This window comes from Amblyomma mixtum, chromosome 2 (assembly GCF_055824585.1).
Source record: "Amblyomma mixtum isolate Tamu chromosome 2, ASM5582458v1, whole genome shotgun sequence".
Lineage (NCBI taxonomy): Eukaryota > Metazoa > Arthropoda > Arachnida > Ixodida > Ixodidae > Amblyomma > Amblyomma mixtum.
Window position 1 is genome coordinate 127,882,560 of NC_143013.1, and position 72,089 is coordinate 127,954,648.

Genomic DNA, 72,089 nt, shown 5'->3' on the forward strand with positions numbered 1-72,089 from the left:
CACGATCGAACCCGCGTCTTTCGGGACAGCAGCTGAGCACCATAACCACTGAGCAACCGCGGTGGCCTGAAGCTTTCAGATCACCCTGGAAAAGCCATTGTGAAATTGTGATTGCATGCATGCTTCTCCTGGAACAGTAGATTTTTTTTTAGGCAAGTTAGAATATTCCAAAATGAGAGGAGGTGCTCTGCAAGCTACAGGGCGGTTGCCATTTTAAGAGTCTAACCCCCATTCTAGAGCCACCTTACGCACTCGAATGTGCTAGAAGCATAACGCGAACAAAAAGGGCTAATTTTATTTCTAACGCATCTGCGGTTGCCGTTGATTCCACTATGGTATTCTCAGAATTGCAATTATTGTCCGTGCTCTATATCCAATCGCTTTTCAGTGTTTGTAAGCTTCGGTTGGAAGGGGACATTTCATTAAGCCCCAAAGGTGGATGCGCCATTATGAAAGTATGAGAGGCGCAATGTTCATGAGAGGCGCATTATGAAAGTATGAGAGGCATTATGAAAGTATGAGAGGCGCAATGTGCAACCTACGGAGGTAGGTTGCTGCCCAGTGCAGAGCAAAATGTGCCGACCGCCAAAGCAGGCAGAAATATAATGTCTGTGCGACATATGTCACTCAAGAGGATAAAACTCATTACATGCAGTAATCCCTTTTTGTCTCGCAGGGAATGATGAGGACAAATTGAATTCTGGGTCAAAGTGAGAGCGAATACATGCGCACTTCTTTGCGGAAAGCAGCAGCAGACATCGCGCCCCAGGATAATTGTTTTCTGCAGGCGCCTTTCAGAGAAGGCACTTGGACACTGCACAATGAAATCCTTCTTTGTATACGCGATCTTTATCAGTTTTAGAGCCACTTTGATCCAAGGAAAGCTGGAAAGCCCTGGAGGACCCCAGAGACTTCATTATGATGCCACCGACGTTTTAAAGGTGGGAAAAACGTAAAATTTACATATAAAAATTGCTTTGCAGGTTTTGAGGCGCGTTCTTCTAGATCCCAAAAGGCTTTGAAGTAGCACCCGCGTCATAGGTCTCTCTTAAATATTACATCTGCAAGCTTCTTTTAATATACATAACTATCCTGCCTTTTACTGTCATACAATCATAAGAATTTTACATCATGAGGCAATACATTAAGCTGAAATGTTTTCAGCGGTACCAGTACTTTATATCTAAACTGCGCACCTACTCAGAGTTTGTATTGGGCTGCAGACATCACTGTTTCTTTAGATGTGGATATGTTTTTGCCCTCACGCATAAAATGCCCCCATACTTGTTGCAAGCATGATCTGCTCAAGTTGGAGCACGTTAGCAGCATTCTGACACTTGTTGGATCATTATCAAGTAGCCTACCCTGCCAGTGTCTCACAAAACATCTGCCCCAGGGATACCCGTATAAGGTGCTGGGCAGCACCCGCGGCAGAATAAGCAGAACGCTTCACAATGTTTCAGATTCTCGTTATGAAAATTGTCAATAGAGCAGAGAAAAAAGGGGAATAGTTTGAAGCATTGCAATGAGATGCAGGCTTCATGCAATAGCCTAAAAGAGGACAAGTTTTCATGGCAATGAATCTGTGTAGTACAGAAGCGTTGTGCATGCAGTCAAGATTAAAAGTAAAGCCGACTGAAGCGCGGCCCTTCAAATGGCAGTAATAGTGAGGTTTTTCGTTGTTCCTGCCAGCAAGTGGCGTTTAAGTTCAGTCAGTTTCACGGAATAAGCTGTACATGCTTTTCTTAATTTCTCTCTAAGAAAAACTATTCGTCGGAGTAGCCATACCTAAAAATCAAGCTGCGTCAGCACAATTCTGGCTCAAACGTGCCGCGACAGCGGTTTATGCAGTAGCTCAGATAAGGAAGTTGCCTCTATTTCTGGAGCGACATGATCTGGCGTCACAAGATCATGGCTTCCGTGGTGAGGTCAGTCTGAAACAAGGCTTGTGAGTGTGTCGTCAGATTCTTGCTACCCTAGCAGTTCAAGCTTTCAGTTCAAGACACAGAATATTTACGAAGTGTAGATGTTGAATGTCCTGAGAGTGATGAGGTAAAGCTATTACAATGATTGTACCAGGCCTGCGATACGCTGATTGTGTAGGTGTAGATCTCAGTTTCGCCGCTTTCATTCAGTTGTCTTAGTAAAGGCGGCGGTTAATGGCTGATTGGAAGGTTCCTGAGTGCTCCAGTTTGCACTGTTTTGCACTGAAGTGCCATATATGTCTTGGCCAGCTCCATCAGTGGCTCGGTACTGCACAATATTTCTATGTGCGCTTTTTCGATAACCATGGTAGGATTTCGTCTCGACGGCTTTAGACATCCGGCAAAAGCGGCTGCGTTCTACGGCTCAGTGCGTGCTCTATCTCTACTGAAGAAGTAGCTAGGAAACAGTTGATTCTCGTAAGCAAACCTGGCCTTTTCTCTCTTCGTGACGAGTCTAGAAGGTATTGTGGCGTTAAATTATCCTCGCAACCTCGTAGGGTGCACGTTGAAGTTTAAGAAGACAGCGAAGTCGTTTTAATATTGTGCCACTCCATGCCTGCGAATATGGCGCGCATATTTGCTGCCACGTAGCTGATCTAACGCAAAGTAGCTCCCTAACGCAGGCTTGTATAAGCCGAACGACCCGATCAACAGACCCTTCTCTCAGTCCATCTCCATAGGCTATGTTTTTAATAGATAAATCTGCAATCAAACACCTTTGAACCAATCTGTAAGGTGGACTGTATATTCTTCAAGACTTGAAAGTGTGGCGCCGCAGTTTGATTGTGCGATACATATAGGATGTCATCAACATACTGATAAGTCTATGAAATAACAGATTCAGAAAGCAATCAAAACACAATCAAACTTCACAGCTTAATATTTTTAAGCCTACAAGCCACACCCACGCAAGAAAACGTCCTCTCCAGTTTTAATTCACAGGCTAGCTGGGAGAGGTGTGTTGTTTAATTTGCATACAGACCTTGTGTTTACGAACTTCAGGTCGAGATTACTGGAAGGAAGCTGGGTTGTTTCTTAACTGTAATAATCACGGAAATTTAGATACCATGCCTGCATTGTAATCTTGTGACAGCTAATCGAGCTTCAACCTCAGGTATTCTCGACGTTTGAGAACATCGTGGCCATCTCAGATTCTGACAACGACGCAACTCTTGAGTGCCTCTTCTCAAGAAGATTGGACTTTAACCCCTCAGAGCATACAGTCACCTATGTCTGGATCTTTCCATCAACTGGGTAAGCTCTCCTGGCGTTGTAAATATAACGCGCAAGGCATGTAGTTTAGTCATTGCTGCTGTGGTCAGTATCATTATCATGGACGAAACCTGCATTGCACAAGGTCCGGCAGAGGCAGTTCAACAAACTCTTTGCGGCATACAATTCGTCTCCTCCATCAGTTACTCTCTTTAGAGTCACTTAGCCACTCCGAACATCGGTTATAAATTCCTGCCGGTGGAAGTCCAACGTATATTATTTTCAACTTACTTTTCAGTTATAATTCAGCCCCCTAACGGTAGTTGTATCTCACTCTGCTCTGATTTTTTTTCTGATGAAGACTCGTCACTTTTATCTTTACCGCGTTTAAGGCCCAGTTGCACAGAAAATCTTGCCTAGCGTTGTCGGTTTCGGCGCTGTGAGCGAAAGATAAGGCGTTCCAGGAGGCCACCCGCCGGAGAAGGAACCTAGGCGAGCCACCTACACCACGTGACCGTGTGACGTCATCCCAACCTGCCCACCGCATGCTAAGAAAACTGACTGCCGTGGCAGCTTGCTCTTAAATTTATTATTGATCGCGAAAGGTTGCGCTGGAAGGGCAACTTCGGTCACACACGCCCCGCCGGTGACACCGCCTGCCATCTTAGGGCAGTAGCACATCCCTTAACCGCTGCACCACTGCGGGAGCAGTTGTATGGGGATTACCAGGAACATATGAATCTAAAACTGAGGACGACCAATTTCCCCCATTTCCCCACAAATGGGCATTAACTCATTAAAGCTATCGCGTCTTATCCTTAAAGTGGACCTTAAGTGTCTCCTCTAATTTTTATTTTAAGAACTCACTGCGCGCACGTTTTTTCTTCAATCTGAGCTTAATGTCTGCACAAATAATTTGACCGACTTTGTCATTGTCCTAAGGATTTTCGAGCGGAACACGTATGCTCAAGGGCGCACCGCAAACCTCCTTTTCTAAGGGTATAATTCTTCCGGCATGTCTGTATACTACATAATTGGCAGGTATGCTGCAATACCTTGTGTCGTCCTCTTCAGCATGCATTTCCCACTGAGCACTAGTGTTTTTGCTAATTAATAAAATTTCGAGGTGTTAAGTGTTGCTGTAGCATAAGCGCTTTGGACTCGTGATTTCGCAGGTTTTGGTGGGTTGCCACTGGAACTAGTCTTCTCCTTCCGGAAAACATCTTGTTTGGTAATATGCCACGAACTTTTTCGAGAAAACGCAACCTCAATTTCCAATAATGTAGCAGGCAAGGAAATCAATGCGTTCCGGCCATAATGGCGACTATACATGCAGAAAATACCTACAATTACAGCAGTTTAACACTGCGCCAAGCTAGTAGGGGCGGTAACCCTACGGCAGCAATGCAACTTCACCATTGAGCAATTTCGGACGCTTTGAGTGGGACATGCTGAAAATGTTACTCTATAGTCCCTGCCATGCGCGCCTTTTGCCCTTCGAATTTCGTTCATCAACCACTTCCGCTTCCTGCATATGATCCTTTTCTTAGTGCACTACTACCGGAAGAAGTCGTAATCAATACTGCCTTATTTCAAATGTACTATATGAAAGAACAGTTTGAGCGCTAAGTGCACGATGTTTTTGAAGCAAGAAAATGCACCGTGTATGGTCATATTTCATGGCTGGGCGTGAAAAAATCACACTTTTAAATAATATTTGCACGTGTGCGTCCGCCATAAGCTTATATCGACGGAAGTTCTTATTTTATGTTCGTTTTATGGAGGCAAGAAAAGCAGTGAATAGGAACAGCTGCACGCCCTCAATACTGCATCCACTAGACGATTGGTCTTCCGCAGATCGAGTACTTGTTTGATCTCTGCGAAGACTTGAGAATTTAGAAAGACTAATGCACTTCATTTGGAATGTTTTCGTGTTCCAGCTAAAGAACATTCTTTAGAGAGTAAATCTGTATTTTATATCGCAACAGTTCACAGTATGCAATAATGGTTCCTATTGTATAGGAAGTGTGCTGCGATAACGAACTGGTGGTTTTCTTCCTCTCTTCGAAGTTCGCGATGAGATAATGCTGCACCTATGTCCATGTTAAATTTATTGATTCCAAATGTGGTTTCAGAACTTCGTCTTTGCTTCAAGAACATTTTTCTAACTGGAGTGCGTACTTTAGTGTGGTGATTATAAGTCTCTCAAGGTACTCTTTTGCCGTCGAATAAAAACACTGGCCTCCTGGGTACACTTTGCTATAGCTCAAAACTAAATCAGCATAAGTATTCATTTGTCTTGTGCAATTTGTCTTGCGCAAAACTTTATTGTTGAAAAATGACAGATAAAATTTACTAAGTTCGAATTGGTGCTGAAGCAAGTATTTCTGTTACGTAGAAGGCGACGATGAGCGAGCAGTGGGCTCACAGGTGGGAGTTGATGAAGACGACCCTCTAAAATGCACAGCGAAAGAGTGTGCTGCCGTTAAACACGAGCCGTGTTCGACGTGCCGGTATTTGAAGCTTATATGTTTCCGCCACCGTGGGTTCGACTCCCAGTCGCGGATACTGATGTTATTTTAGAGCGCAGCTCTTCGGCGCCCGTTTCTGCGTTTCGCGGCGTCGCCTTCACCATTGCTGTCGCCGGCACCTTTGTCCGTTGTAACCAGCTGCGGACGCCCTTTAAGCTGCGAAAGCAATGGAGCAGGAGCTTGGAAAGAAGAAATTAAAAGCGCAACCTATTCCCCTTCTTAGCAACCGGCGTGCTGGTGGGGGGCGCATATCTGCATACCAACCGTGACGCCACACAGTAGCGGTAGAACGAGCGCGCGCGCGTTGGCACTGGCAGCTACATCGCCGCTGCTTCGCCAGACAGCTCGTTGCAGTCGAGTGAGTGAGACGCATGGCTCCTAAGCGGCCCAGTGATTCCGCACCAAGCGGTTACACCTCAATCGTGCTCTAAGCTACGCGGTGGTAGCGACAGAAGTGCGCTGCATGCTTTGGCATTGGCAAAGTTGTGCCAGAAACGCCGCCACCTGCGAGGGTGGCAGGGTGCGTGGGAACTTAGTGTAGATACAAAGACTAGCGGGAATTGCTTACCGCTTACGCAGGAGAAAATCCCGTTCCTCTCGCCCGTAACGGCTCCCAAGCTGTGACAACCTTGCAAAATACTTGCGCAGACCTCGTCTTTGAACGAGATGATAAGAATAGATGAATAGATATAAAGATGAATAAGAATTTTAACAGATGAATAAGACTACACTCGCGCAACATTCCACCTTACTACTCGTCTTTGCGATTCAGCATTGGTGCAGCACGGAGAGCATATATCCATCTATTTCCCCGTCCACAAAGCTTCCTCCATGACAATCAAGAACTGTTAGTGGAGTGTTTCTTCAAGAAGGATTATGCCTGTGATTATACATACATGTCTTGCTCGAAGTCATTGCCTCAATCTATCGGAAGTTGGAACAGCTGATGAGATGCGCTCATATTTCGCATTAGGAAGTGTTCTTTCAGATTTTACTGTTGCACAAACATCAGCAAGAGTCGATTTTGCTAGGCTGGGAACGTACGGACTAGAGCTTTTGCACTTAAAGCTGATGAGATCCCTACATACTGACCATGTTTTCCGGCTTTTGTGCGCTGCTTGTATTATGCAGCAAATAACTGCTTTAATTCAAAATTCTGGTGAAATGTTTAGTTGCCGTCAGTAAATGTATTTTGTAAAGAAATCTTGAAATTCCTGCAGGGAAGAGGTGCCATTTTACGCAGAGGTTGGTGATAAACCTGGAACTGTTGCATTCACCACACCTGGAGGTATGTACTGTTCCGCCTTGCGTCATCCCAACACTGTCATCAGCGTAGTGACTGAGGCATTCGAGTGGTGTCACCATTGTTTAAACTTTGTGACTGGCAAGGTAAGGCTGCCAAGTTCCCTGGCAGTCAGCGCTGCGCCCACGTAAAGGCAGTGCAGCCGAAGAATGTAGACGTCGGAGCAAATGAAAAGTGCATATATGTAATGTTTACATTTCAGAACGAAGGCTCAACATTGAGGCCGACAGCATAACGGCTTCTAGAGACGGAGTGGCTCGATCGACCGAAACCTGAATGATGCGCCTCACTCTCTGCACTCTTTTGCGCCTACGGGTTCGCTTTTTAAACCCTAGGTGGTTGACGAAGGTGACATCACTCGCTTCGTGACCATGGAGACTCGTCAGCGGTGGTTTGCACTAGCCCAGGCATGTCCGAGCGTGTTGAGACACGCTGCCGCCGGGAGCTGGGCAGCGAGGCCAGGATATGCTGGGCCAATAAGCTCGGCGTCTAGTTTCAACATAACCGTGTGTTGAAACAGCTCTGGAACTGCAGCACAAAGGCAACGCCATATTACTTAATTCAGTTTAATGCCGGATCAGCAGAGCTACGACCCGCGGTTGGAGGTGCTGACGAAGGATACGCGATGGTGCTTTTATTTTCTAAATGAAGTAAGTTTGATTTTTGGCAATTTGCGCCGTAACACGAGTCAAAGCAGATGTTTAATCCGTTGTCGTGCTCCCACACATGACATTCACTGACAGCGACAACTGCATGTTTTCAGACAGGTTCTCTTGTTAGCATCATAGAGGTATTTTATTTCAGCAAATAAAACAGCCCCTTAGAAAAAAAAATGCGCTGTGATTTTTGTTCTGCTGCTTCAACATTGCTAGACGAAACAAAAATATGAAGAAAATTCCAAATGACATTCGTAATCCACGTTCCTGAGCAACAGAAGTCTTCTTGTGACTGAAGAAAACTTCGCTTCTTTGTGGCTTGACTGAGCTTTAGTCGTCAATCGTTGTGACGTGTGGTACAGTTGATTACTAGTACTGGCAATGGTTTCATTAACTGGTGGCTCAGTGGCTATGGTGCTCGGCTGCTGACCCAAAAGACGCGGGTTCGATCCCGGCCGCGGCGGCTGGAATTTCTTTGGAGGAGAAATTCTAGAGGCCCGTGTACTGTGCGATGTCAGTGCACGTTAAAGAACCCCAGGTGGTCGAAATTTCAGGAGCCCTTCACTACGGCGTCTCTCATAGCCTTAGTCGCTTTGGGACGTTAAACCCCAAAAAACCACAAGAACCACAAACGGTTTCATTAACTGCAGTAAGGAAAAAAAACAGGGAAGATGCTGAGGGAAGCAGGTATGTACACCAAATTCGAACTACCGTTGATGATAAATCTTCGTTAAATGGCGCGAAACGGGAGTATGAAGATTACCGCAAATAAAACTGTTTCAAGGATGATAACTCGAAAACTGAAAAGATTAAAACTTTTGTATCATTTTCTGCTGGCCTCTATTAGTACGTGACAGCTACATACAGGGTGTTTCACCTAAGACTTTCTGCAATTTTTAAAAATAAGCTATTTGAATTAGATGCGCGCTTTTTCTGGCATAGCATTGTCAGCGGTGTAGTACATCATAATGCAGCTAAGCCGTGCTAACTAGCAGGCTTGTTAACCAATATTTAATAGTTAACTTTTAAACTATTGCCGTTGGGCTCCTTAATTATTGAGAGGCATGCAGCCCACCGTAAGTAATGTCCATATCCGTTTTTAGAATTTCGAGAACGCGATTATCCTCGGCGCTGTGGCTCAACAAATTTCGCCTAAATCGCGCCAAAATACATGCGGTTTGAGAAGCTTGCAGGCAAAGCAACCTCTCCAGTGCACGTAACTCGTCGAAATAGCCAAAATTTGTGTGGCCACAGCGCCGAGGATAATCGCATTCTCGAAATTCTAAAAACGGATATGGACATCACTTACGGTGGGCTACATGCCTCTCAATAATTAAGGAGCCCAACGGTAATAGTTTAAAAGTTAACTATTAAATATTGGTTAACAAGCCTGCTAGTTAGCACGTCTTAGCTGCATTATGATGTACTACACCACTGACAATGCTATGCCAGAAAAAGCGCGCATCTAATTCAAATAGCTTATTTTTAAAAATTGCAGAAAGTCTTAGGTGAAACACCCTGTATACTTGGGCGTAATAACTTCCTTGAAGCAAACTTATAGTTACCGCATTTGCTATATAAAAAAGGGATATGCGAAAGCTCGTACACCAAAGGCGAGCGTTGCAGGGTCCACTGTCCAAAAATAAACTACTAGTCCATAACACCTATAAAATAGACTATAAACACGTCCTATAATACGCGCCCAGTCTGTAGGATTCATACGAATAGAAAAATATTAGTAAGCTTGATCCCAAAAGAATGCTCCTAGAGTGTGCACTCTTAGAGTTGATATGCATGCTCCAGTTCAGTGATCGACACAGAAGTCGTTGATCCCTTATAGCTCCGTCGTCAATTACGCCGCTTAAAATATGTTTATCAGCTCTTTCATTATAAAGTGGGAATGAATCGGCATTGCAATACACAGACTGTTGCAGAAAGCAAGCACATGCCTATGATTTAACAAATGTAACGATTCGTCGTCTTTCCATAACTTAAAACAATCAGTCATTACACATTCCATCAACGAATGACGCAGGCTTCAGACCGTGTCCAGAATATAGAACGAGGTCATCGTTTATACCTCAACGTCCCAATCTGCGCCCAATCTGTACAATGTACTTTTAATGTCAATGCCGGTTGGCACCGTGTAGACGGTGCCTTTTTGTTCTCGTTTTTGGAAATGTTCAAAGTGCGTTGTATATTTTATTGAGTCTGTTTAAGAAGCTTTCTGCAATAACTGTGTGCAAAATTTATCTACATCGTGCTAAAATACATGAGCTTTCTAAATCATGTATGCAAAGCAACTTTTGCAGTGGACATAGCTAGTCAGAAAGACCTAGTTTTGTCGGGTGAAAGCACCAAGGGTAATGCGATATATTCTAAAAACTGATGTGGCTATAATTTACGACCTGCTAAAAACCTGTAAGTGCAAGTAAGTGCCTAACTCTACTAGTTATAACTAATTATTAAAAATGAGTTAACGAGCTTACAACTTAAGACGAATCGTCGGTTTTATGGTGTCCACCAACACTGGCGATATATTGGTGGAGCAGCCGTTCTTTTTCCTGAAAAAAACTATTTTTGATAATTAGCGGAGCGGTGGTCTAGTGGTTCGAGCATCTGGCTCGCATGCGGGAGGTGGGGGGTTCGATCCCCAGTGCCGCCGGGTACCCACCGGTGGTACAGTGGGTACAAGCTAGCCCCTGGCCTGGTGCTCGGCTTATTACAGGGTGAAATGCTCGGGAGATGGTCTGTGACCCCACTTTGAGTAGAAGAAAAAATACCTCGTGCCATGGCACTCTTAGGCCACAGATTCTCTTCCGCGATAAAAATTCATCATAATAATTTTTGAGAATTACTTAAAATCTTCCCTGAACCACCCAGCATAGTGACGTAGGCTACTGCTGTCTCCTAAGTTTCGATATTTTTTTGCAAAATCCTCTCACCTCAAAGCATCCGACGGATTATTTTCACTCCTGTGCATGTTTCTTAATAATTTATTATACATTACATGTATCATATATCAAATGATCGCTTTAGTGAATCAATAACACGATTCACTAGAAACATCCAAGATTCAAACAGCTGCCTAAGCTGCTGCACATTTGCATATATAGACAGTGCACGTATTGCATATATAGACAGTGCGAATATATATTCATTTTTGCATATATAGACGGTGCACATATAGTGAATATATAGAGACTGTCTATTTCTCCTCGAAGTGATCTGCAGGAAATTTTTATTGCCTGTGTTGAAGTGTGTGCGTGCAAAAGCTTTCATAAGAATTAGCAGATGTCTGCCTTCCTTCCATATTGTTGAGCGCCTTAAAGTTGCATGAAAAGGGTAGTAAATATATAAAAATAAACTCTACTTGGAAATATAATTAACATTGGTGTGAATGTACTTTCGATGTACTTTCAAGTGCGACAAGTCGGCACAATTTTTTACAGATGAAGAAAAAAAGGAAGCCACTATCTACTATACAGACTACAAGAGCTGCATTGTCGTCGACGTGGAATACCATGGACACCGTAAGGATACGATTCGGACGTACAGGAAGAAATTATAGTAATCTTGTTGCGGTGACGTGTCGTCTGAAAAAGTTGCTTCACGCTTGCTGATGAGTCGCTGAATCTGTTACTACACTCGTGTTTTCGCCTTCTTAGTTGAACGCCCGCTTGAATGCAGAATATGTGAGACGTATTTGCCCAATCAAAATAGCGCTATTTTAGTATGCAAGAAGTGTAAAACCCCGCATTGTTGCTCTAGTGCATCTATAGAATAATTAAAAGCTTTCTCGACTAGGTTACTACCGTCTAACATTGGTCACTGTTAAGTTCTGTGAAAAAATTGTCCTACGGATTTTTTTGCCTTGTCCGTGCAGCATCAATGCGGCCTTCCGTTCAGTCTTTTATTATGCACTAAGACCTCACTAAAAAATGATGAGGTAGCTGCCCGCGTTACAACACTGCTGTACAAAAAACAGTTGTATCCATGCACACAGTCAACATATTCGCAAAACACCAGCACGGCTGTCGATATTGCAGAAAACAATGCAAAATACTTTTCTCATACTGTAATGAATCTGTATTGCTGTTTTCAAAATAAACAAATCGAACATGGAGCTATGGCGTAGTAGGATGTTTATTTGAGTGTTTTTACATTATATCACCAATAACTAATGTCGCAACACAAGTTAGAAATTGAATTGGGAATAATTTTTTCATCTAAAAGCTGTCATCGTGATTAATGATATTCGAGCCAGTCTTTATATTTAATATTTCAAGAAATGCTTCGGCGCGGCAGACAAGGACAAAACGTAGAATAACGTAGAAATATGTATGACCAACTGGCCTACAAAACAACCCTTCTCAGTTATATTTCATCCCACGAAAAGGTGCTTAGTGTTATCCGCATATATTGTAAAAATCGAGTGGTCTATCAGTTAGTAAAATGTTATTTGCGGGTGCAAGAACTACCATAGAATGGATTGTGTACTGTTCATAAACCTAGCGGTGAATATGCAATAGGCAAACTACTGTTAGGCTATAATTCTCAAGGCAGAAGGCATGCCTTTGCTCCTTTTTTCATCACCACTGTGAAAATTTGTGATACTTTCTATACCGTTGCTTTCAAGCACGTGGCCTCATAGACATGCTATGACTCTTTTTCTCTTGTTAAGTTCTACGGCGTCATTGTGAGCACTGACCTCGCTCGTTCTTGTACTCAATCGTAGAGTTCCTCTTATGGAGAATCTATCTCTTTAAATATTCTTGCGCAGCAATCAGGCTGCTTTCGCTGCGAACCCTTCAGCTGAGGAAGAAATCAAAGAATAAAAGATGCGGTGCAGTTTCTCTTTAAATATGCTTCTGGAATTGCAGAGAGAATGTTGTGCGGCAGCCATTATGCATGCGCAGCGCTCTTGGGAAAAGAAATAATGGATTTAAATATCTCTAAATTAGGCTGATATTTTCGGAATGAGTGAAGATGCATCTTCCTGGAAACCTTATATAAGTGGCCAGTGCGGTAAATTGAAAAGCTTTAGGAGTCAGCCCACTCGTAATCATGACTGTTCTAGAATTTGCCTATTATGACCATGTTTTTCTAATATTTCTATTGAGTTCACGGTTGCGTAATAGCTGAAGAGAGGGCACTCCTTCGACTGGTTTTCTGCACTTGCTAACTCATGCTGCACACCACCTGAAATCTTTAATGTGATGCGAAGATCTAAACAAAAAAAGTGTTTCTATAAATCGTGGGAAGGAGCGCGGGTCAATATTCTAACTCTTTGATGAATCACTTTTTTTTGACGAAGTGTTAGATCCCTCAAAATAAATAATTACAACCTGAACACTTGATATAAATGCGTACATGTAAAATGGGTGTCAGGAAATAGAGGATTCAATGGCTGCTATTTCCAATACCTGCACTCTGTGAAAACAACTTCGGTTTGTTGAGACTATGACCAGCACTTGTTCTTTTTACCGCAAGTGTGATTTTGCATTTTCTTCATTTTTTATGCATCACAGAGTGCTCACTTTGGACGAAGAGAGAAGTGAAAGACGCGGTTCCTCAACATTGCATTGACCACTTCGTGGACACATGTGGCGTCATAGTTCCACCGCACAGCCGAGACCTCTGCCCGGATGGCGAAGGCGACTATTAGCACCTGAAAAAAGTTCTAAGCCAGTTCGACTGCCCCACAGATGAACACCGTCCGGTAATATTTTGTAAAAAAGAGTGCCTGCACTTTCACGGGCGAAACACCCTCCATTACACGCCTCTCTATCGAATTATAAATGTCGCGAAGAAGAGCATGCCATAGCGTGTTCATAGCAAGCCTTTCAAACACAACTTCCGAGGCCGCACCTTCAGCGTGATGAATGCCCCTGTCTACTTCCGTATAAGGCATTTTTCCGGGATAAATAAAACATTTTGTAGCTGGAATACTCTGATCTTTCCGTGTCCTACCTTCAGTGCTGTCTGCTAGTAGATTTTGGCCACTCGACCTTGACGTGGTGGAGTTCTCTTGGATACACTTTTCTCATCCCGTACACGACCATGAAACTGGACATAGCACTTATAAATATAGAACTTATCTTGTGAGGCTAGTGTAGAAGTGGTGTTGGCGGAACTAGCTGGTAATAAAGGGGACGTCATATAGCTTTGTGAGGTTTTAGTAGGACAGATGCGCCGTATACAGCGCTATAGGGTGAGCACATACTACGGTATCATGAATTAGGAGATTGACGAGAACTAAGTGTGCATTCCTCATCAATCAATCATCAATCAATACCTCACAACGCAAAAAATTCTATAGTATTAACGAGAGGGCGCCAGATAAATTTATTAAGCTAATGAAGAGGAGCAAACTGAAGATTAGGCAGGCCTAAGCGCCCACATGCAGCCATTGTGACCGTCGAAAGGTGTTATGAACATGTCAAATCAGCAATAAGCAAAGTTAAAACAAGTACACTTATGAGTGTCTTCAGTGCCAAGGTTGGCGAGGACCAGGCTTGAGGCCAGGTAGAAGACGAATGTTCCATGGGTTTCAGAAATATCACGGGGGAATTACTAGTAGAGTTAGCGAACAGATATGTTTTACGGATCGTGAATGTCTTCTTCCGCCAAAGACAGAACAGGGAGCGCACGTGGAAGAGGCCAAATGATAAGGCTTCAAATGAAATAGGTTATAGTGTGCGCTTGCCCTGTCATTTTGCAGGATGTGGAGGTCCTCAGATGGGTGAATTGTAGTAACCGCAGATTGATAAGGTCTCGGGTTAGACAGGACTTCAAGAGGGAACGAAAGAAAATACTCGGGCGGAAGCGAACAATGAGTTAACGGTCAGAGGGAAAGTATAGTAGTTCAGGCTCGCGCTCAGATCACATGTTCGGCTTTAGCAGAGGACGGCGACTTTAATGCTCAAGCAGTCGAAGACAATCCACAGCTATCATTGCGACGTGCGCAGTATACGTAGGCGGTAGAATGATTCGACAGCACACCGCCGTGCTTTCTCAGGAGACTAAACATCCAATTAAGAAATTCCAATGCATGTAAGCATATAAATCCACAAAGTAGAACTGGTCGAGCTATCACAGCTACTCAGTGAGCGCAAGGTAACCGGCATAAGGAAGTTTATTATGTAGACAATCGAGCATAGAACAGGAGTAGCCTAAAAGAGCTGTAGAGTAAACTAGGCATAGGGGAAAATCGGATCTATGCGTCAAAAAACAAATAGGGTGATGTAATTAGCAATGTGGATAAGATAGCAAAAGGGCCGAGGAGTTGCGCAGCAATCTATAGTGGAGAAAATGTAATCAGGACGTTAATCATGCAGGCAGTTGCACACATCAGTCCGGAAGCAGACCATTAACGATATAGGAAGCATAAAAAGCCGAAGAATGGAAAAGAGAAAGCGGCAGTTGAGGATCAGTTAGCAACAAATCTGTTGAATGATCGTAGGCAGATTGTGCTAGAAAAAAACTACCCATCCTGTATAAGCAACGCATTGCAACTTTGTTCGTAACGGAAGCTTGGAGGAACGCTAGCATCATCTTAATCGATAAGAAAGGAGAGGTTAAGGACTTGAAAAATCAAAGAGCGATCAGATTACTGCCCATTGCCTCGAGGTATTCTGCCAGTTAACCGCTAATAGAGTCCGGACTAACTTGGACTTCAGTAACCCAAATGATCAAGCAGGCCATCGTAAAGGCTACTGGCCATTTAACCACATTTTCACTCCCAATGAAGTGACAGAGAAATGCTCAGAACACAAGAAACCTCTGTAGATAGCCTTCATAGATGGCGAGAAAGCATCTGACTCACTCGAAACCTCGGCAGTCATGCAGGCATGGTGGAATCAGGGTGGAGATGAGCCCTATGGGCAAATACTGAAATATAGCTATAATGACTCCATAGTAATTATAGTCCTCCATAAAGGCAAAAATAAATTCAAGCAAGGAAGGATGTGAGACAGGGGACACGATCGCTCCGAAATTGTTCCCCGGCTGTTTAAAGGAGGTATTCCGGAGCCTCAACTGGGAACAGTCTGCGATAAAAGTTAACGGAGAATACGTAATTTGCAATTCGCTAATGAGATTGCCTTACTAAGTCACTCAGGACATGAACTGCAAAGCACGGTGAATACCTTAGACGTGCAGATCAGAACAAGGGGTCTAAAAATAATACGCAGAAAGCCAAGGTCTCGGAAGGCAGCAGCACTTTGAAATTTGCAGTAAGACCCCGGAAGCGGTAAGGGAATACCTCTACTTATGGCACGTAGTGACTGCATATCCGCATTACAAGAGTTGAATAACTAGAATAGAAATGAGGTGGAGCGCATTTAGTAGGTTGCCTCAGATCACGAATGGCAGTTCGCCAGTATCCCTGAAGGGAAGAGTATATTATGGGACAGCAACATGGAGGTTAACCACAGGGGTTTAAATTAAATCTTGAACAACGGAGCAAGGAATGGAACAGTTAATCATCATTGCAGCGTTAAGAAACAGCAATAGTGAATAGTTATTCAGGGAACAAACGCTGTTTGCAGGTATCCTAGTCGAAATCAAGAAGAATAAATGGGCTTGTGCAGGGAATGTAACGTCAAGGCACGACCACCGGTGGTCGCTGCGAGTAACAGACTTGATTCCAAGAGAAGCCAAGCGTAGCAGGCCGGTGCAGAAGGCTAGGTGGGTGGATAAGGTTAGGAAGTTTGCCGGGATGGAATGACTACAGCTACTAGAGGACAGACATAGTCAGAGAGATTTGGGTATAGATCTTTGTCCTGCAGTGGGTCTGCTGAGGTTGTTGATGAAGATGATGATCACACGCCCTCGTGACATGAACGAGAGGCTGTGAAAGCAAGCCGACGTTGCTTCGTGCAACGCCACACTTACTGCAACGCAATTTTTGCCATATTCAGGCCCCAAATTTTATTAATATTGGAAAGATTTTTCTTTGCCAGTCTGCCTCGCCGGCCGGGGACATTCCGTTTACCCAAGAATGCACTTGAACGTGAAGTTGCGCATATGCAAAGCATTCTTAATCTTATTTCGCTGACAAGCCTTATCAAACTCTGCCGCCGCTCTTTTTTTCTGCACAGTCACAACGGTGTCGAATGGAAAACTTTTTGGAGCCGGAAGCGCAGCTAAGAAATGTGAAAAAGTAAACTTATTTATTCTAGCACTCTAGCTGTGACGCTTGTACCATTTTAAGGTTGATATATACATTGGTTTCTACTTAATATTCAGCCGCTTTTGCGCTCACGCTGCCATGGTAGCCAGCTTGGTGCTACTAATTATGTCATAACAAGAGCTGTCAAGGGACGGTATTGATTCGTGTGAAACTTCAGCTGCGGTTCTCGGCACGGTTTTAATCCACTGAGCAAAAAGAAGCTCTCTTCTCTGATGGGTTCGTATTTAGACTTCAGGTTCTCAACTCTGCCGCCGCATGACGTTTGAGCACACTTTTTCTTTACCCATCACCAAATTGATGTTGTCAACATTGCGCCTAAAAGGAAACAAATGGTGTGTGCACTTGATACGAGTGCGATCTACACACCTAAATTCATTCTTCACAAAATAAATTGTTCCTACGAAAGCATTTAAGCTTCTCACAGGAGATAGTTTTGAAGCACCTGTGGCCCAGTTGTTTATCATAACGACATTATTGTTATGCGCTCTTGTAAAGCTTGGTGCATACGAACGCCTAGCTTCCCCTAGCCTATAATTCCTTATTTTCAGTTTCTTACCCACATGTTCTAACCAAAGTTACAAATAATAGCAAACATAGCACTCCAGGCAAGTTGTACAGCCTGTTCATCGTAATGCTGTCGCCTGTTTAGTTTCTACCAAACGCGTGAAATCACAGTGCGAACTGCAGTGAAAATTTAAGGCTTAAAACTATTCTGTGAATTCTACGGCCCCTTCTACTACCTTTTCGGAAGAGGTACGGCGATATAAGATTGGTTTCTTAGTCTGTCCCAAAACGCAGCACATATTTTGTTTCGACTAAAAAATGGCTACTAACCATCATAAATATTTTCAGCACTGAATATCTGCTGCTACATTATTTATGAAAGAAAAAATGTTGCATGAAAGTCCTTTTCTCTCATAAAAATTCTCTAATGATGCAGTGAATATCTGTTCCGCGTCGACATAAAGAAAATCGTTTGTTGGGTAAAATGACAACGCAGTGATAATATCATTAGGCAATAATCGCTTTTACATGGCACGCGATAACTGTGCACGATACGCTGGAGGCCGCCGAGCCTATATCTCTGATCCGGCCGACCAGGTGCCCCGTTGTCGGCAATTCGACATTTCATACAAATTGTGAGGTACGCATGACATGGGCATCAACATCTCGCCCTCTTACGCAAACACAGAATCGGATTATGTGGTGAAAAGAAGAAAAACTGAATAAAATACAGTCGTCTGCTACTATTGACACCAATCACAAAAAGAACCACACCAGGAGCTGGGCGCGTAGCCTCTACGGCGCATAAGAGTATGAGTGGCAGTGCGAGTGTGTGAAATATGCTGTGGTCTCTTGTGTATCAAGCATATATGCGGTTGTATGCACACCAGCAGCTATGGCTACACTGAGGTGGTATACTCAATTCAAACGACCAAGCAAGCCGGTCATCAACGGAAGATAGAGGTGTTTTGATGAGACGGTGCGAGGGAAAGAAGCTTGATGGCTTTCTAATAGAGGCGAAGTAACGGCTTGATTGTGGGACGCAAGCAGCTAAACTGGGACGCATGTGTACTGTCGAGTAGAGAAACCGGCAGAGAGCAGGAATGGCGGCCGGATATTTGTAGTCGTTGGTGGTGAGGAATAGGAGCGGAGAGTGTAAACTTTGGCAGGCAAGATAACTTCGTGGTATTGCTCCTCATAGATATCGGATAAGACACGAGCACCCGCCTTTCTTGCCACATTTAACTTTGGGAACGAATGCGCTTAAAGCGTTTTGTTGGCGAATAAAGCCACCTCGTGCTGGGCAAATAAATTAAGTGGTCGAGAGACTTTAGGGTTTGCGCCGCCATTGGCAAAGATGCGCCTGAAAAGGCGTCTAATCCACACAAGTCATCAGTACCTGTTCGAGGAGAACGATCGCATTCTCAAAGTATCATTAGCGCTGGGAGGTAGCAGGAGAGGTCTGCCGTTTTTAAGGGCCGCGCTAGTTATCTTCTGGTCGACTGATGAGCTAAAGCTTCTAATGGCTGCGTGTCAGCACCTCCAGCGTAGCACGCGGAACGTGGTGTGAAGCAGTGCAGTACGTGTTAAACACCTATAAACCATACCAACCAAGGTTTCTTGAAAGAAAGGAAAGTTTAATGTCTCGATGGTTGCAGCGGCAGGCTACAAAAATACCTTCATCTGCTATCTGGCACTGGTGCAGGAGGGAACATAGAGGTGGAGAGTCAGTGTGGATGGTTAGGCCGTGTACAGCGAGACTTAGGCTGTAGCAATACGCAAAAAAAATGTGTCTTGAGGAAAGGAACTGGCGCCGTATCTATCTCACATCTCTGTTGACACCTGCACCGCGCAGTAAGGGAACTAACAAAGGAGTAACTGAGAGAAGAAAGGAAGAGGTGCCGCAGTGGAAGGCTTCGGAATAATTTCCACCACCTCGTGATAGTCAACTTGCACTGACATCACACAGCACGGGGGTCCTCTTGCTTTTCACGTAATTCATTAGTAGGAATTATAGCTTGACTAACGCGGCTTTTCACAAATTTCCAGAAGCTCTTTGGACTACTTCTAAGTAAAGATCGATGAGTGGTGGCAAGCAAATTAAATCTCGCTTGCGTTAGAGCCCTAGTGTACTCGTTTTGCTACGACGGCATAAGCGGTCTACTTTTCAGCAGTGGACGATTTTTTCGCAGCACGGAAACGCTTGCCGTCTGCCGTTTGCCGTTGCCGTTGCCGTTGCCGTTGCCGTTACCATTACCGTTGCAGATAATCAGTTAAGGAGCCCAGCGTACCACGGCACGTTGGATGATTGATAAACCTTCATTAAAGGAACGTACATCTTTATTAGAAGCGTCGCTTTACTTTGAAAATAATGCCCACATTTGTTCGACTAAGCCTTTAGAATTTAATAAAAGGCTGTCGGAAAATCAAGAAAGAGCGGTATTGTTAGCGACAAAATTAGCTTTATTATAATCCGTGATACGTTTCAGGCGCTTGTTAATTTTAGAAGCTGGTAGTGAAATAGAAAAATGTACAATTACATGACCACTGAGCCCGGGCAAGTGAGTTGTTGGTGAAGAAATATGAGGTGAAGGCTTTAGTACCAAATCAAGAGGGGACGATGTGGCAGGAGTAAGAAGTGTTTTTGAAATAAGAGAGTAGAATTCGTTTTCCACAATAGTTAATGCCTTCAATGCATATATTAGGAAGGTTTGAAAAAATGTGGAGTACCAGACTAATTCTCTTTATTCTTTTCAGTCTGCGTAAAGTGTTCCGGACAAGAATGTAATAAAAACATGTGCCCGTGCCGGCAACTGTTAAAACTTTAATCTGGGCGTGATCTGGGACAAAGCGGGAAAGCATTTCCCGGATCAAAAATGCCTATTTTCTCCTGAGTGACATCGAAGTAAAAAAAAAGAGAAGGGAGTGCTGTCCCAGAATATAATCAGAACTACAGAATTTTAGCGCAGGCGGACACACCTGTTACATGTTTTAAATTAATCAGTTGTTTTTGCTCCACACAAGAGCACAGAGACTGAGGTAATTCCATGAAAAGCTAGCATTGGTTGAACAGTTCGTGTCAGAATAAGCTCAGCTAGCGAGAAATGAAGCTCTTCATGCGATGGAGAATAGTGACAGGAGCTAGTTTTTAACTTTTGAAGCACAAAGCTTTTGTTGCTACTGCCGAGCCTTGAATTTATTGTGTGCATTACGTGGAAGCTTGGAGCTAATTAACTTTGCTCTTTCTCGGTGCTTCTTGACGCTGCGTGACAGGAAACCATACAGACAAAAAGAATTGTTTTAAAGAGAGAGAGTGGAACAATCCCCACTGGGAGCTAGAATCATACATACTGGTCGTACGTTTGAATTCGCACTTTTTGCAGCTGTTCCTCCTCATCTACAAACCCAAGACTGCAATGAAAACCTACCTCGTGGTTTCGCTGCTTGCCCTCTTTAGAGCAACCATGGTACTTGGAAAGTTGGGACCACCTAGTGGACCTCACAGCCTTCAGTCCGAAGCGATTGACCCTCTAAAGGTAGCCGTGAAGAGCTACTTCTCAATGAAGGAAAAGCTTTTCAACGTTGATGGTAGAAGTCTTTAAAATAATAATTTTTCTGAAGTATTGCAAAGGGCCTACTCGCTGTTTGCCACCTTTAGTTCTTCATGTAAGTGGAGCCTGCGTGACGTAATAAGTTGCGTGACCACTTTAAAACTTGTTTTTTGCACGTTCTGCAAGCGATTATACTGTTTATTTCAATTTCTGCACTACGTTATTGCAGTTTAGTCACGTTTCAGTGTCTTTTCTCCCGTACCTTAACTTAATAAATATCCATATAAAGCAGTTATCATTCGCCGACGAATTGTTAGCAGAAGATTTTGGACATACTAGACGATGAATATAAATGAAGAGGAGCCCATATGTCACGCAAAATTCAACTCTTTTCGAAGACTTCGGGACAGATGCGGAGCTTTGAAATGCAGCGTATTATGAACGGTGCTTTGCCACGAGGTTAGGTAGCACAGTCGTAGCTATAATGCATTACTCTAATATCTATTGTGATATAAATGCAACAAGAAATGGATACGTTAGGAATTCCCCTAGCAGTGGTGATTCTTGAAAGCTAAGAAGGAACGATGTGTATTGCGGTTCCCAAAGTAGTTAATAACTTCAGGACTAAGCATCTTTTAATCTAGAGAAGACGTAATTGTGGCATTATGTTTAGGCGGAAGAAATGTATCTTCCACTTCCGAATAGTGCTGCTTTTGTGCTTACTTTTCGTACAGGCTTTCGCCAGCTTTGACAACGTAGTATCCATCTCGGACGTTGATAATGACACAATCTTTGAGTGCATGTCTGTCAAAAGGACAGAATATGATCCCGATCATGGTAAAATCACCTACGTCTGGATCTTCCCGTCGACTGGGTATGCCCTGATCGCATATTATGTTCTTCCCTAATGGCTTATTCAATGCTACTGCTTTTGCCATTCTAAACACAAGATGATGTGGCCCCTCTGCAAATGAGGAGCTTCTTCATGAAAACCTCTGTTGCAGCACTGAATTCCTCCATAGCAGCAGCAATTATCTTTTTGCAAATTTCCTAGCCCCGTCATTGCATTTCAATAAAATTTGAAATCCTCCAGCTAATTAATTTCATCACAACTTCACATCAATTGTCATCAACTGTGTCAGGTTTAGAGCCGATGCCCACTTTATATTGGTAGTGTAGGAGAGTATATGCTGCCACGGAAGCTCAATGAAACATTCTGAATTTCAGCTTCTCAAGCGCTGCACTCATATTGAAATATACCTGCGCTTAAAAGACACGGACTGAAAGATAGAGACACACACACACACAGCGCTGGACTTACAACTGAATTTTTATTCGGGAAACACTGCTCTTTATACCCTTACCATCTTCCATTTTTATCAGCTGCTGATGTGTATAAAGAGCAGTATTTCCCGAATAAAAATTCAGTTGTAAGTCCAGCGCTGTGTGTGTGTGTCTCTATCTTTCAGTCCGTGTCTTTTAAGCGCAGGTATATTTCAATATGGTAAACCAACTCGCCCAATAAACCACTCTGCACGCTGTACTCATTTTTTTCGAAATAGATATATTGTCCTGAATACAGCTGGCACACTTCCTTTACCTTGTTTGTTTCGCCCTTATAAGTAGTTACTGGGATTGGAACACGTACGGTCTACTCGTTTACTGACCGTGATATAATAAGCTGGTACATCGCAAGAAACTTTATGCGGACATGGAACTCATGCAGGGGCGGCCATCTGGGAGAAATTTCTTTTAATCTCTTTCATCGGAATTGTTTTGACAAGATAGGTTTTTCGTGTTCCGGTATTTGCTTTTTAAAATAAAAGAACGCTATTTCCGATTCTCAACAATACATGTCCCTAGCAAGTCTATTTTATCTCCCTTTATTTCTCTCAGGATATCATTTTCTATTAACTACTCAGATCGAATCACATCCACAACGATTCACCAGTTAGATTTTTGCTTAAGTGCTTGCTCCTACCTGAATAGAGCTGTAATTTTCTTGCCTTAGTTACTCAGTGCGGCGGTAAATTTTGAAAAGCTGCTTTTGTGGGTTATTTTTCTGTATGTGAACGAGTTCACTATGCAGCTGTTTCGCGGTTGAGGACGCATCACCTTATCATCACGCACAGAAGTATTGTTATTCAAGGTATCTGCTCTCTTGAATGAAGACTACAATAAACACAGCTGCGCACTGCGGCGGTACAATTCTTACTTCCCTCATTTATGTTATGAGATGTCAAAAATTGCATGTATGCAGAAGTTGAAGTGTGTATTGCATATAATAATAGATAGAACTTTCTCCTTCACGGTGTCTGCTGTCATAATTACCGTTAAAGTGAAAACTTCTCCGCGTTCCTGAATGCGGTCAATATGTTCGCGTGTGTGGTGCATGCTTAAAATTACACTCATCAATAATAGGACTTTTTTGCCGACACTACAGCATTGCGTGTCAAAAACCGGTTGCAGATTAAATTTCAGATTTTGCATTTAAACAATAATGATTGGTTTTAACTCCTCTTGAAACAAAACTCTTGTAATACATATAGTAACTCTCTAAGAAACGATAAGTTTCTTTTTGATTGGCAGTATGTGTTCGTGCTGAGCAGGTAGTTTTCCGAGTAATTGCTGCGCACATCAGAATGTTGCTTCACTATTCTTTCACTATGCATTCGCTATGCATTAACGCACTGTATTTTTCTTTCAATAATGCAACGTGAATTTCTTCTCTTTTTGAAATGAAACCAGGCAAAAAATACCCTTGTATATACACCTTGGAGATGCCCCTGGAAAGGTTTTGGTGACCCTAGATGGAGGTATGTGAAGTATATTTTCTAAGAGCTCCCAGTTGTTTCAGGCAACTTTTTTCTACGGCAAAAAGACGGAGCTCCGAAAAGAAAAGCTAAGCCGACAACTTCGGTAGTCAGAACCCTGCCATGATTTAAAATTTGATAAAATTATCACAAGCGTATTTTGTGCAAGAAATTCTTGTAGCTATCATATGCAAAGCAGGTTGAGGAATGCCCAACTTTTTTAACGTTCTATTGCAGCTTCGGAGTCTTTCACAGGCCACGCGAAGCACTTCAGGCTGTCTCAATGCGTGAGTTTAATAGCACTCAATCCTCTCTAGACAGCAGGTTATCAAATAGAATAAATACCCTAAAATATCACTCATATTGGAGCTCACGACATTGGCTTCTTTTAACTAGCCCACTTAATGAGAAACAAAGGTTCTGGTTTTAGTTATCTTTATGTAAAATTTGAAAGAAAATATATGACATGGGGAGATAACAGCGGCGGAGATCCAGCGTAACACTTAGTTACTTTGGACATGTATATCAAATTTCACACGCTACTAATCAGCAAAGTTCATCATAGCTGTATATTCATGCCATTGATTTAAAGTATTATAAGTAGTGTTTGAGGTGTACGATATGGAGGTTTTCAGAATGTGCTTGGAACATTTAGCCTAGAGTCTGCAATATTATTTCTGCATGGGCGGATAAAGTTTGGTAATCGGCGCTCTTCTCGCAAGTAGCAGAGTGGCAACCGAACATACAGCGCGGGTCCGCAGGGCACGGAGAGGCAGAGATGTACCGTTACACTCAGTTCGCACAAAATTGATATGATAAGAAATTATACATGATCATCTAGTGATTCGGAGGCTTGGGTGCTCAAGTTAACGTTTACCTGCGTTGCTGCCGGCGTCTTCGTCAGGAGGAACGGAGGGGCAACGGAGTTGATCTTGTTCGTTCGCTCAGGTGGTGCTTTTCCTCGATATATGGGGTGCCTAGGGCAACTGGGAACTGGTTGGTTAGTGGTGTCGTCTCTGCCTTGCTCGTCACTCCCCTGCCCCGCTTTCCTTCGTCCCGCCTATTCGGGAGATCTTCCCAGGCTGAGGCATCTCCCTCACCCTCCTCCTTGCGCAGCCAACTGCAGCATTCCCAGTCCTCCCAGGAACGCCTACCGGCGTGGGGTCTTTTCCTTCCTGCAGGTGTTTTTGTCAATGTTGCCAGATGCAGCTTCTGTTCCGTCCCGGCAGCCTAATTGTGCTGCCTTCTCCAATATGGCGGACACGGTCGTACCCACAAGGTCGCTGAACGCAGACAACTCCGTACGAAGCATGGAGAGAATTGAAGGAGCTGCAGTTTTTCACTGCCGCTGTATGAATGGGCCAGTTTGCTTTGAACACACCCCCGCCAGCTCACTTGACCTCTGAACACTTGTAGGAGTACGAGTGCAGATGAGGACCATTCTCCTGTCATTCGGATCCCTAATGAGCATTAGAACCAGACATGCAACGCTCTTGGTGCCATACAGTCTCTTGCTCAAGGCTTTCTGGGTCCCAGGGAAGACGCTGACGGAGGCAGTGGCCCTCCATAGACACCCACGGCGCTGTCACAACAGTCGCTGCGTTGCAGGTGGAACAGCTGCCGACAGGCTAATGTAAGGCTAATCCCGCCTCTACATTTACGCGACCACCACCAGCGCTTGACGCTTCTTATGTGTAGACGGAATGCTTGTTTAGTCGTATTTTTAATCTTTCCCGCAAAGAGGTGTAATATTGAATGGTTATTGGTATTCTTTCAATATCTCTCCATATCGTACTTACCTTTTCAACAACTTTCAGATCCAACTGAGAGAGAAGGAGCTTTCTATTAGACAGACTATGAAAACTGCGTTGTCGCCGACATCGAATACCATGGGCATCGTAAGTACATTGTGTGTTCAGCTGTGTAGCTGTGTTGCGTGTATCTGTGTCTTCTCGGTACTCACCTACGAGTCCGAAACATGGAGGCAAACCAAAAGGGTTCAGCTTAGGTTAAGGATAACGCGGCAAGCTGGGTAAAGAAAAATGATAGATGTAACGTTAAGAGACCGGTTGCGGGCAGAGTGGATGAGGGAACAAACGCGGGTTAATGACAGCCTGGTTGAAATCAAGAGGAAGAAATGGGTTTTGGCAGGGCATCTATGGACCACTGGTCCTTAAGGGTAAGGGAGTGGATCCATGAGAAGGGAAGTGTAGCAGGTGCCGGCAGCAAGTTAGGTGGGCGGTTTGAATTAAGAGGTTTGGTTGGTACGATGACTGCAGGAGGCAAAGGACAGTGTTAGCTGTGTGGACATGACAGAGGCTTTTGGCCTGGGCAGTAGGGGTATTGTATAAAGACAGCATTATCACTACCTGATTGAGTGCACAGAAATTTTCACACCCCTGTTATCGTCGTGACATTACGTTCGATCACACCTGGAAAGAAAATGCACTCTGAGATCTAGCAGAGCTGCTTTTCTAGGGCGGAATCTGGAGCCCATGTTTTCGCGTAGTTGCTGGCGCCGCTGTACTGGCATTCGCGTGCCCTCTTCTCGTGCCTCTCCTCTTAGATGATGAGGGGGCAGAGAGAACGGACAATGAAGCAGGCAGGAGATAACGGAGAAAGCTGAGATTTGGAGGAGAAAGAGAGCACACATGTCGCCGAGCGAAGGATGCGACTGCACGCTTACGCAGGTATTGCCAATACGTGTGTGCGTTGCTCACCTGCACGACCCGTTTTCGGTCGCGACGCGCTCTGATTAGCCACTGTGCGCTCTCAAGGGCGCACTAGTGCTCGCCTCAGTGATTCTACATCGAACCAGTTGCGGCCTACCACATGAGTTGTCGCTGGAAGCCCATAGATGGTGCCGAGGTAGAGCGTATGCTTGGAACGCTGCATGATTTTGGGAAGTCCGAGCCACAATAATGGGCTTAGCCGAACAAAGACAATGCTTTCCGGATGCTCCACACATTAGCACTATGCCACAGGATTCTGAGTAGACCATGCACATACCCTCAGCACCCTGAAATGCTCACTGCAATCCGCCCATAAAGCAAATGCAATCGTCTGACCCTAAATTATGGGGTCAGTGCTTTGTAAATTTTTCCATGAACAAACTAGCGCTGCTCACTTTTTGTACCGTTCGTGAAAACGGTTGCCATTTTATAGGTAATCTATTATATCAGTAAGTCATAGGCAACTGGACAGTTTATAAACATTCCTTGTAAGCTAAGTGTTGTCATTGTTACAAAATCCCAGCAAGAAGAAAAGACAGCGTTAAAAACCTGCAAACCAACCATACCAGAGGAGCTGTTGGAGTGTGCAGGAAGCCTAAGAGCGCGACTGTGTCGTTCGGTTCAAGTTGTTTTGTATGTGTTGAAGTACACCAAGTACTTTTACCGCTATAGCGTTAAGGGTACCGCTCAGCGGAGGACCTGCCGCTGTGTGGCGCTAAAATTGTGCTTGGTTGCGAGGATAGTGACGTCGGAACCGCAAGACCTTATGTGGGGAAATCAAACACCAAAGAACGATCAGAAATTAGAGGAGTGCCGACGTCGCTACGCAATTTCTTACTGTGTGTTTTTTGTTTCTGCTTCTGTATTTCTAAGCTTCGTGTCATGAATGAAATTCAGTTGCAAGTTAGCGCTTTTTACTGTCTCCCTTGCTTGTCCCCGTCTTTTTGTATGCTTACATTTTCGTCAAAATTGTTTATAACTGAAACATTAGTTTTTTCTCCTTCCGGGATTTTATTCTTATTTCCCTCTTCTTTAAAACGCAGAGTGCGCACTCTGGACTCGGAGGGAAGTTAAGGATGCGGTGCCGCAAGACTGCATTGACCACTTTGTCGACGCCTGTGGCGTTATAGTGTCTCCGCACAGCAGGGATCTCTGTCCGGATGGAGAAGGCGACTACTGACGGCGATGTTGTCAACGTGCGCTTCCGCGCAATAATTTTATGAATGCATGATTATTCTGCACCCGACGTTTAACAGCTATGTGCTACATGATCAATACTTGACACGAATTCTAAGGTGCATAATTTTTGCTGATCACTATGCTTGCTGGGCGTCGTAATGCTGCAAACTCTGCGGAAGAAGTTTCTTGGATGCGTACTTATGAAGCTAGGTTCCGTCACAATGGCCAGTAATCAGAATTATATGAAATCACAAGGGCGTGTATAATAAGAATCGCATAAGAGCTCGCACATATTTTAGTTTATTAGGTGCCCGGTGACTAATACCAACAGCTGTTTACGAACGGTGCACCGAGGATTTGCTAGTTAGTTCCTATAAACCTTCTCCAAACTTCTCTATTATTAGAAAACACTCCTGCCGCCGTGTTTTGTGCTGGAGAAAATAACGGAACGCACGTAACGCACAGTTCAGAACCTCATGTGCGAAGGAAATGCTGGGATGTAAATGATATATGTATTAGTTCAATATTCCTATTGTTACATGGTGGGAAGAGACAGAACGCGGAAATATTAAGACATGATGAAATATGCTCTACTGTCTGTGCGCTGCTCATACCGTCGGGACTCACCCACTGTACACTGCTCCTAAAGGATTGTCTAGTACATAGGCCATGAGGGCTTAAAGCCAATCGGGTGGCCAACGATCTTACTCGCGAGCGAACTTACTGCGTGAATCCTTACCCGTACCTCATCCAACTATCACCGAACTATGGTGAACGGCTCGAAATCCTGAGACTGTTCAATAGGAAATATTGTCCTCCCCATGTGAAGCTCACCCCAGAAGAAACCACATTCTGCAGCACCTTCCCGAACCTCCTCTTGCAGAGCCCGACCCTCCTCCCCCCCCCCACCCCACCCTTTTCCGATTTACGCCCACCTGTCCCAGGTGGGGCGGTAAGCCCATGCCTTTCCACATTTCGTGGAGATGGGCCAGCAAACCATTTCACCTGACAAAATCACGGACATCAGACAAGCGGTAGGAGGCAACCCTGACCTACAATGATCTGAAGCACCAGCGCCAGACCATCCGACGGGTCAGAAATTAGCGTTATGCCCGAGATTCTTCAGCTAAGGTGACCGCCTGCACAAATTTTTAACTATACGAGTAGTTGTTAGGCTGCATAATTACTGGCAGGCGTGTAAGCCTACCGTAATTAATGACCATATCAGTTTTTAGAAATTCGGAAACGCAGTTACCCTCGGCGCTATGGCCGAAGAAGTTTTGGCTATTTCGACGAGTTACATGGACTGAAGAGGTTTCTTTGTCTGCAAAATTCTTAAAAGCGCACCTATTTTGGCGCGACGTCGTCAAAATAGGTTAGGCCGCCGAGCCGAGGGAAACCGCGTTTTCGAATTTCTGAAAATGATATTGATGTTACTCACGGTAGGTTACATGCCTCTCACTAATTAAGGAGCCTAACAGAAACAGTCAAAAAGTTAAATATTTAATTTTAGTTGACTATTCAGCTAGTTGGCATGTCTTACTTGTATTCAGATGCACTAGACCATTGACATGCCACGCCCCGGAAAGCGCTCTTCTAAATCAAAAGCTAAGTCAAAAAGCTTATTTTTAGAAATTGTAAAGTCTTAAGTGAAAAAAAAACACAGCTGCACACGGAATCGCTAGGACGTCGCACGGATATTAATACAAATATTTTCATAGGACGCATTACAAAGTTGCACAATACTACCGCCTTTAAAGCATATTTCAGGCTTGCTTATATTTACAACAAACCAGGTGGAACACAGAAACAGAACACTTTAACGGGTCAACTGCCCGGTTGCAGTCAATGTGACCGATTGGAATAACAAGAGCTTCTTGATTGCCTTTTATGCTGATTATTATTTTTGCCATTTTGTTCTACATTTGCTTTGCTTCGCCTATGAGCTAGTTTGCGCGACCGCGATATGTGAGCGATGACGCTGCATTAGCAACCGACCGAAAACTCATGTCGACCCATCAGTACGGGAACCACCCGCGCTCTGTATATTTGTTCACTACGCCACGTTATGCAAGCTGACTGCACACATCTTTGTTCAACGTGAACTCCATAAGAATATAGGGCACCCTGACCTATGGGGTTTATCCGTTTGCACGCTAGCGCCCATCTGCCCTCTGACTTATTACCAGATTCAGGCTTTCTCAATAATGCTCCAGTTTGTTTCTCGAACGTGTTGTTTTACAAGAAACATACGGACATAGCAAAGATCGTTTCAGAGTATTTTATTTCCATCAAAATCACTCGTACAATTGCACTCGCCAGTAAGAGACTACTGAGTGACGTCATAACGCTGCCTAATACGCAATGATTTTGCGTGCTTCTGTAGCAATCAGTTTTCTACCATTAGATACACTCGGTGAAAATTCTAACACTTTATGGCAGACAGTCATGAAGGAAGGAAAGAGCGCTGTCTCTAACGAGCTTTGAATATGAGATTGCGAGAATGCGTTGCCATGCCCTTCTCTTATTTTAGATTATTCAGGTGTTTACCGGCCCTGTGCTACATCGCCGCGGTGCAGTCTCGAGAGGGAACGAAAACGGGAAACCCTGCCTTTTAGTGCCAAGAGTTCAGTATGAACGCAAGTGAGACCACGCCATCGAGAAATACGTGTGAGGGCCCGAACAAGAGCGCCTCTCACCTCACTAAACATGGAGGCTACACTGCAGCTATTCACGCCGTCGGAGCACGGCCGGAACAAAAACGCAGCGAAAGGTTTAGCTACGGTCACCGCACTGACGCGCTTTCAAGACGGAGAAACGCAGTGACCGCACTTTCCTTTGGATATAGTAACGCTGGACACCTGACCATAGCGACACCTCATCTTCGTGCAGCGTTAAAAGCCTCGTTTCCCGTGTATGGAAATTTCAGCGCGAGTATTTTAATTAGGGCAGCGATTTGGGGGAGTTGGTATTGATTCATAGTGAAAACAGCGAGGGAACACGAGACGAACGAAGTAAGACACAACACTCGCAACTGATATTTACTCGAAGAAAACGATCTTTAACTGCTTTCCTAACAAGGAAAGCACCAAAAGTAAAGGAAGACAACCAAAACTACTGATCATACATGACGGTGGCAAGACAAACAAAAATTCGCCGCGGCGCGCCGTGACTTCGCGGCATCTAGCGGCCTAAGGATCATGGTTGTTGTTGTTGTTGTCCTCTAAATAATGGCGCGTACCCACTGCGGGGGATTGGCCAAGACACAGGCGGCAACTGATAGGTACTCAGGATCATGGTGTCTGAAAAGGATGAGTGCTTTGTCGTCCTTCCTGCTGGCAGCTTTGAAGAAAAAGCAGACAATGCCATAGGAAAAAATTTCAAGGCTGTGAGATTGAAGGCAAGGAAAGCCAATACAAGTGCCGTTCGGATTTTGGAGCAAAACAATTTGCTACGTGTCGCACCTGGCGTTGAGAAGGAAAAGGGGATGCACCTTCAGGTATTCTTCACTGCAAAGACGCATAAGGATAAAGTTCCTTTTCGTGCTATCGTGTCTGAACATGGTACTTGGCAGTTTTTGGTGTCAAGCTATCTTCAGTTGCACTTGTAGAAGGTGAAAGTTAATAATCCTTTCTACGCTCCTAGCTCCGAAGCTGCAGTTAACTTTCTATAAACCGACAATCCGGGAAGGTGCGATGTTTTCAGTGTGGACGTGCAAGACCTGTACTACTCGTTACCGTATGGTGAGCTAAAGAAAAGTGACAAAATATCCTTCTCTGAAGACAATGATCAAACAGAATTCATTGCAAGTTGTGGAGTTTCCCTTGAGAGCTTTCTAGAGATCTTATCCTTTTATCGTCAGTCGATGGTAACTGGACTGAATGCTAGGTCATTTGTCCAACATGATGTTTGTATCGGGTCTAAAGTAGTCCCGGCGCTTTCCAACGTCTTCCTCGCCCGGGCAAACAAATTAATTGAAAGTTGCTGTGGAGGGTTAGTTTGAAAGGGTTTTGCTACGTAGATGACTGCATCGTGTTCACCCACAAGGGAAACATCACCCTAAGGCTTATATTATAAGCATACTCAAGGTTTTTAATGAAAACGCGCTGGGACTGGCTTTTATGACCGAACTTCCAAAAAACGGGGCACTGAATTTCTCGACCTCAGACTGCACTTAGAAGTGCACCATGTGTGCTGGTAATACTCTTCTCGGTCGACCAAGCCTCTCTTGAATTACAAGTAGAGCCTTAGAAAACTGGTAAAAAATGGCATAATTCTCTCATGCCTTAATTCCGCTATTTCCGAATCTTGTGAAGATAAGGCTAATGAGAGTGCGAGGTGTCAGGCTGCCCGATTAAGGTCAAGCGGTTATCCCTCACATTTGACTTCTCGGGCATGTGATAAACTTCTAGCATGGGTGAAGAAAGGTGATAAGTCAAAATGCGAAAGAAAGAAGTTTGTGGTTCTGCCATATACTCATCGTGTAGCGCATTGAGTAAAGAATACTGCGGGAAGATACCACGTTGATGTTGTATTTCCAGCACCGAGCAAACTTCACCGTGTGTGCAGGCAAGTGGAGGTAAAAGCGAAGGGAACAAACACAAAAAAGAAAAATATGGATGGTTGCCAGATCTCACCATCAGAGTCGCTTTGTACCATGCAGTGCGGCGGTGATGTACATGATACCTTGTACTTGCGGAGCGGTTTGCATAGGCCAGACGACGCGATGCATAAATGTTCGTTTCAGTGCACATTACAATTGCTGCTCCAGCGATTCCTCATGAAATCTTGCCCGTCATTGCAAGAAAGGTAAATGCACTCCTCTATTCTCTAACACCGTCATCCTCGCCAAACATAAAGATTGGTTAACACTTGAAATGACTGAGGCATTTCATACTCACGATAACAGTGGCGGGTGCATCAGCGATCCCTCTATCGTTCTCAAAGGTAAAATAGCTCTCTTATTTATCCGGAATATGCATCTAACTCTCCCACGCGCATGCGCCACGGTGATTTTTGCGTGTCTTGTTACCGTCCTATATGATCAGTATTTTCGGTTGTCTTTCTTTACTTTTGTTGTTTTCCTTGTTAGGAAAACATTTAAACAACGTTCTCTTCGAATAAAAATCAGTTGGGAATAAGCGCTTGTGTTGTGCCTTCCTTCGTTCGTCTCGTTTTCCCGCGTTGTTTCTTCCCGGAATGTTTCTTAAGGAGGTAGTGATTTTATTAGCTTGAAGCAGTAACTGGACCGGGTGTGTGGGCTTTCTGCCGAGGATGTTGAGTTTATTGGAGGCAAGGATAGTGCTCGACCACACACACCACGCATACAAGCCCTTACGTCACGAACAGACACGTGCCGTCGCTTGTCCATCCACAAAATATGTGAGAGACGCTGAGAGGACAGAGAAGAGGACGGAGGGAGTTACGTCACAGGTCTCTTGATTGTGCTGTATTCAATCTGTGAGTGGCACTCAAGTCCATGAGCCTGGCATGTTTGTGTCGTCATTGCGTAGCATTCTTAATTCAGACGAAACGGTGTGGCGCCCTGTTATGACCTCCTTAAGGATAGCCTCATAGCGGCGATTTTGCTCAAAATTGGCTGTTACACAAGAAATCAACCGCTTAGCATCTTTATTTAAACTCCAAGTTGTTCAGCGCAACGGCACACGGCCAAATAAAATAAGCAGGAAGGGAAGAAGGGCGAACACAGCAGTGTGTTCGTCCTTCTCTTCCTGCTTCTTTTCTTTGGCCGTGTGGCGTTGCGCTGAAAAACTATGAGTTTAATTCAAATATACCAACTAGCCAAAAAACTAGCTCTACTGTATTAGCATCTTTGTTGATGCTTGGGCCGCATTTTGGCAGCATTTTTACTAGTTTCGCTCATTTTTCAGCGCCATGGTCATGCCACTTACAAAAATGCAAGAATTTTGATGTCAGTTTTGATTATTGTAATAAAACATAGATGACGAAATGCAACCTGCTCAGAGTCATAGCAGCCGGTGAAATAACTTGCATCTGTGCACTCGACAGAAGCCAAAGAACAGTTTCACAAGTGGTTGACATTGCAGAGTGTGTTTATAAAAGGAAAGCCACGTATGGCTATTTCTACATTTGGCAATATTTTTTACAGAAACGTTGAGCAGAACACGAATGCATCAGTTCTTGGCCGTAGCACAACTGCAATAGTCCTGTCGATAGACCTCACGATATATGAATTCAGCTTTGCTGAGTGCGGAACAGCGTAAAAAAAGGTCCGCCAGAAGTCTAAGGCTGTCCTCGCGACCGTTGTATCATCTATCGGCAGATTGGAATTAAACTGCAGCAGTGCTTGCATAATGCTTCATCTGGGCTTCGCCGGATGAGAGCGAAAAATTTCCGAACGATAGACAGCTCTGAAATCAGGACAGAAACACTAGAGTTGCCACGACCTTTTTATAATGTTTCTTGCCAAGCTGCACTCCAAATTCTAGGAAGTGCAAATTTGCAAAAAGCATGGAACATACGGCCTGTATATGTTTTTGTCATGTAGCTGCTGCTTGCAAATATGTGATTGAGCATGGCACTTAAGGCTATTAAATCTCCGATTGTCCACATATTAGAGCCACTAGAATCAATTACTTATTCAGTTATGTTCATAACAGAAGGTGCAGGCCACAACTCTGCATTCATCTTCAGTACAACGTGCGGCCTAATATCCCGTCAGGGGGGCGTTCTTATGGCATCTTCACAACCACTGCTGTCGTCACATGGATGGAGTGGCTATAAAAAAAAATGGCGGCGGCTTAGCTCAGCAAGGGCAGGATATACGTATCAAAAACAGTTTCGTCTACTGACATTACGGTAGCGACACGCCGTCGTTTCCATATTCTTCTTTCCATATTTATCACATAAAGCATGAACAGCAGCGGTGATAGAGGACATCCTTGCCTTAATATTTTGTGTACCTCCACAGTTGTCGTACTTTTTATACCTTCACATGTAATTTCAACTTTATGGCGGAATTCTTCAAGCGCCGACCTTCAAGCGCCGACCTTCAAGCGCCGACATCTCGGCCCCACTGCGGGGACCTCGTTCACAATGAAAGAAAGGAACTGAAGATAAGTTATATGCTTCATGATGTGACGTAAGCAGCGGGAGTATATCAGAGGTAGATTGCCTTCATTGCAATAAGCGTGTGTGCCGTCATCTGAATATGAAAAGATTCCAGGTAAAGCCTTACCGTCTTGCACTTTTCTTTCCCAATTATCCTCGCGCCCTCCCAGTCGAGGTCATGGCCCTCAGAGATAGCATGATCAGCCAGTGCGTTGGTTGCCACGCGCTTGTTCTTGACAGCATTGTGGTGCTGCAGCAGCCTATTTCCGCAAATCGTCTGTTTTACAACTGTAGAAATGCTCACAATGAGCGCAAGGAATCCTGTACACATTGCCCGGGAACTTCTCTATCTTGTCTTTCACTGCAACTATTGCGTGTCTCAGCGTCCGCGTGGGTACATGTGCAACGTCGACTTCGTAAGATCGTAATATGCGGGACAGCTTTCGCTTACTCCCTGGACGTAGGACATCGGAATCGTTTTGTTCTTCCGTCACTGAAAAGACTGCAGCAGCACCACAATGATGTCAAGAACAAGCTTGTGGCAACCAACCCACTGGCTGATCATGGGGGCTACGACATCGACTGGGATGGCGCGAAGGTAATTGGGAAAGAAAACAGCAAGACGACAAGGCTTTACCTGAAATCGTTTCATAATCAGTCAATGGCACACCCTTAATCGCAACGAAGGTAATCTACCCCCGATATACTTCCGCTGCTTACGTCATATCATGAAACATATATAACCTACATTCATTTCCTTTATTTCAATGTGAATAAGGCCCTTGTAGTGGGACCGAAACGTCATTTTTATAACTAATGGTCGGCGCTTGAAGAAATTCCGCTATGAACATACCCGACCAGACGGGTCTCCGTCAAGGCCAGGATTTCAATCTCAACTTCATTACCTCGGTATATTTCCTGTAGAAAATCAGTTACCTCGACACCGATACCTTCATCTTTTAATATGTTGCACATGAGTTCCCTGTTCATGTTGTCCTAGGGACCGCTTATGCCCAGAAGGGCTAAATACAGAGGTCTGTTTTCCACCTCAACTATTTCTATGGATTGGGTAAACACGAGCAGGCTATCTATGCGCCTACCCCTTCTGAACCCGTTGTGAAGTTGTCTGAGTACACTCTTACTTTCTGCCCGTGACTGCAGTTTTAATTTCACGGCCTGCATTGCCAGGTTGTATATAACAGATGTCATCGTAATCGGTAGGAAGGATTTGATGTTCGTCTCATCTTCTTTCCTTTATAAATCAAAACCATTTTACTTTGTGTCCAACTGTGGGTAAAACATTTAAGACAAGCAGTGACATCTACCTCAGGAATTTTGTACTACTATTGAGAATCACAGCCAGCTTCGCTATATTCGGTATATTTCCCGGTTATGTCAGCTAGTACACATTGTAAATGCATACATCACAACGGGAAATTAAGCATAATGAGGTGATGAGAATGCATGGCTGCCAGAGTGTTCTGTTATGTATTCGGGACGTTGCCCCTCTGCAATGTAAAGAGAAACATTGTAATCATGTATGGAAACTGATAAAATTATATCCTTACTAAGTTTGATCCTATGTCTCTTTATGAAAATGTACGAATTATTTTGCTTTTTTATTCTTTCATGTGAATTTCCTTGCCGTTAGCCTTCCAGCGAGAAAAATGAAATAGCGAATTGAAGAGTCTGCGTGATGCCTGTCTTAAAACCAATGCGCTAATACTGTTTTCAATGACAGAAAACAATATGTAACAATATTTTGCTAATAAAGCGCTGGAATACTAAAAAAATCCAAAAAACATAAGTAACACAACACTTCTCTGTGCATACAAGTGCTCTCAGCTAAATGCATCAAGGAGACCCATAGGAGGCGTACATTTCAGTTGATAGTCGCCCTGGTTAGCTCATTTGGCAGTGTGACGGCCCGAGATTGGTGGTTCGGGCTTTAACTCTTGGAACAGGAGGAATTTTCTTTTTATTTTCAAAGTGGAATAGCTTTGCTGTGTAGCCGTGTCGGTGCGACAAGGTGGATGCTAAGGAGTAATTATTCTTATAATACTTGACTATGATACGGTGGCAGCCATCAGGAAACACATTTGACAAGTCAGCTATTAAGCTCAATAATTAAACCACGACTCATCGAATTCGATGCCCTATTCGACGCCCTTCGAATTCGACGCCACACATTCGGCCCCCTATAAAATTCAAAACGCGTAGCTGTTGCTATACAATGAGCCATGATTCAGTTCAGTTTAGTTTAATTTAGTTTATGGGGTCAGCGACTCAGCCTTTGAGAGACGACGCAGTGAAGGGCTCCGAAAATTTCGCCCACCTGGGGTTCTTTAACGTGCACTGAGATCACTCAGTACATGGGCCTCTAGTATTTCGTCTCCATCGAAATTCAGCCACCGCGGCCGGGATCGAACCCTCGTCTTTCGGGTCACCAGCCGAGCACCATAACCACTGAGCCACCACGGCGGTGTAATAAACTATGTTTCAGTTCTTTTTTTTTTAATAACACCAGTCCGGCGACCTATCACCACATAAATAGTAGTCAGCTTCAAGCAAAATTGGACGCTAAGGACAGGTGCGAGTATGCCTGGGAACAAAATGCCAAGATCGAAACCAGAAGGCTAGAAGCATGGGTGTCAGCCAAAATGACACTATTTGTCTGTTGTGTTTCACTACGTTATGGCAAGACATATTCCGGCATTTAATAAAAAACAACTGGAAATTAAAGTTCAGGAAGAGGAGCTGGACTTTCTGCGCTTTCGTAGTAGCGTTAGCTTTGTGAATACCTCAAGTGAAAATAGACGATCACGACTGAGGTCTGAAACACTAAAAAAAGAAGTAAAGAAGTGGTAGCAGCAAGCATTAAAATATAACTTAGTAAGTGATGCTGAACTTACCTCGATAATCTGGTAATCTGGACGTTCGGAAGGAAATAGCTAGCTAGTAAGGAAGAGCTGTAAAGCATTTGAAGCTGTTCGAAGATGTTCAATGGTAACGTAATAGTATTTCTCGAGTGAAAAGCGCTGAACACGTCTCTTCGCCCTAAAAACGTACGAGGCAGAAATTTAGTGCCTAACGAAAAGGGTTTAAATCAAAGTGATGGCAGCGCAACGCACTGCTTTAAGAATATAATTAACGTTAACACGCAAAGAAAAACAGAGCGACGTAATTCGCAAACGCGACCAATTTATGTTCTAGCTGGAATTAAAGCGTGGATGAATATGGACATGGTATGTAACAAGACGAGTGGTTCGGGAATACAAGCGTAGCGGTGATCGAGAGGGTCAGGTTTCTGAGAATGCACTGGCTCTGGATGGAGCACGACACGTTATTGGGAGGTCAATCACGGAGGCCTTTGTCCTAACTTGAGTTAAGTTGTGATGGCGATGAGGAGGTAGGAGAGAGACAGTTATACTATAATATTATTTAAACATGGATCTATAACAGATTACCTAAAAACATGTTGCCTGAAGCGTTACGTTGTCAGGTATCTAAAATAAAAATACCCTAAAGATCAGCAGCATTTTAAGATAATTCTCGCCCGCTCACGAAGACGTCCTTGCAACATAATACGCTTTTACAAGATTCAAACCTGAGAACGCAGCAAAGGAGATGTCACCCTGGTGGTATTTGCCTCGTGAATCCGTGATACCGGTGCATAGCCGATCATTCGACATCTGCAGAAGCAGTGCACCGGATCGCAGCCGAAACGAGCAAACATTGGGCCCTCGGTGTGGGTTCGATAGATAAGTGGACGACGCCGACAAGCGCATCTTGATTGGGTCCTACGGCATTTTGTCCAAGGCCGCCGCGGTGGCTCAGTGGTTATGGTGCTCGGCTGCTGACCCGAAAGACGTGGGTTCGATCCCGGCCGCGGTGGTTGAATTTCTTTGGAGGAGAAATTCTAGAGGCCCGTGTACTGTGCGATGTCAGTGCACGTTAAAAAAAACCCCAGGTGGTCGAAATTTCCGGAGCCCTCCACTACGGCGTCTCTCATAGCCTTAGTCGCTTTGGGACGTTAAACCCAATAAACCAACCAACAAACTTTGTCCATCAAACAGGCATTGCCGGCAGTACAGTCTAAAGTTCGACGGCATACCGTCTGGCCAGGATGAGACATTATTAGAACGCAAAGACGGACGTTTTGGGTCCCGTATGGCACCCTTGTTCACGATATGACTGTCCAGGAAAATAGCGGCTGATATAGGCTTCAAGATTCTTCGTAATCTTTTTCCGTAGATATGATGAAGCGTGCCTTGATTTTTGTTCGTCGTGTTTGGAATTGTCTGGATGACCAAGCACTCCAGATTTAATCTTGTAATCAAGTTTCTTTCGGCTGCCATGATGGTCGCCTCGTCCCAGCCTATCTCATAGCCGGTGGTCTTCACGTGTTGCGCAATCTTGTTTTTTTACAAGCGCTTGCACCTAACGTCACCCTGGGGGTGTCCTCTCTCTTGTTGTGTTCTTCTTGTTGCGCCGCCGTTCATTTCGTCACCCTGGTGATCTCTGATGCGACGCTGAAAGTTTCCGGTTTCGCTGATGTATACAGCAGGGCAGTAGCTTCAAGAGATGCGATAAAATATATACCAGGGAACTTGGCACGTGGCCCTTTACATTTACAAGTTCGGCTCAGAGCTTGCTTGTTGGCACGTGTGCGATGGGCTCCTCGTGATTCCTGCAGATCGGGGAATGGGTTTCGCTGACTTGAGGCACATAGGGAATCCCAGGGTGCTTCATCGTTTTTGCTGCTTGTTGTCCTTCGTGTGTGTGCTTTAGCTTCCTTGCCACTTTGCTTGCAAAGTTTCTAGGGTAGCCGTTTTGGAGAAAGTCCCGTTTCGCCACTTTCATTTCGTTACTGAGGCTTGCTGAGCCGGAGCAGGTATTTCGTGCACGGTTACCTAGTGAGGTAACCACTGATCATTTGTGAGCCACAGGTTGAGCTTATTCAAAAACTAGGTATATTCCTGGGTACGTTTCTTTTCGGAAGACGCTGAGGCATACTAGATATGCATCGCGTTTCACGTTGACGCCCAAAAACGATATATTGTCATTCGCCTCCTCTTCCAGTGTAAAGTTTATGGATGGCTTCGCGGCGTTCAGGTACTCAAGAAAGCTTTGTAAGTGATGCTTGTTTATAATAGAAAAGCAGTCATCAAACGTACCTCAAGAAAAGCTTTGGAAGTGATGTGAACGAATACAAGGTTTTGCTCTAAGCTGCTCTCAAGCTCCTGAAAATCATGTTATCTAGGTATATACATCTCCTCAAAATAACACATTTACCACACAGATATTCTGTAGGAGATTTTATTGGGTATTTTTTAATGTCCCTGCGGTTCTGGAGCTCTGAATGCTTCCGCTCTTCGATGTCTCTCCTTCTCGCTCCACATTTCGCTGAGTTTGTTACCCATGGCCAGCAACAGCAGTTTGTCAGAGTTTTCCCAGCCTTTCTTGGTCGCCAGGGCCTATGTGTAGGCTGCGCGGGAGATAATTTAGAGTGATCAGGATATAAATCTGCGCAGAACTCGTTGTGATGACCACAGTGGCATAGTTTGAAGAACTACGCACAGCCTCTAGCTCTATACTGCAAAATGCATTCTCGCATATGAGAAACTTCATTTGTTCCGGGCTCCGGGCTTTACCATAATAGTCTCCCGGTATAACTGCGAATGGTAATAGGTGTACATCAATGGTTTCTGAAACACGTTCATTCGCACTAACGATCCGAATATAAAACGCGTGCATGCTGCTTCTTCCACTGCTTTTGTTTAGCTGTAGAACGCGAGCCTTGCGGCAAGTGTAATGGGGCCATTATAGCCTAATTAGATGCGTAATAATTCCACATGCTTATTCGATTGTAAAACAGAATTGGCACCATTATTTACGAGAATGAAAAGGGTACAGTTCCCGATACGTGCTTATGTCACAGTCCATAGCGGCTTGTTGACTAATCTCCACAAAGTTCAACTAAAAAGGTGCCCCGAAACAATGTACATGCATGCAGATATGTTCCCTGCTGTGCATCATCAATTAAGAGCACAAAATTTACATAATTTCGAATCGAAGCAAGAATTAGAGAGGTAGGGATGCAGTCCTAACATGCCGATGCAATAACTTACACAGGATTGCCATTACAGCAGGATGGCGTAGCGAGGGCCGCTGCTCGGCAGGTCGATGGAGGCCTTTGCCTCTAGTGCCTTTTATAGAGTAGCCCACAAGCGCCTCTCGCGAGAACGCAGCCACCATTAGCGCGCGGGCCGTTGCAGTGGATATTTTGCAGCCGCTGTCTATACTCTAAATGGCTGACTTGTGGGCGAAAACCCCACACCCCGCCTCCAGCTCGATGACCTGCAGAAAATACAAGTGGTTTTGGTCACTTTACTTAGTTCTACGGCAAGCAATAGAATCAATTGCACTGTTTTTGAACTTCAGAAACACGCGACTTCCATACGTACACATACACTCTACCATGCCTGAGATATGGGCAGTCGGAGTTATATATTTGTTTACTTATCTTAGCACGAATAAACTGCGCACTTGAAAAGCAGGAAGATTCGAATGATGCAAAAAATGAAATGAGGCTTTCCGTTTTGAGAGTTTCTGCCGAAGCTGGATTATGATGAGGTCCCCTATGTTGTATACCACGCTTTAACTCATGTATATTTCAAAACATTCGCACAATACTTACATCCGCATAGTTCCAGCTGTAGATCAGCTGCATTGAAAGTGGCAGGTCTCCAATGCCCGGTTCTGGACTTTCTCTCGTGGAGGCCAGCAAGCTGTGTGCACTTTCATCGTTATTTTCTGGAGCCTCTCTGATAATTTCGGGGTGCGTCTTCTTGAGGACTGGCTCCAATTAAAACGACGTGTCATTTTATTCAGTTAGGCTGACATTTGAGACTTCGAATTGAGCTTTCATGGCGCCAGCCATTACAGGCTTGTTACCGCAAGTATGGCAGTGCTTGCTATTGACAATGTTCTCCCCAGATATCAGGTATTCATACAGCTTTAAATTGCTGCGAAAAATAAAGCACGTTCAGACATCATCAGCACAAAGCAGCGTTTAAAAGCACGCATGGACGAGCGGCGAATAAATAATGCCGACATAGCACATCCCTTCAAGTTCTTTACTGTGAAGCTCGCGTTGGCTTCTGTTTTTCGAGTAAAATAAGCTTAGTGTTTTGACATTAAAATGCAATTTAACACTTAAACTTTTAAGGTCAAATAAGATGACAAATGCATTTAGTGGGCGTGAATATAAAAACCATAGCACTTAAGTCTGTGCACTGTCATGCAGGCAAGAGAAATAGTGTTTATTTGAAAAAGATTTTTTTTTAATAATTTCAACGGCTGCTACGCGGAATAATTGTTCTTGTTGTACTAGACTGTCTCAGTTTACAATGAATCACTCTACTCAAGGAACACTAAGCTGCTACACCGCCTTGTAAATAACCTGCCGGTCAGTGAGAGACATCGGCTAAGAAGAAAAAGATTGGTTTTGTGGGGTTTAACGTCCCAAAGCGACTAAGGCTATGAGAGACCCCGTAGTGAAGGGCTCCGGAAATTTCGACCACCTGGCGTTCTTTAACGTGCACTGACATAGCACAGTACACGGGCCTTTATAATTTATCCTCCAAAGAAATTCTAGCCGCGGCGGCCGGGATCGAACCCGCGTCTTTTGGGCCAACAGCCGAGCACCATAGCCATTGAGCCACAGCGGCGGCCTAAGAAGAAAAAGAATTGCTGCCTGAAAGTTCAATTTTTAGTTCTAGAACAGCATTGTCTTAACAATACCTAACCGTTTCCACAGTTTCAGAGTATTTCTTTTCCCTGACCGTAAAATCCGGTGGTTAATCCCTGCGTAGGCAATACAGTTTGTTTTTAGCTAGAACATGCTGCGAACAAAATAACCAGACGAATAAGATGAACTTACTATGATACTTTTGCAGTTTAGCGCAAAACGCTTCGTTTTCTCTTCTGAGAGCAGCATTTTCTGCTTCTAACTACTTCTCAGTTGATCGTTGAATAGAGTGAAGTAACTGCTCTCCTTGCCGCTTTTTCTGCAGTTTGCCATTCTGAAAGGTGCAAGAAAAATAATTAGACAAAGTGTCCCCTGTCTATCCTGTCTATACTCCGTCAAAATATCCTTTCTACATTGAATCTCGATTTGTCGAAGAAAACATACACTCGCCAAGGTTCAAAGCAAATAAAAAAAAAATGACGTTTCGGCGCCCGTACGGGTGCCTTGATCACAAAGAAGCGAAGGACGGGCAGGTGAGCTATATAAGGGCGGTTTTTCGAAGGGTGTGCAGGTATATCTCTGGGAGATTGCCACGGGTCCGGTTAATCGTGTTTGGCATGGATTGAATGCACAATGATTCTATGAGAAGGCGTATTGGTAATGATTTTTCTTTTGTAATTACACATGCTACGTCCCAGTCCATGGTATGGCCAGTTTCTTGATGATGTGGCGCCAAAGCGTTTGAATTAGATTTTCCTTTGGCGACGTCATTTTGGTGCTGTTTGAGCCTTCTCTTGAATTTTCCTGTTTCTCCGATATAGGAAGCGTCACAATCACGACAGGGGATCTTGTAGACCACACCTGGAAAGATATCGAGGTCAAGAGGGTCCTTGACTCGCGAGAGTCGTTGCCGAAGTTTGCACGGCGGAACGTGGGCCACATGAATGTCATAATCTGAAAAGATGCGAGCGAGGTTCTCACTCACACCGTGGGCGTACGGAATCGGCACCCGCTTCTTTGCGCATGCGTCAGTTTGGATAGTCGGAGCAGACGCGCGTCGTTCGTGGGATCGTAGTATTTGGGCTGGGTAACCGTTCCGTATCAGGTCTTGCCTGACCTGTTTCACTTCTGCTGCTCTGCGCTTAGGACTTGAGCATATCCTAAATGCGCGGTTGAACAGGGACGCAGCGACTGAGCGCTTGTGCCCGATGGGATGAGATGACTGAAAGTTTAGGTACCTTCCGGTGTGAGTGGGCTTACGATAGACGGTGGTTTGCAGAGAATGCGGTGAGCGTTCCACGAGGACGTCGAGGAAAGCGATGTGGCCATCCACCTCCTATTCTAGGGTGAACTGAATGCTTTGCTGGAACGTGTTGAGGTGCGCTAGAAACCTGTGTACGTCTGGCCGGCTGATGAAAAAGAAGGAGTCATCGACACAGCGTACAAAAAACTGGGGTGGGGGGTCGAATGAGGCAAGTGCTACGTATTCTATTGATTCTAAGGCAAGGTTAGCACATACTACAGAAACTGAGTCACCCAAGCCTGTTCCGAAAGTCTGTCTGTAAAAGTTCTTGTTGAAGGTGAAGGAAGTATTCGAGAGGCAGAATTTTAGGAGTCGGCAGAGATCGTCGGCTTCAATCGGGGTTCATTCAGGCAAAGTCGCGTCTTCGTTCAGGGCTTTCTTGCAACACTACACCGCAAAATCCACAGGCACAGATGTGAACAGAGACTTCACATCGAAAGAAGCCATTACTTGGGTGTCGTCAATGGGCACATTCTGCAGCTTCTCGATGAAGTCGCTTGCATTCCGGACGTGCGTAGCGGTTTTTTCGGCTAAAGGGGCCCGCACCCGGTGAAGGTAGCCAGACAGCTTGTTCAACGGGGACCGTGTAAAGTCCACAATAGGACGGAGCGGTGTGCCCTCCTTGTGCACTTTTGGCACGCCGTAGATGGCAGGAGCGGCGCCATTGTGACACAAAAGCTTGTTGTAGATATATCCCATCTGGCACAAGCACACAGTCGCTGCGTCTCTGTTCAACCGCGCATTTAGGATATGCTCAAGTCCTAAGCGCAGAGCAGCAGAAGTGAAACAGGTCAGGCAAGACCTGATACGGAACGGTTACCCAGCCCAAATACTACGATCCCACGAACGACGCGCGTCTGCTCCGACTATCCAAACTGACGCATGCGCAAAGAAGCGGGTGCCGATTCCGTATGCCCACGGTGTGAGTGAGAACCTCGCTCGCATCTTTTCAGATTATGACATTCATGTGGCCCACGTCCCGCCGTGCAAACTTCGGCAACGACTCTCGCGAGTCAAGGACCCTCTTGACCTCGATATCTTTCCAGGTGTGGTCTACAAGATCCCCTGTCGTGATTGTGACGCTTCCTATATCGGAGAAACAGGAAAATTCAAGAGAAGGCTCAAACAGCACCAAAATGACGTCGCCAAAGGAAAATCTAATTCAAACGCTTTGGCGCCACATCATCAAGAAACTGGCCATACCATGGACTGGGACGTAGCATGTGTAATTACAAAAGAAAAATCATTACCAATACGCCTTCTCATAGAATCATTGTGCATTCAATCCATGCCAAACACGATTAACCGGACCCGTGGCAATCTCCCAGAGAGATACCTGCACACCCTTCGAAAAACCGCCCTTATATAGCTCACCTGCCCGTCCTTCGCTTCTTTGTGATCAAGGCACCCGTACGGGCGCCGAAACGTCAATTTTTTTTATTTTCTTTGAACCTTGGCGAGTGTATGTTTTCTTCGACAAATCAGTATGAATTTTCCTCGCCAGACGGGATTCCGTCAAACCCTAGACTTCATTACATTGAATCTTATAATTGCGCATGAATCCAAAGCGACCATCTTCCAAAGCTCTCATTACGATGGCATTTTTTTCACCCAGTTTTAAAACAAGCGTGGTTCTATCTATAGGCTGCCCATAGGAGGAATCTGAAAATCGCCATTCTGGATTACTTAAGGTTCATGAAAATCGTCATTTGTTCGCAGTGCACGAGCCTCTCATAAGGCTCGACATCAACTGGTAAACAAAACAGTTTAAACTGTTGGTACTACCTCGTACTACCGTTCGTACTACCGTTCGTACTACCTCGTACTACCAGGGCAAAAAAAAAATTAACGTACACTTTTTCTTCACCTCGTGGCAACCAGCTTGTTTTCTTCTTCGGTCTCCACTTCCATGTTTTTATCAGCTTGGCACCGTCCTGTGAAATAAATAGAGTGCGCTATGATCCCTCATGGATGACTTCATACTCTCGGTAGCACACGTATGGTAATAGAACGAGATTTCAAAGTCAACCATGACCGTATGTAAAGTTTGGCTACTGCGGTTGTTTGCAAAGCTTCTCGTTCCATGTTTTGTAGAATGAAATATCTGCTGCATTAACGCCATTTGGATTACTAATGCGTGTGCACTGTCTAAGACTAGAGCTTCCGTAAACCACTTTGTATTTCCGGCCATGAATAATCTCTAGGTAGACAGCACTGAGTTCAATTCCTCCCTGTTCCTATATGATCAAACCTTGGCGAAGTCCAGGTGAGACGCACGTGTGCTTGGACTGCTTTAATTTCCAGTTCTATAAGTGTGCACCGTAAGAAGTGATCTGAGGCTGCATGTTAGTTGTTAGTTTCTCGTATAAAGACCACATCAAAAAGATCATCCTGTCACGTCTTTCCTTGCGGCCGCTTGCAGCCAGTGTAGCGGCCAATTTGCTTCCATGGAGGCGTAGCACGAAACTCTCCGAACACAGTTAAAACCCGATCGAACGAGACGAAATTTTATGGAGTTCCCGATCTAAGGAAAAATTTTGTTTTCCCCGGCAAGTACCCATAGGGTCAATGATCTTATCAATCCAAAATAAAAGAACCTTGACAACTAAAAATATCAAGTTTTAACGAGAAGAAATGAACAAGAAAAAAATTACCGACGATTACGTTACTTCCTAATGCGAAATTTGAGCGCAGCAAATAAGCTGTTTCACCTTTTCGATAGATTGAGGCAAAGAAATCGAGCAACACATGTATGCGCTATCACAGAATTTTTTTTATTTTTCACACGTATTCCTTCCATCGGTCGTCTCGCTCATGGCTCAGAAAGAACTGGCAGATAATTTCGCAGTGGCGAACGGCAGCGGCAATTTCGGCTCGGGCGGTGCACATATACAGATCCGCCGCCACCGATCTGGCTGATTGCCACCGCACAGGGGTTGCATTGGAGGAGGAGCGAAGAAAGGAATTAAGTTCGAGCCGGCGCTTTGACAACCGGAGACTCGCAGGAAGAGGGGGGAGGGGGGCGGCGTGTACACCCAGCGGCAAACGATGGGGGCAGAAGCGCGCGCAGCAAGCGGACAACACGATAAAGGGAGGAGGGAAGAGATAGCAGCGACTGACTGATGCCGCTGACGCCGATAGTGAGTCAACACCAGCTGCGGAGTTGGTTTCAGGGACAACGCCGCCGATGCCGACACAAACAATATGATACCCTCGCTTCCGCAGCGCTAAGAACCAGGTCTAGCCGTGGGAAGGTGGTCACGTATTCGTCGACGTGCCGGGGCCTACGTGAAATAACCGGCGCGTCGGCAACTGAAGAGCACCTTATCCGCCACACAAGAACAGGGTGGGGGGGGACCCTTTCCTTCTCTTTCTGCATGGCGGCGACGGTGTTCTATGCAGTCACGTTATCTTGACTCTCTAGCGGCGTCAGCGGCATCCAGCGGTATCAGTCGGTCGCTGCTAGCGCTGGGGGGATGAAAGGGGGGCGGAGCTGGTTACGAGGCCGACGACAACGCCGACGACGACGCGAAACCCAGGAACGGACGCCAAAGAGCTGCGCTCTAAAATACGTTATTTATGACTGATTGTGTCCACAGAGTCCCACAGCTTGTTGGTAGCGTGCCAACAGTTGCATTTAGGTGCGATAGTGACGTATAGGTGCACCAAAAGTAAAACGGAGTACGCGAGCGGTGGCCGAAGTCGAAAAAAAATTCCATGTCAGCGCGCTCTATCAGCAGGTGCGCAGCAGAGAACGAGGAGGCATCGGCACATATGTTTGACCCATCTCGATGATATATGCTGGCCTTATCGCTGGCATCACCAAAGCCACGCTGCTACCATCACTGCTCGCCAAGGGCGCTTCCATTGACTCAAGCAAGGGTTTATTGTTTGCCTGCATCATGCAAAAAATCTCGCCTTCGGCGGCGTGCGCTTTCGCCTTCGTGAATGCGATCATTTTCGCATTGCGTGACCGATGTGGTTCGCGTTCTGCATCCGTTTCCAAGGAGGTATGAAAAAATGCATATGATGCGCATGTTGGTTCCGTTGACTTTGATAGAGATAAATGCTCAACGGCATAGCAAGTGATGTAATTGAAGAACACTTGCTTCAGCACAAATTGGCTTTCTTACACTTGAGAAAACAAGTTAAACAAATCATTGCAGAAAATAAGGTTTTCTCTGCTTGAGTCATCTTCGATCAATTATATTTTGAGCATTCATTTAGATCACATAGATAACACAGCCAATATCCATGCTATTTTTTTTTCCATGCGTTCCGTGGTGCGAAGCAATATTTTGTCCACACTTGCAAAACAAACTTGCCGCCAAGTGGAGCGCTAACCGCGGCAGTCACGCGGTTAGAAAATGTTGGCGTTCCTGACGAAGCAGAAAGCGCAAGCCGCCGAAGGCGAGCTTTTCTGCACGATGCGGGCGAACAATAAACCCGTGATTGAATCATTGGAAGCGCGCCTGGCGAGCAGTGATGGTAGCAGCGCAGCTTTGCTGGTGCCGGAGATAAGGCGAGCATAAAATCGTCAAGGTGGGTCAGCCAGATTCGCCGACGCCCTTTTGCTCTTTGCTGCCCATCTGCTGATAGAACGCTCTGGCATGCAGTTTTCCCCAGTTCGGCCACCGCTCGCGTGCTCCGTTTTACTTTTGTTGCACCTGTAGATAGTTGCACCTGTAGATAGTTGCACCTGTAGATAGTTGCACCTGTAGATAGTTTTTTTTTGAACTCGGCATTAGCTAGCGGCGCTTCCTATGTTGGTTTCGAATCTGCTGCATACTGGATAGCGCTTTCATGCACAAACGATGAAAGCCGCCTTGGCCGACTTGTGATACTCGGAGGTGGCGCGAGTTAGCGACAAATACATTAGAACTTTAAACTTACAAGAACCGGAAAATGCCTTTTTCGCTTTAACAAATTTGGCGATTTACGAAATATTGAGCGGCGAGTCTTAAACTTCGTTATATCGAGTTCTAATAACTGAAAATCAGTTTTTATGGCGACTTATCCCCTCATCATTTTCTAGCTAGTCACACGTGAATTCTGGTAAGATAAATGTAGCCATTCAAAGAACTTCAGCACGGGGATTTCCGTGTGGTGCATGTCTTGTTCCTTAGTCCGTGTTTTTATTGCGTTACACAATTTAAGTCATGCACATGAACTACCGCTGGCATGAACGAAGCTCTCTGGATGTAAGAAATCGTTACAGAAAAATGAGAACTTACTCGCCAACTGCACTTAGCCCAACTTACCAATAAATCTTGCATTATAATACCATTTCGCTTAATTTGTAACTCTACCAACACAAACTGCCTGCTGAGTTGGCAAAGGTGAACAACAAAGCAAATGCGTGAAAAACAGCAAATGGTCGTTCATGCTTACCTGAAACATCGACGATCCCAGCTTCAAAGAAGTCATGGTCCTTCCAGCGCACTTGCACCCTTGATCCTTCCTCTGGTTCTTGATCATGTGCATGCTTGACGCAAATAAGATGTGAAATAGTTCGCATAAGCGAAATACTTCACTTCTACTCGGCCAACACGTATTTTACTTACTACGGTACAGTGTACAAGCTGATTTTCGGAACCGCAATGGGCGCGTCAATTTCAGTCATGGCTGCCAACCTGACAATGGAAGCCATTGAGAGCAAAGCCTTGGATTCGTTCACACCGCGTCCAAAGGTGTTCTTGACCTACAACCGGCGGTAAAATAAATCGTGGCATGCGACAGGCAGCCAGAATTAGATAAAACTCCATCGACGCGCCGTCTTACATTGCACTACTGGGGTCGACACATCGCAGTGCGCGTGCGCGTCCTTTCACGCTCTCAGCCCTATCTTTTTTTTCGCTTGCATTTGAGTAGCTTGTTATATGCAGTGTTTGGCGGTAGGGGCCGTTTTCGTTATTCACTGCGTCACGCTCGCACTTTGGCGGGCGCACGGCAAGGGTTTAGCGAACTGCGACGGTCACGCTGTGAACAAAGAAAACGACGCCTTACGCCAAAAGGTGGATGTATTCGAGGGTCACGCTTTGAATAAAGAAAACGATGCCTTACACCAAAAGGTGGATGTATTCGGATAGTCCGCTGCAGTCGAGAAAAAGGATATGGCTGCGCGCATGAAAAGATGCGGACGCGCACTGCGTTGTCTTGACACCAGAAGTGCAGCGTCAGATGACGCGGCGATGCAGTTCTGGTTGATTTTTGCTGCCTGTCGCGTTACACAACTTATTTTGCCATCGGTTGTACGTTGATGACTAAGCAAGGAGCACTTACAAAGCTTTCTTGAGCACCTGAACGCCGCGGAGCCATCCATAAACTTTACAATGGAAGTGCAAGCGAATGGCAGTATTTTGTTTTTGGACGTCAACCTCAAACGCGATGCAGATCGATTATGCTTCAGCGTCTTTCGAAAAGCAACGCAATCAGGAAGCTACCTGGATTTGCATCGGCTTACCCTCTGGCTCACAAACGATCAGTGGTTGCCTCACTAGTCAACCGTGCACGAAATATCTGCTCGACTCAGCAAGCCTAAGTAATGAAATTAAAGTCGTGAAACGGGACCTTGAGCGAAAGAGCTACTCTACAAACTTTGTCAACAATGTGACAAGGAAGGTTGGTTGGTTGGTTTATTGGGTTTAACGTCGCAAAGCGACTAAGACTATGAGAGACGCCGTAGTGGACGGCTCCGGAAATTTCGACCACCTGGGGATCTTTAACGTGCAGTGACATCGCACAGTACACGGGACTCTAGAATTTCTCCTCCAATGAAATTCAACCGCCGCGGCCGAGATCGAACCCGCGTCTTTCGGGTCAGCAGCCAAGCACCATAACCACTGAGCCACCGCGGCGGCCTGTGACAAGGAAGCTCAAGCACACGCACGGCGGACAGCCACCAGCAAAAACGACGAATCGCGCAAGGATTCCCTTTGTCCCTCAAGTCATCGAAACCCTCCCCGGATCTTCAGGAAGCACGGGGTGCAAATCGCACACGTGCGAACAAGCAAGCTCCGAGTCGAACTTGTCAATGTAAAGGGCCGCCGCGGTGGCTAAGCGGTTATGGTGCTCGGCTGCTAACCCGAAAGACGCGCGTTCGATCCCGGCAGCGGCGGCTAGAATTTCTTTGGAGGAGAAATTCTAGAGGCCCGTGTACTGTGCGTTGTCAGTGCACGTTAAAGAACCCCAGGTGGTCGAAATTTCCGGAGCCCTCCACTACGGCGTCTCTCATAGCCTTAGTTGCTTTGGGACGTTAAACCCCATAAACCAAACCAAACCATCAATGTAAAGGACCCCTTGAGTAAAGCTGAAATTTGGGCGAATTGGTAAGTTTTCATCTTAGGGGGAACAGCGCAACAAAGGCGGGACACACAAACAAAGAAGACAAGCGCTGACTAGCGCTATCCACAAAAAAACAGCAGTGCTTTTTCGCCACAAGGACAAGGGGACCCGCGAAGTCATAGAAGCGTATTTTATCCACAATCAGGGAGCAAAGTGCGTCAGCCACCATTCCGTGACATTGATTGACAAAGAAATCGACTATCACGCCTCCCACATGACATAGTTTCATTTCACTAGGTTTTTTGTTATTTTTTCCTGCATATATTCTGCGTTCCGTCTTTCAATAAAATCAGTTGCTAGTCAGCGATTGTCTTCTCTGTGTTTCCCGCCTTTGTTGCGCTGTTCCCCATAAGATGAAAGGACCCCTTTCCACGTGCCAATTTCCGTGGCGTTTATCGCATCCCTTCAAGTGACTGTCCTGCTATCTGCATCGGGGAAACCGGAAACTTTCAGCGTCGCATCAGAGATCACCAGGGCGACGTTATGTGCAAGCGCGGGTTCGAAAATACGATTGCGTAACACGTGCTGACTAACGGCCGTAAAGTAGGCAGAGACGAAGCGACCATCGTGGCAATCGAAAGAAACTTCACTACAAGATTACATCTGGAGCCCTTAGTCATCCAGACGACGCCGAGCACGATGAACAAGAATCAAGGCACGCTTTATCACATCTACGGAAAAAAGATTACGAAGAATCTAAAAGCCTATACAAGTCGCTGTTTTCCGGGACAGTCTTGTTGTGAATAAGGGTCCCGTCCGGGACCTGGAACGTCATTTTTGTTTTGTTTTTGACTTGTTCAGTGACCCAATCTGCACCTTCTAATAATGCCGGCAGTTTGTAACCTGCGCTTGCTTGCACGTTTTCTCACGTGCGTTCACACTGCGTACGATGTGCTGAACTTTCAGTGAAAGTTTTTTCTTCTGCCGCTCTTACTGCGTAGTCTCCGATGGGCAGATTTGATCCGTCGGATCCCTAGCGTGCACTCGCAGAGGTACAAAAATAGGACAGGAAACATTTCGATGCCATTTTTTCAGTCGTAAGCTTGTTTTTACCTTCATAATTATGCACATGCAAATAACGCTTCTGTGTTCTATTTGAAGCTATGAAAGTGCGGGAGTTATACAGGTTTTCGTTTGCTTTTGACTGTTGTGTTTCTCAAGTGGCGGCTGCGTATGTGTAAGGCTTGTGCTTAGACTATACCTGAAATTCCAAAATCCTCCGGCACATGCCGAAAACTGAAGCTAATAAAGATGTTGAAATAATGCCGCATGTTCTGCTCATTTTCTTTAAGAAATATATTCTTATAAGAAAGAAAGTTCGCATTCCCATGTTGACTAAGCTTACTTTTCAACAGCTTTAGGCGTGATGATGATGATGATTTATTTTCAGCATTCTTTTTATTTTCTTGATGTATGGATGAGTACGAAGAATTAGTCACAAGGAAAACAGATTAATCAAGCACTGTTGCATCTTCTTTAACCTTCCAGTAAAATTATGCTTGTGTTAAAATAGACCGCGAAGAAATCAGAAAGCCACATTAAGCAGTGCCAGCAACAACATATAAATCCGCTTAGGAGTACGCAATACGTGAGATACATGATCATGACGGACAGCCACTTTGGAATGTAAACAGTTGGACCACCGTGTTAATCAGGGAGATGATATCTTCCCAAATTCTTTCTTCTCGCCAAACATGCTCATATTGGCAGTCTGTAAGATGTGTTTGGATACCTGTAGACTACTTTTAAACGTCAGCAAGGTTCGTCAATGCGGCATCATTCAGTAAGGCAAAACACTGTAGGAAAAATTAGTAAGTTCGTTTATATATTTCCCTAAAAAACGGCCTTTAAGCGCTTATTATCGATGAAACTGATATAACAAATCTCATTTGCTTTAGCAACGACACAAACTGGGTACTTTCTACAAAACACGGACATTTTATTTTTCCGGATAACAGGTAAAGGCGGGAAAATTGGAGGTTCTACTTGTTTTTCTGCGGACAGACACGAACAAGTCCTATCCGTTTCTTTTTCTTCGTACCATGTTCTCGCGGATACAATATCTGTACAGGTCGTTTTCTGGACCCTGGTGCTACTAGCAATGTCGAGGCATATAGCACTTAGAGGGTGTCTTCCTAAACGACGAGAAAGATTTTTTGCGACTGCATACAATAACGTGGTGTCAAGGTCGGCCAAAGCGTTGGCCAAAGGTCGGCCAAAGACTAAGTTATAGTTGGGCTGATGCAAATGGAAAAAAAAAAAACATATCTTTCAAGCAGCGTCCTTGCGATACTAAAAAGGCAAACTACAAAGAAAAGCCAATTGCTAAAAAACGAAGCTGCAAAACCTTAAACGACTGCAAACAACATGAAACGATGGCCATGAAGCTGAAAAAGAATACTGAAGTTCAGAAAAGCGCCAACTAACCTGACGTGAAAAACTGATGGTCTTTCAAACGTGTTTGTCCTGTGAAAGATATAAAAGGAAAAACAAAGCTCTGGCTTCTATACATGAACTCGGTAGTGCTAACCTTTGCTTACAAGCCTGAGCAGGTAATCACCGCTTATATGTTTAAACTACAAGTCAAACCTTGAGCCTTAATAAATCAGCGAAATTACTTAATATAAAGTAAAACGCCAAGAATTGCTTGCAGATATATTTTTGTGGGATTAAGCTGGGCACGGGTATAGATAGACTCTACGGGTCAAAAGTGGTAGCGTGCCTCTTTAAGGTACTTATTCTTACTTTACAGCAGGGAACACTAGGTTTGCAGGCAGTTAAAATTGGGATGTTTAAGTGGCTTGTATTTCAACACACCCATACAAAAACAGATTATTCAGCTGGACTAGGGTCCAGAGTCTTAACCTTTTGTTACACACACGCCAAAGCAACACCACAATATTCACATCGGTTAGCTTCGCACAGTCTTATCCATAGACCACTTCTTTTCAAACACGTCCAGGGCACATAAAACGGAACCATTTGTTTTTCAGTTTCAACAATTTTTCATCGTTGCTTGGCTTGTCACAGTAATTGAAGCAATATCATCTTCTAGGACTAATAACCCATAATTACGCATATGTTGCGAAGGGTTTTTTTCTTTATTGTTCGCAGGTCACGAAGGGTCGTTGGTTCAGGCGTGTTTGAGGGGCACCCAGTGAACGACTCGTCGGGTGTATGACTTAGTAACGTGTCTTTGGGATGCATTTCGATCTTACAGTAATGAAAAAAAAACAAAAGTTAATATGCTCTTTATGCCTCAGAAATAGCACGGTCACGGTCACGGTTTATTGTTCGCAGGTCACGAAGGGTCGTTGGTTCAGGCGTGTTTGAGGGGCACCCAGTGAACGACTCGTCGGGTGTATGACTTAGTAACGTGTCTTTGGGATGCATTTCGATCTTACAGTAATGAAAAAAAAACAAAAGTTAATATGCTCTTTATGCCTCAGAAATAGCACGGAATGAAAAGGCCGGTTATGGTGCTTCATTGTACTCAAAACGAATCGCATGTATGTGTATGAAGTGGCGCAGTACGCTGTGCACTGTAATTTAGATAGCGATTGATAATTGGTAATAGATAATTGTGATTGTAATCGATGATCGTGATCGGTAATGTGATTGTGGATTGGTAATCGCTATGAAATAAGAAAGAAAAGGGAAAAAGGAAAGCTGGAGAGGGCGCTACCGAGAATATCGCGGAGCGGAAGTTGTACGTCACATGACTTAAAGAGAGATAATGAGCGTGGATGAAGACAGGACGAACTAGAAGATACGGAAAAGCAAGGCGCCACATAACGCCTGGCCCTGTGCATGGGCAATGCTCAGTATTGTGAACGTACTACGTCACCCTTTTGGTATTTTAATCAACAATGTTTTCCAATTCTGCATAGATATATTGTTCCACCACTGATGTGTAAAGAGGTTGCTACTTTAAATTTCAGCTCGGACGATTCCAGTGCTTGCATGGTCATACTCCTTTATTTAGGGCACATTCCTCAGCATCGATGTGAGATGTTTGTTTAGGGCCTTGAGCCGCTTCACTTCAGGACACTTGTCGCTGATTGCTCTCGCTCGTGTACACCATGTTACCATGAAGTGTTACCAGTAATGTTACCATGAAGGACAAGACATTTCGGTATGCAACGGAAATAAAATTTTGCAATATTTTGTCCATCTACGCTGTGGAATCTACAAATGGGTGGTTGAAAAAAGACGCTGAACTGTTCGAAATTTCTGTTGACGCCGAACATATAACCGAGGCGGAGACAGTAGTTAGACAACAGAGTGATTTAAAGAGCGTACTTACGTGCTAGGACCACGAAGTCGCCGTCATAAAATCCTTCTTTCCCAACGTGGCCTTCACCGCTCAAATGTCACTCAACATTATTATTCACCACTCACGTCTTTCGGAGCGAAGTCCTTCATCACTGAGACAGAAACGACATAGTTCCACCATTCTTGCAATCGATGTGTATGTAGGATACCGTGGTCATCTTCGATCGTGGATTGTTTAAGGAAACACGGGGAAAGGCGGGAAACGCTGCATGACACAAAGTGAACGAGGACGAGTGAATGTTAGCGCATGTTTCCGCGGCTCCCTTTCGCGACACTCAACCGAACCGCAGGAGAGAAGAAAAACCTGTCCCAAAGCAAAACGGAAAAGGCAGAGGAGTACGTCCGCATGACATCAACGCGCAGTGACCGGACACAACGAACAAATAGCAGAGTCAAAGCCTCCTCGCCCCTTCATAGAAGCGCCCGGTGGGAGGGTGGGCGAGAGGGCGGCTTAAAATGTTCCGTAGTGGGTTTCGGAGTGAGCACACTTCCTCGCCATTTCGGGGAAGGGGGCTGGGAGGGACAAGAACGACACGGTGGAGCACTCGGTGAAGGAACAAAGGCCTACAGAAAAGCCGGGGATAAGCTGGTTTTTTGTTGCGAACGGACCCAAGAAAGGCAAGGAAGGTGGTGGTGAGGCGAAAGAAAAGAAAGCTCCAAAAACAATTTGCGCAAGTACCATGCCAATCATGTGAGGTTTCTGCGCGTGTTTTGCTTTTCTTTTTTGTTTTGTTCAATCGAGCGCTGTATCTCTAAGCTAGCCTGAGACGTCGCCCTTTAAGGAACATAATTAAGCTGACGGCTCCTTTGAGTTAGCCTGTTCTCGTTCGTCGATGGAAAGGTTCATGATAATTTGATTAGTGTGTCTTGGGTGGGGCCGTTTCCAATGGCACCTGTTACCCGCAGTTGAAGAAGTTGGGTTAAGAATGGGCGATCATTTGCGAAGAAGCGGAAAGGATGCCTGCACGAGAGCCAAGAATTTCATTTGTCTTCATATACCCGTGGCTACAGACAGCGGCTAGCGGACGTCAAGAAATCTTCAGCAATGAACAACGACACTAAATGGCTTCTGAAGCATGAAAGGCTGCTGTGAAAGGCTGCTTAAATTTTGACCTCCAGCGGCTCTTTAACGTGCACTGACATCGCACAGCACACGGGCCTCCAGAATTTTGCCTCCATCGAAATTCGACAACCGCAGCTGGGATTGAAACCGCGTCCTTCGGATCTGCTGCCGAGCGCCATGACCACTGAGTCACCACGGTGAGTAATTGTGATGGCCATGGGAAACAAGTTGCATGGAGAGGACGAAAGCGTTTGTAGTGCTGTCGTAAGTGAAGTGCGTTTAAACAAGCATGAAACCTTATGGTAGCAGCATTCTCCTCGGCGACTATAGTACACCCGAAAAAAAAAACGAATGCAATGTGCGCAAAAGAAGCACGGAAGATGCACTGCAGCGTTTCAATAGCAAGAAGCTATATTTGACAGCGCATGTGGTTAGTCGATATTGATGAATCAACCTGCAGGGCAATCTGAAAATCCACTTTAAACGTAGCAACAGAAGTGAGAATATTGAAAACAGCGGCTGGGACTTCTAAACACGTACAGCAATGAAAACAGCTAAATTCGAACGTGCCTGTGCTATAAAAAAGTAAATTGTGTGCCCACCACGAATGTAGACACTATCATAGCCGATTGCTCGGAAGTTGCCTTTAATTCCAGATATCGTACACAGGAGGCAAAAAAGGTTTTTGAAGGGTATTTTTTTCGATCCATAATTAGTGAAAAGATCGCTTCGGCATTTTTATGCTCGTTGTGCGTAGTTCATCTGGACTTAAAATGAAACATAGCTCCTGAAATAAATCCTGCAAATAAAATTAGATTCATTAACCCCCTGTTCGAATCCTAGCGCGTGTCTGAAAAGCTCGCATTCATCTCAGCATTGCAAATATCATTAAGGAGAATCGAAACTTTTCAGAAATGCATATTAACGACCGAGCTGCTAAGGGGCTTTGTGACATGGGAACAAACCGCTGTTTCCATCAGCTAAGACCACCAACCGGCCTTCTGATTCGCGTTAGTCCAGTGTGGTTAGAGGCATTTACCAAAGCGCCCGACGTTTCATACAGAGGAGCAATGTTTTATTTTCTGGTACGTGAGCGGACCAAAGCGGCCGCAATAAAAAGTCGCTGGTAATATTAGTATGTTAGCAGTTGGAGCAAATTACCCCGCGTCTCGAGGTCTAACTCGGAACCAACGCTTTTTAGGGCTAAATCAGACTCACCATGCCATACAATGCCCAATAAAACAGAGACATACGGCGCTTAGAAATTGAAGTCCACAATCACGTCAAACATATAAAAGCTGTAATCACGTCATACAACTTATAAGCTTGGAACATCCGAATCGAAATGCGCAGTTTTTTTCTGCAGCTGTATGGATAAGTTTAGGATGATAATACCACTAAATACATCAGAAGTATTGAGTATAGGCAGTTTAGGTCAGGCACAATCTCAGATAATTGAAGCGCGCCACGGAAACCGAAGGTGAAAGACAACGGTATTCCTCTCTGACTAATCATTACTATTAACGTACTACTACCAGTAGCAGCACGTGAGCCCGCATATGCTATCAGAACATGAAAGCCAAAGAAAAACACTTAATGTTTATGGTGCATTGAGGAACGACGCGGTCATGACGACTAAAGTGTAAAGCTTGATCCTTGTAGGAATCAAACTTCATATCAGGTCATAATGATACGAGGTGGCAAGCCAAGGAACAGAATGACTGATGACCGTATTATTTTAGTGGCTGCGGGCCTAGCGCCAGCGCTCTGTTCCGCGCTACAGCTCGCTTCTTCGTCATCTGCTTCGCAATAGTAATAGTCTTACCCAATGGCCAGTTGCCGGTTGAAAAAATGTGTCATGGGCCACAAAATCATTAGAAAGTGAGGTGCTGTGCTGAAGTGGAAGTTAAATTACGACCGCTGGATTTTAGGAAGGAATTGAAACAAACACATACATTGTAACGCTCGTGCTCACCACGCTAACTACGGGAATTTCACCTGAAAGATTTAAAGTGCTCTTACCTAGCCACTAAAAGGAAGCAATCCCGCTTTTTGAAAAGAAAGACTGCACTTCCCAGCTCAAGGAATCAAAGCCAGTTAAAGAGGCGAAATATCGAAAAGCCAGGAGGCTTGGGGACACTGGTTAGAAAATTGCAAACACCACCTATTAGCGATCCTAAAATATTCATTCAAAGCCCTGTAATGCATTCTGTTCGTAAACCTACTCTAGCCAATGGGCACGCTGAAAAACGCAGGAGTACACCGAATGCCTCTTCTTTGCCCTTCATTAGTACATTGTTGCTGTTTCAGAGTGCAATTTGCCAGAATGACATTAGATGCCATTAGTCGTTTTTAACTTCTTTAGTTGTTCGCGTCCATAAAGAAGCTAGAAATATACCGCCAGGAACATCTCGGTTTGCGCAGCTTCCTACATCATTTAGTGCCTGTCTTTATAGAGACTTGATGCAATGCCGATTTATTGCTTTCTTAATGAATGATCGCTAATCTAACCGTATTCTATCTGCCAAGAGCAGCCGAAACATGTCCACATGTTCGGCAGATAGGAGCGCAGAGCGAGGCAGAAACAGGACGATGGAAAGGCAGAGAGGTTTACCAGGTGATCGCAGCAGGCTACCCTACACGTGGGCAGGGCGACAAAAGGGAAAAAAAGGAAACAGAGCGGCAATGAAAAGTTTCTTAAGTGTCCATCGACCACTATGGCAAGGGGACAGAGAGCGCACACTTACAGCTTAGAGATTGTAGTCGGAAACACAACCCCGAGTCCTCTAAGAACCTCAGGAGCGCTTTCACCGCTTTCCTTTTGTGAGGAAGGTTTTTGTCCAAGGCCCTCGTTTTGAACGAGAGAGCGCCTTCCTGGCTGCTATCTGTTGGAGCGCATTTTTCTTTTGTGCTCTATATCTCTGCTCAGAATCTAGGGAATAAGTTGTATTGATCATTGAAGGTTGGGGGAGCTTTATTAGCCATTATAGATGGATTTCATCTTCGTAAAAACGGAAGTGCCGTTCTTCTTTACGCAAAATGCTCAGTTAGCGAGCAAAGAATGTATCGCTAGATTTGTGCAGCGACCAAGGAATGATGGCCCAGAGGCAACAAAACGATAAGCGCATGAGCATGCAGAAAAAACGAACAGAGACCTTAACGATGTCGCTTCTACCAATACGTGGAAGACAAAAATTTTACAAAATCGAAAATATTTGAAGGCCCAGGTGTCTAATACAGCGCACAAATTGTTCAGGCTAAATTTTATGCAAGTTTTCTTCGACACGTCAGACATTAGTTTTGTCCCCTCAAGGAATAGAAATGTTGTGGAACGTCTGAAGACGAAAAGGAAATTTCTGCGTGTTCTCCTTACTAAGCACAGAGTTTAGGGAAAAGCCGTGCCATATAGCGCAATCTGTGGCCACACTGGGCATCCGCATCTGGAGGCGCAGCGCATCGAAAATATTTCTTGCTAATATAAAGTGATACCGAGAGTTACTGAAGTCTTGAAATCTTCTAAGCCTTAATTTTTTCACCAGTATCTTTGTTCCTCCAAGTTACGAAAATAACGTGAAAGAAGAAAATTATCATGGAACTCATGACCAATTACCATTACACAGCACCCGAGCTCATGTCAGAAGGAAATAATACCCTTGCATATAACAAATGATTAATTCGTCACTGTTGATTAGGTCGGCTTGTTATGTCTACGTCTCCACATACCAACATCTGCCCCAGTGCAACTAGCCGAATATTATTCATTGCAGCCGAATTGTTTTTTTCTAGAAAATCTTTTTGCAATTAAAACAGATGAAAACCCTAACCCATGGTTTAGGGAAGGTATTGAACAAATGTAAACTGTTCCAACACAACAGTACCAGTTGAAAAACAAAAAAAGAGGAGAATAAATTTAAAAAAGCCCGAATAAGAGCACGGCTCTAGTCGCAGGTCGGCACCCATGACCTTGAGCTCTTCAGATGATATCTGCCACGACCCTTGAGCGCGTGCTCGCAAAAACCTGCATCCGGTGGAGAAGAAAAAAATAAACCAGCACGGTCATGGCACTCTTTGTTACAGATGTTAAAGAGCCACAATATTAATTTATATCTGCTCCAATGATAAAGCAGGCTCAAATATGCATGTGACGAGTATTCTACCTGTAGCTAGAGAATAACACGGCGGGGAATCAAATTCTGAGGATATATATTTGGCCAAACAAGGGAACGCGGGAGCTGCGCGAACCATGTGGGAACAGATTGCGCAAGCGCAATACGCTCTCTTATGGTCAACTCCTCACCAACAAAAGATGTCCGGCTGCTGCATTCGCGTTTCGAGACAATTATCTAAGATAAAGAATATTAGCGTTCACCAAGCTGTACACTACTACGCACTTCACTGCGGCTTTTCTGCCAGTTTTCTGGCGCAGCTAACTACAGGTTTTCCGATTCAATTAATACCCAGCTGCCGCAACAATGGTGATCGTGTCAAGCAATGAAATTTCCTCGCTAAAGACGGGAACAGTTAATCCAAGCACTAGCTATTAATGGAAGCGCTGTCTACAAATTACTGCCGGCAAAGAAATGAACTGAGAGCACTGGCATTCTTACTCCGGACGCCATCGAATTTGATCCACATAGAGGAAATTATCTTTGTTTATAGTTTCAGTTGTGAAGCAGCAATGTCATCAGTGAAGCGGAGTTCAGTTCATTGCAGTATTCTCGCGCCTCCCGTTTGGCACTTGTGGTGGACTGAATTTCACTGTGAATAAAGAGTTGCTTGACACACTTTCCAGCCATTTATTGCAGAGAAATTCAGTATACGCCCGCAGCAGAGTAACTGTGTACGTTAGGTCACTCACTGAAATTCATGTCTGGAAACTAGAATGAAGACACAGATACAGGTTCATGGTCTTAGAGTTCATCTGCCAATGCTGCGTGCAAAGAAAAGACATTGGTCAGAGACAGGAAACGAATCTTAGAGCAATTCACCGCGTGTTTAGATGAAGTACAGGGGCTGTAACCAAAGGAATGCAAATGTTTCCATAGTTAATCTTTTACCTGATTCACAGTTCAGTTCTACGTGTTTGTATGGTAACTAGTCCTTATATTAACAATACACTTTTTTCTGCACAACTTCTGAATGCTTCATCGGTAATGACTTTTTCACTGCGCATGTAGACAATAGATTACACGGAGAACCAATAGCCCCACAAGGAATGTTTCAAGAAGGAAGGATTCAAGCTATGCGACAGCCACAGAAGGTGACTGAACATTTATGTATATAACACCATTGAAGAAAGCAATGTGCCAAGATGGAATGAGACGCCTAAGCGAGAGTATCAGCGCTCCAGGCAACGCATCCATTGGGAGAACATCAGTTCGGTCCACTGACACCAACCTTCAGCGAGCAGACAAATTAATGCGAACCGAAATTAATCGATTGTGATGGCTCCTACGTTGAGCAGCCACCTTGTAGTGAGAAAGAGCTCCTCTACAAATTTGTATAATTTCAGTGACTTATGTCCTCAAATAAAACTAGTTATGCCAACTTTTGAACTACTTTTGGTGCAACCCTTGTAATTAACGGTTTTGTGAGAAAAAAACAAGGAATGAAAGCCACTGATCATACCCAAGTAATCTCATTTGCTGATTACATATCGTTGCAGAAATAACTGGGGGCAGGAATTGAAGCGCCGAACTAATGAGTAAAACACCCAAAGCAGGTATTTTCTTCATCAGAAGAAATGGACCAAAATGTAAGGAAAGTTGAGTTTTCTTTGGCTGTAGAGGCTGGCCCATTTGGGCAAAAAGGAAGGTCAATATAGTCAAAGGTTTTTGCTATGTTGTCAGTATTTATTTAGCGTACGTGACACAAGCCTGTTAGATATGCAGTCAATGAGCAGCAAAGCGAGCTCCACCGCATTAATTAATTCGCTCCAGTCGCCACAGATATCTACGCATCAAGGCCAGTGTAATAATTCGGTCTGGAAGCGGCACAGTGAATTGGACAAGATCTCTTGTACTGTATCACACAAAATCCTTGTATTTACAATATCTAAATGGTTTTCTAAGCACAGGTGCCATAATGCGGCGTGGTTGAAAACTAATTGGCAGGAGAACCGAAGCAAAGCACAAAGCCTTCTTGACAGCGCGAGATTTAACTATGCTGTATTTGTGAAAGTCACCCAAGGTGTAGTAATGGACTGCAGCGGTATTAGTTTGTGAGCTAGGGTAAATGTAGAAAAATTATTCTTTTCCAACTAAACACTCCCAGCCACGAACATTTACGATGCTAAAGACGGCAAGAACACCTGTGCCACATTATGTAGCGTGCGCGCTAAAACTTTGTTCGCAGAGCAAAGTTCATTGCTTTGAGAAGTCAACTAAATAGTGAGTTGATGACTGCGCACCTTGTAGAGGTCCGGACACCTTTACTGTGATTAGGAGGAACACGTCACGCAGGCACAGCCGATTTAGTTGAGTTCATCCAGTTTCTTAGCCGAGCAGTTCATTTCCTGCGGTTTGGTATTATTATATATTACACTCGATTTAACCTTGTCTAATAGATTTAAATACTAAAACTTTTGTTGTTGTGTATGCCCAATACATTAGCTGAGGTAAGTTCAATAGAGTTTTACTGTTATTGGGGAGCAAATATATCTATAAGGCGCCTGATCATTTCGGTGCAATAAATAGAGTGTACGTGCCTAATTTATACAACGTTTTACACATAGATTATGTTTTATCATATAGTTATCAAAGTGCCCTACTGGTTCAGTTACAGATTAAGCAGGTAGAAGAAGAAAGGGAATGTAGCATAAAAAACGTGTCAGCAATATAAAAAATTTAATTTTCAACATCCACCAGGATTATAAATGTGCTGATTAAAAGCAAAAAATCAATAATGATCGACAAAAAATACTGCAGATTGATATCAGCACCACTAAACATGTTCAAGGGCTAAGTGGAATGTCAGAGCTACGATTAGTAAAAAAAATGCACAATACATCAAACCTCTTGAAGCGAGCACGAAAAGTTGAAATAAACAAGTAGAACATGATGTATAAAACTAGGAACACCCAATTACGAAGCTAAAATTTTACAAAATGACAGTTCCATACTTAGATGACTGACAAAAAGTGAGATACAATATATGGTAAATTAATAAATGAAATAAAAGTAGATCACAAGGCATTAGTCGTATTTAGAATTGCTATCAGCACTGTTTTAATGGATCATAATGCAGCCGAAGTGGCTAGGTTAGGCAGAGAGTTCTTGTGTTCATGGAATGTTAACTCTGGCGGCTAGGTTTGGCATTTATTCACGAATCTAAAAACAAGGCGGATATTACGTGTACAATCGAAGTGAGATGAAACGTGAGTAGCAAGAAGAATGTAGAGTATCGAGTATCAACAAATAATTGCACAAATTACCTTTCAATGTCAATAGTTGTTATGGCGAATTCACCTTTCACACACGATACGTTTGGATGTCTCGAGTACGGCGGCGAAATTAACCTTGATATAAATTCAGAAGGCTTCAGAGGAAGTCTTGGCAGGATGCCAAACAATAGCTTCATACTGCAGCGTTGGTCCGACGCAAAATAGTAAGGGTGATATTTTGTAGATTATTTGTGCACCTTAAACGCCGTTTCATCATAAAGTTTAGAGCCCAGGGGGTTTTCTTCGAAGCCTCGACGTGGGACTCCTGTAACATTCGTGGTAGTCCTACCCATTGGAGAAGGCAGGACCAGAAATCTTCTTACCTTCAGCAAATTTGGAGCTCTGGAGATTTATTACGAACCAGACAGTGTGCTTCAGAAGCGAACCCCCGAGCTCCAAACTTTTGACAAAGGCTGTACTTACTAGCGGTGTGAATTCAATGAATATTTCCGGAAACATTCGAGCGTATATAAACTCCTATGTGTTGCATAATGGAGAGGAGAATCTTTTTAAAACATTTTATTCCAGGTTGCAAGCCAAGCAAATTTTACTGCGCCGAGTGCGCCACTCTCAGAAACTCTCCTTTCCAAATATCCTTCACACACTGAGCCTCTGGTGTGTCTTCGATCTTCTTCAACATTAACCTCAGCTCTTCCTTGCTGAATGTTTGTGCCCATCGACCAGTTGTTGCCTGTCTTACAAATTGCAAGCTGTTCTCTTCCGTTCTGTCCGCTGCTTTGGAAGCGACACTTTTGCTGTTCGGATTTTTGTACAGTACCTCGTTCATCCTCCTCTTGGAAACATTCAGAATACCTCTCATAAAATCAGCGTCGCACTGACCGGCAACTTTGCTCAGTAATTCCGGTTGATCGATGAGAGTCCTGGCGTAGTCGGGGGACAAGAACTCTGCCAGGCGTACAAGAACACCTTTGGAGTCATGCAACGCTTCCTCGTAGGTAACAAAGAAGAAATTTTTTAGATTCCTTCGCGTGTAACCTGCGTGCAGGTGTTGAAAATAGTTGCCCATGGCAGTCTTTCCTTTCAGGAACAAGGAGAGGTACTCTGAAAATGAAGAAACTTCGGCGCCACGAATCGCTCCCCATTCCTCGTAGAGTGACGTGCAGACGTCCCATGGTGCACGAGACATATAAAGGTATTTAGCTTTCGAAGTGACTGCGACCTTTCCAGGTCGTATGTGGGTGGAAACCAGGCGCGGCGTATCCGTCGCTTCGTCTACCTTCTTGCCAACATGCACCAGTGGACAAAATCTTGAGGAGAATTCATCGTAGTTGCGAGCACTGCATCCTCCGTGAATGATAAGCTCGATCATCTGAAGCATCCAGTGTGTGCCGGAACCAAGGTATGCCATCAGGATAATATCACTCTGCCTTGGTTTAAATTGAAAGGCTTCGTGAACCATGGTTGGGTCGAGAAGTATGGTATAGCTTTCACCGTCTATCTCCTGCATCCAACCTGTGTCTTCACGTGGCATCTCAGATAATTATCTGAAAAAAAAGCAAGCAAAATGCGCTATGAGCTGCGAAGTGATTTGCAGAATGTGATGCAACTATTTTTCTTTACCTCCGTACAATTTGCACATTCTGGAATTGAAAGTGCCAGTGTAAGGACAGGCCGCAGATACAACAAATTCGTCATGATTGGCGCTCCTCAACGCTTCTGTATATTTGATGTGGTCTAGTTTGCATTGTGACTGTATTTTAAATCTCATGTGTGAGGTGCATAAACACATATATATTAAATAAAGAAAATCTGAAGTGCATAGAGTTCCTCACTTCGTGGTTTCCAGCATCTCTGTCTCTCTGACTGAAAGGAGCTTCAGAGATGTGTGGAGGATGCCCTTGATTGTCCGTTTGATTGTGCGTTTGTAGTTTAGATCCCAGTATCCGGATGGGGCCTTGACGCGCGTCTTCACCTGACTGCATAAGAACTATGCGGGCGAGGTGTGCGGCCAGATAATTGCCTGCTGTCCCATCATGTTAATGGGCGAGGCTTTTTCAGTGTGTCAACGTGCCAGTCTGTCTATATGTCGGCGATGCATCAGTTGGTCACAGCCAAAAGCACCCATGTTCTACGTGTGTGTTTCGTATGCCGATGCAAGCGTACCTCAATAACTGAGACTGTAGTGTGGTTAATAGAGAGAACTTCAAACTTATAGACTTATAGGGAACAGAGCGGTTTCATTTATGTCGAAGAAAACCCTTCATTCGAACTAAGAAACATACGAGGGGGTACCCAAATGAAACCGGACTTAATTTTTTAAAACCGATTTATTCGCATTTTAAGTACAGGGCTTCAATCTCCCTCAAAGTACTCTCCACTTGCACTAATACACTTGTCTAATCTTTCATTCCACTTTTCAAAACATTTTTAAATTCATCTTTGGGGATGCTTGACAGCGCCTCCGTCGTTTTTTTCTTTACCTCTGCAACATCAGCAAAACGCTTTCCTTTCATGTGTTTTTTCATTCTGGGGAACAAAAAAAAAATCACAGGGGGCAAGGTCCGGTGAGTATGGGGGGTGAGGAACAGGGGTCATACCATTTTTGGTCAAATACTGTCATACAGACAAGGCTGAATGAGCAGGGGCATTGTCATGGTGGAGAAACCAGTCACCCGACTTCCACAAATCAGGCCGCTTCCGCCGCACACTGTTGCGCAATCTTTTCAAAACTTCCAAGTAGAACGCCTGGTTAACTGTCTGACCCTGCGGAACAAACTCTGAATGCACGACTCCTCTCACGTCGAAAGAACAAACCAGCATTGTTTTGAGGTTTGATTTCACCTGACGAGCTTTCTTGGGGCGAGGCGAACTGGGAGTTTTCCACTGGCTTGATTGTTGCTTTGATTCAGGATCGTAAGCAAAGCACCAAGTTTCGTCACCTGTGATAATTTTTGAAAAAAAGTTTGGATCATTTCGGGACTCTTCTTTCAAAGCACAACATGCTTCCACACGACCTTGTTTTTGTTCAGGAGTCAGCAGTCGTGCACGAATTTGGCAGCCACCTTTTTCATTCCCAAATATTCTGTAAAATTCGCTGCACTGAACTCCAAGTCACTCCCGACAGATCCAGAATTTCTGCAATCGTCCGTCGCCGATCGCCGTTGATGATTGTACGAATTTTTTTAACATTTTCTTGTGTTCGGGCCGTGGAAGGACGACCAGAACGAGGTTGATCATCAATTGACATTTCACCATTTTTGAAACGGGAAAACCACTCAAACACTTGACTTTTCCCCATAGAATCATCCTTGTACGCTGTTTTTAACATTTCAAAAGTTTCTGTTCCATTTTTTCCGAGCAGAAAGCAGAATTTCACCGCCGCACGCTGTTCACAAAAACCAGCCATGGAAAAAAACGACACTCACTGAACACAGTTATCACTGTAAACGCAGACGACACTACTACGTCTGACCTTCAGCGGTGCCACTCGGCTGGCTGACTCTGGAATGTTCACTCTCTGCGCTCCTAGCGGCAAAACACGGTACTACGAAAGCGCTGCCCACCATAAAATTAGTCCGGTTTCTTTTGGGTACCCCCTCGTATGTACCGCACACGACTACTCGCCGTATAAACACTGAAAATAGCTGTTAGCATCTATACCTTGAGTTGATGGTGAACAAAGCTGATAAGCGCATTCCGTTCTCGGTTGTCACAGCCATTTTATCTACTTCAGCGCCGCAACAACCCTTGTAGCGCAAAAAGCGCCGTTGTGCTTTTTGCTGGCGACTTTTGATCGCTTCATAAGACCGAAAAATTTCATCAAAATGTTCCCACAGGACGACGTTGGCTTCCTATCGGGCTAGCAAAGCCGCATCTTCCGCCCCATGAGTAGCGCCCACTACACTATATCTTGTGAGAGCCGCGTTTATAACCCAAGAAAGGACGCAGCCGAGGCAGGACCCACTCTCCTGAAGTGCCCGGACCTCCTGAATTACTTTCCTTACCGCTATCATTCAAACGCTCCTGTTTTACGTCCCGAAGTGTTGCCACCCTTACGCTGACAAAACACAGAAAGTGTTGTGTGTTGAAATCGCTTCTGTAATTCCAAAGGAAGCAATCAGCGCAGGCATATTTTGTACACATGATTCGGTACATATTATTGAGCGTCATGATGTCATCATCTGTGCGCTTAATTATGAAGACGTACGAGGTGTTTCAGGGAAGAGTTAGAAGTTTTGAAAAATAGGCTTTTTGATGTGAAAATTTTGCTTTCGTAGCATAGCATTGGCAGTTTCGGCGGACACGGGGCAGCCGTTGGATTGCCTCAGTAGTAAGGTGGTTAACTAATTTCAGAACAAAAATTTTTTAACAATCACAGAGAGGCAAATAGTTGCAATTAGACATTTGTAGCCGGTCGTTAGTAATAGCCATATCAGTTTTTAAAATTTTGAAAACGTGATTACCCTCGCTGCTGTGGCTCGACAAAATATGCCTGCATCGTCCGAAAATGCATGCGCTTTCGAAAGGATGCAGCCAAAGCAACCCCTCCAAAGGGCGTAACTAGTCGAAAAAGCTAAATTAGTCGAGCCACAGCACAAAGGGCAATCGCGTTTTCGAAATGCTAAAAACAGGATATGGCTATTACTAACGGCCGCCTAAGGATCTCTAATTGCAAACAGGCGCCTAACCCTAGTAGTTAAAAAGTTAAATATTAAGCCTTAGTCAGCCAGTTTACTACTTAGACGACTAATCGGTTCTTAAACAGCCATTATACCTTCATATCGCCTTGGTACAAAAGTAACCGATGGTGAAAAGGCAAGCCGACATACATCTTTCGATAAGCATCGCAGTTTAGAGAAGGTCAAGAGGCAGGTAACCAGCCAACATAACAGGGACTGCACTATGTGCAACACAGAAGAATCGCATGTGCCAAGTAATAGTACTCAACAGACAAGAATAGTGGTAAATTCTGTTAGACAAGCTCGCCTAGCCACACCTATTTTAATTGGGAGAGCACACTTCCGATCAGTAAAACCCGGGCAAGATAACGGAATATTGTATGCTTGCGTTGTTTGTAGGTTTGTGCCAAGTGAAAGTAATAAATAAACATATATTAAATGAATATTCTCGATATTCAGATCAGTTTCGCAGCCCTCTGCGCGACAGCATAGGCCTATCTCCGCAGTCGAGCACGCCTCATGTCAAATTTCAACGCTCTTGCGCTGTGAATTCACATCAACTTCATCCAGTAATGCTGCTATCAAACTAAATTCGCGCTTTGAACTATACTCGTATGGGGGTAGCGACCGAGAGGTGCGCGCTGGATCCGTTGGCAGGAACGCGGCACTGGAGCAAAACGCGTTGGCGTTGACAACATTGCTGCACAAGAGTGCCACTAGAGCATGGGCCACCGGTGTACATTAGGTAAATTGGCACTAGCGATGAAAAAGCTGAAGACGCGCATAACTGTCCTCGTTGGTCAGTGGAAGCCTCAATCGCGCATCTAGGTATGTGACTGTTGTATCCATTGGCAAAAAACTTTGCTTTTGCTCAACGTTTCGAGCTTCGGAATGGTAAACAGCCAGAAATTCTTTTTCTTTTTGCGTGCTGCTTGCGTGCTCATCTCAATTTTTCCTGCGCTAACTTATTACTTACAATTCTTGTCATAACGAAGAACACATCACACAAACGAATGACAGCGGGCTACTTAAAGCCAACATCTGCAGTGTGCATAGGTACTCGAGGATCCGCTTACCAGAAAAATGGAAAGCCAATCGGGAGTCTTCTGAACGCAACGAAGGGCGAGAAGAGTTGTGATGCGTACCAGTATGATCGTTTTTTCGTCTGGCACATCAAACTCTAAATCACTGCTTTTGTATTGCTCTTCGACCTGGCGCACACTCCCGCCACTAAAACTCTCGACCTGCTCCAATTCGCAGAACAATGAATTCATTTCGGTTTTTGCTTGCACCTGTTGTTTTTAAAGATTGCCTAATCCTAATTAGTGCACTGCACGGGCTCGGGCCAGCCCGAAAGCCCAGGCCCGGCCCGGCCCGCGGGCCGGGCCGGGCCAGGACATGATTTATTTTGCCGGGCCTGGGCCGGGCCCGGGCCTGAAGTTGCGGGCCCGGGCCGGGCTCGGGCTTAAAGCTGCGGGCCCAAGTGTGGCTTCGGTCCGTAAAGAAACGGCTGGTGTCCGACTTTTCATTCAATATTGCAGAGTGAAGTGCAGAACTGCGGCATTGAAGGAGCGACACGGATGAGCTATGAGTTATAGTACGCGCTGAGAAAAAAACTAAGCTTTATTCACTGACTTATTTATTTCCTTATTTCCACGCCGCGGTGCAGTAAGAGTAAAATTCAACCAGCCTTAATTGGCCATTGTTCATTCGCGTTCCCAAAACATACCTATACACTATTAGAAATGCATTAGGGAAGAACATATTAGTTTAGGACGCTTATGGTCTTCAAGCACATGCCATGAAATACTCAAGCCTTTTAGCGTTTCGTTTCTGCTGAAAGGTGACCAGTTCGGCTATGAGCTCAACCTGTGAGATCGCGTCCAGTAAAAAAAATGTCATCCTACTGCTTGCTAGGCAGCTTTAATATTTATACTTCGCAGGCGGCAGAATATAACTGATTACAATCTAGGGGGAACGCAGAGTAGACTAATACGCGTGTATGCAGCTCTTTTTATTTGGCTCTCGGAACCTCCGAGATGACCTTTGCCCACCTACACGAGATCAGTCTCCAAAAGACGGGCCTGGCGAGAACTACTCTTCATCACTTCCTCTGGGTTGAAAAGAACGAACTTTCTTTTAAGCCAAACTGCGGTTTCAGTACCTTTGTCGGCCAGTTCCTTATCGGTGTAGTAGCAGTCTACTTGCTCAGTTAAAGTGAAACGGGCCGGGCCGGGCCCGGGCTGGGCTTCACTCCGGGATTCACGGGCCGGGCCGGGCTCACTAGAGCGATAATTTAGCGGGCCCGGGCCGGGCCCGGGCTTGAAGCCGCGGGCCTGGGCCGGGCTCGGGCTTCAGGTCGCGGGCCCGGGCCGGGCTCGGGCCTCAAATTCAGGCCCGTGCAGTGCTCTAATCCTAATATCCATCCGACGTACTCAAACGTCCTTCAACGCAGGTGCGTCCATGTGTGGTCGAACTGCGTTCATATCGCATCTGCTCGTAACCTTCGTGTACACAACATCCACAAAAGCTGCATCCGCTGTAAAAGGGTAAAGGCTCTGTAAAATAGATACGGGGATAACCACGCGCTCAATCCGATACATGATGGGTGAGCGAACTGCGGCTCATGAACGACAAGTTGGGCTGTTTTTTTTTTCATTTTTTCATTTATTTACCCTAAAGGCCCACGTGGGCATTGAATAGGGGAGAACATCACGTAAAAAATAAAAAGAACAAAATACAATGCAGAAGTCTAATGAACAAAATTCAAATACAAAGATATACAAAGAACCAAATACAACAGGTAAATCAAGAGGTAAATCTTACACACCTACTCTGCCCCACTATTTTTTAGTACTGAAAGAAATTGGTCGCGATCAGTAGTGTTAACTACAGAATGAGGGAGGGCATTCCATTCTCTTATCGCCAGGTGAAGAAACGGAAATCTGACCGCGTCGGCTCGCGCAAATGCAGGCTCAATTTTTTTATTGTGTTCAAGTCGATGAAATGTGCGCATGCAAGGCCTAATTAGCGGTGCGGAGTAGGGTGTGGTGTCAAAATATAATTTATGAAAAAAGGCAAGACGTGATATCTTACGTCTGCTTTCCAACGTAGGGAGGTTAAGGTTCTCTTTTATTACGGTCAGTCTTGAGAAACGCGAGTACTGACGCGCGAAGAATCAACTGGCCCTGCTTCGCAGTGCCTCTAATTTGTTAATAAGGTACTCTTGATGACGACACCAAATGAATGACGCATATTCGAGCTTCGGTCTGAGCTTCCGTCGAGCTTCGTTGTTGTGCTGCTTTGTATTAGGTTTTGGCGCACGTAAACCGCTAAGGCTGTCACGGCTATATAAGGCTATATTTGTTGCGTGAATGAACTCAACGAATTCGAATCCTCCAAGCTGTAGAAATAAAATTCCATTGCTTTGAAAACGTAAAAACTCATCGCTTAATA

The 72,089-nt window shown here is 44.6% G+C and overlaps 2 protein-coding genes across 3 annotated transcripts; both read left to right on the forward strand.

Annotated features, from left to right (window-relative positions):
- The first annotated feature begins 707 nt into the window (after positions 1-707).
- LOC149360840 (uncharacterized) lies at positions 708-13,636 on the forward strand. Its single transcript, XM_089572528.1, has 5 exons — positions 708-941; positions 3,100-3,239; positions 6,949-7,016; positions 11,140-11,220; positions 13,219-13,636. The coding sequence occupies exons 1-5, from the start codon at positions 822-824 to the stop codon at positions 13,353-13,355; spliced, it is 546 nt and encodes a 181-aa protein (XP_089428654.1). The 5' UTR covers positions 708-821; the 3' UTR covers positions 13,356-13,636.
- Positions 13,637-20,710: 7,074 nt separating this feature from the next.
- Positions 20,711-28,516, forward strand: LOC149360841 (uncharacterized). 2 transcript variants are annotated; one of them, XM_089569406.1, is made up of 6 exons: positions 20,711-20,923; positions 21,673-21,812; positions 23,687-23,754; positions 23,989-24,038; positions 25,569-25,649; positions 27,527-28,516. In XM_089569406.1, the coding sequence occupies exons 1-6, from the start codon at positions 20,804-20,806 to the stop codon at positions 27,611-27,613; spliced, it is 546 nt and encodes a 181-aa protein (XP_089425532.1). In that variant the 5' UTR covers positions 20,711-20,803; the 3' UTR covers positions 27,614-28,516. The 2 variants fall into 2 exon arrangements, with proteins under 2 accessions (XP_089425532.1, XP_089425533.1); XM_089569407.1 differs by having other exon boundaries at positions 20,915-21,053.
- Positions 28,517-72,089: the final 43,573 nt, after the last annotated feature.

Excerpts from the sequence above, each read along its gene's own strand:
- LOC149360840 (XM_089572528.1), top strand. The coding sequence starts at position 822 with ATGAAATCCTTCTTTGTATACGCGATCTTTATCAGTTTTAGAGCCACT. Across the intron at positions 942-3,099 it reads ATGCCACCGACGTTTTAAAG|GTATTCTCGACGTTTGAGAA; the intron begins GTGGGAAAAACG and ends CTTCAACCTCAG. Across the intron at positions 3,240-6,948 it reads TGGATCTTTCCATCAACTGG|GGAAGAGGTGCCATTTTACG; the intron begins GTAAGCTCTCCT and ends AAATTCCTGCAG.
- LOC149360841 (XM_089569406.1), top strand. The coding sequence starts at position 20,804 with ATGAAAACCTACCTCGTGGTTTCGCTGCTTGCCCTCTTTAGAGCAACC. Across the intron at positions 20,924-21,672 it reads AAGCGATTGACCCTCTAAAG|GCTTTCGCCAGCTTTGACAA; the intron begins GTAGCCGTGAAG and ends CTTTTCGTACAG. Across the intron at positions 25,650-27,526 it reads CATCGAATACCATGGGCATC|AGTGCGCACTCTGGACTCGG; the intron begins GTAAGTACATTG and ends TTTAAAACGCAG.